Genomic DNA, 72,089 nt, shown 5'->3' on the forward strand with positions numbered 1-72,089 from the left:
TTCAGACTTTCTCTTGGGAAACTGTTAGGCCTATTCATCTTCTCTAATGTAGCTGGCTAGACCATATCATTGCCACACACACAAGTGGGGGCAGAATTGGAAATGTGTCATAAAGTGACAATGCATTGGTTGATTTGGTTAAGTCACAGGTTAGGTTATTGGTTATTATTATGACCGCCGCTAGCCCCGTCATCTACTTCCTGAATTTTTGGTCAACGATACCCGGGACACCGAACCACCGGGGCACATGAAATTTGGTGGGTATGTAGCCCCACTAGACTTTTACGGAAAAAATTTGTTTCATCCCCGGGGGCCACTCCCCCCCCGTGCTGGGCCCCCGAACCATAAAAAAGCAGTTTTTCCTAAATAACTACCTGAACCGTGGCACTGAGGATGAAGAATCTTTTTTATGGTATGTTGGTCTCAAGGGCCCACATCAATCTGGCCCATAATCACTCATTTGTGATTTGCACCCCCACCCACATACTATCGGTATTAGAACGGCCGATACATAATTACAAATTCAGTAGGATTAAGAGAAAGCCAAAATAAATATTCATCATCATCATCATGGCTGCATTTCCAGTATTGGCGATAAGTAGTCGTTTGTCCACTAGATAGTGCATCGTTGCAGTGAGACGTAATTTTGTTGGAAGTTAAAAGTGGGTTGGAAAAACAATGGACGCTTCCTATAAGGACTGTAGTTTACCGCAGAGAACGTCTAATAAGGATAGGATGATGTTCACATGAAATGTAATTCCCATTTCTTCTTGAAGCGAAATAAATCTGAGGATGTTTATCGGACATGCTTGGTTTTACTGCAGGAATACGTTAATCTTATAATATCAATAAGGACCTAGGTAATGTTACCGTTAGCGTTGGTTGAGTGATGGAGGCCAATTTGATTGATTGCATTTGTAGAAAACTATAAATGCGGTTATACCAAGCAAATTGATAGCAGCACTGTAATTGTATCTTTCGACTGTCATTTGTTGCACGTGCTACAAAAATCATTTTGTGCAATGGAAGATTTACCAACGTTACACCGGTCTGATACAGTTTTGCCTATACATGTGTGAGACTGAGACGCCTGTTTATTTTGTTTTAAGTGCGTGCAGGGTGTGAGAGGGGTATCGATGTGCTTTGATTCCAGCTTGGTAGTTGTAGTCTGTGAAATTAAAAAGCACGTGTGTGTGAAGTACCCAAACAATGACACCTTCATTTCATTATGGCTGCTTTAGCAACACACCTTAAGCTACTGTGTAGTGGGTCCCATATAGAAGTTGCTACTTCATTCGCATTTTCCTTGACTCATGGAGCTGCGTGAATTTTATTACAACTTTTCACCACGATATGGCAGTTTAAGTCCGCTTGAGGCGTAAGGCGTAAGCCATTGGTTTCCAAAGGAGATTTTATTTGTGTCGCCAGCCAGGGCCGGCCCGAGGCATAAGCGAACTAAGCGGCTGCTTAGAGAGAAAGAAGAGCCAGGGGGCCCCCAATCGAGTTTCTTTCTCTTTTTTTACATAATAAATAACATAAACAAGTGACATCAATGAATGAATAAACGAAACAATTAATAATTCAAAACAAGAAAATTCTGATTTCATGATCAATATGCCTGCCTACCTCTACTGTGTCTGCCAGCCTTTGAGTCACGCGCATAAACTAGACACCTCGGGTGCATAGACAATTCGTGCAGACACTGCATCAAGTTCAAAAATCGGAAGAGATGGTAATGTTAAGAAAAGTCACAAAAAAGGACGTATCCCTCTGGTGCCGAAAACAGAAAGAAGAAAATGACAGAGGAGGAGAAAAACAAGCAAGAAACAGGTATGTTTGCATGATTATTTACAGTATGTTTTGTGCTTGAGGTAGCTAGCTAACTGTCATGATCTAATATAAGGATATTGGGATTGTTTTGGATGTTCAATCAAGCATGTACCCTAGCCATAGGTGGGCTTATGTTGTAAATTAAAGTTAGCTAGCTGACTGAAGTGGACATTAGCACTACAGTAGCTACATGAAAACGGAGCTGAAGGCAAATTTACCACAGAGGGATTGTTTCTGATTTCGCACCTGAAAGTGTTGATAGTTTATTACTGTTCTATAATATGTGACATAGTGGTAAGTCTGATTACCAACAGCAGGCTAAGCCCAGGCTCCCAGTCCCAACCCACTGACTAGCGCGACTCTGGGCATCGGTAGCGTTCCAGCTTCATAGGCAAAGATGGAACAGTAATGCGCGCTTTCTGCTCTAAGATCTTTGGTGAGAGATGGTAGTGTTTGAGAAAATATACCATGTTTGGTGGGGAGACTTCTGTGATGGAAATAAACTTACATTTGATTAAGATAGTGGCAAGTGATGTAGCGGTGCTACCTAATATTTAGGCTGCAGTAGATCACCATGTTAAAGCGTTACTTTTGATTATGCCTCATTTGCCAATAGAATATGAATTGTTACATGTGGAATTGCTTGTTGATGAGTGTAAGTAATGATAGCAAAATAAACTCATTCTGCTCGATCAAATATGCACTTATGCAATTTTTTTTTTTTTTCAGAGACACTGTTGAAGTACTTTGGAGCACATCTCTACCACTACTTAACTCTACCTCATCAAGTGTCTGCCTCCATGGCTGATGACACAGAAGGTGAGGTTTTCTTGATGGCAAATGGTTACATAGCCTGTTAATATGACATGACACATTTAACATAGTTTTTGTTTTATTTATTTATGTATTTATTTAATCATTGCAGGTTTGTCCACTGCAGAGCTGCAGAAACCTGAAAGCCAGGAACGAAGTAGGAATAAGTATCTATTCTTTGGGACATTTTATTTTTGTCATTATTATTAATGTTTGTCTATTTTGGTTTTATTTTGTAGTTGAAGATTGATCATTTAATGCACATTTGCGGATTTGTTCTGCAAATCTGTTGAAAAACAAGTCATTAAACGGATGTACTTGTTTACAACAAATACAAATGCTGTTGTATTTTGTTATTTGTCAATTCAACTTCAGTAAACCACCCTTAGTGCTTCACTTTGAATATGAATGTTTCAAATAAATCTGTGATTTTAGTACCCTCTAAGATTAAAAGGTGACAGGGTTGGTGTAAATAACAACTAATACATTGGTTTACCAAGCACATGGGGCCAGAAGTGTAGAGCGGAGCCCCCAAAACATTTTGGCATGTCAGCAAGGATGGATTACTGAATGAGCCTACCGAGTCCTTATGCATCTGTGTCCAGGGGGACAGTAGTTCATAATGAGTTACTGTATTAATACATAACCTCACTGTATTAATTTATAATATGACATTATAGTGTGAAGTTGTCAATTATCGCCAAGCACAGGTGACTCTGCGTTGTGGGAGGGGGCCCCCAAATCAAATTCTGCTTAGGGCCCCCAAAAGGCTCGGGCCGGCACTGTCGCCAGCATAGACTATTGACAATTTATGTTGTAAATAGGCCTACCTTATAAGCCTACCTGTAGCTTAGGGAAGCTAACAGCTTTCTATTAGGATCTAGTTTGTTAGTTACAGTTTTGTCATAACTCCCTGATGCATTTTTGCATTTAGAATAGCCAGAGCGTGGATATCTCAATCGGAAAATTAAACAATATCGGGTGCCTATGGACTAGGCTGGGTGAACCCAGCCTGATCTGCCCGCTATTTATTTTTAAAGATTGAGCTTGGTCTGGTGAAAGCCAGACTACCCATGGACCTCATTTACACAATGCAAGGGAACATGAATCAGCCTATATTTGCACGAACAATAACGGTCAACAGCTCTTCAACTTTGGCCCGTTAAAATGTGTATGAACAGTCTAGCGACGCATTTCATCAAGGCCCATTTGGACATGTCAGTTATTTGCACCACTGGTTAGATGTAAAACAGCATTTCGTTTCAGACTACTGTTACTTAATTTGTGCATTAACAATAACGTTTCAGACTACTGTTACTTAATTTGTGCATTGACAATAAAGTATTACATAAACTAAAGATGACTAAAATCTTATGTAGAAGAAGAAACAAAAAATCCATCCATCCAAAAATGACTTTTGTTTTTGATATCTGTTGAAAACGGCATGGAACTGAAAGAGATGTTTTTGTTTATAAATAAATAAATAAATAAATAAATAAATAAATAAATAACATTATGCTGATACCTTTTGCTTTTCCCTAATACAATGTAGCCTACAGGTGTAAATGACCTTTCATCAATCCAGTTGCAATGGATGAACTGTGATGAACTGCCCTACTTGTGATTGTTTAGAGATTTTAAAGGTTTTATAACAATGCTACATCTTCTTTGGCTATTCTACAATCTATTCACCTTTTCAGCACCAGTAGGCTACTTTCTGTGCAGCCGCACACACACACTCAGGCATGCCAAACAAGCATACACAAAAGTTTTAAGAGTGGGGGATGGAGTAAAAGATGGAGACAAATTGAAGTGTGATTTATTTTTGCGGAACGGATGTACAGGACTGAGCGACGGTCATATTTTGTACCGCTATGCGGTACATCTAGTTGTAATGATGCTATTCATAAATAATGAGCTGTAAAGTAACTCAGACTTTAACAAAAAATATTTTTTAAAGGATATCGACTAATTATCGTTATCGTCAAAATCACAAAAAATATCGAGATATTATTTTTTGTCCATATCGCCCACCCCTATACACTACTATACTCTTTTACACACACACTACTATACTCTTTTACACACACACTACTATTCCCTTGCTCACATACCCAACTATATGCTCTCACACACACTACTAAACTCTCTGACATCCCCAACTGCTCTCACACACACTACTATACTCTCTCACATACCCAATTATATGCTCTCTCACACACACCAGTATACTCTCTCACATACCCAACTATATGCTCTCACACACACACTAGTATACTCTCACACATACTCAACTATATGCTCTCACACACACACTACTATACTCTCTCACATACCCAACTGCTCTCACACAGACACACTACTATACTCTCTCACATACCCAGTTATATGCTCTCACACACAAACTATACTCTCTCACATACTCAACTATATGCTCTCACACACACACTACTATACTCTCTCACATACCCAACTGCTCTCACACACACACACTACTATACTCTCTCACATACCCAGTTAAATGCTCTAACACACAAACTATACTCTCTCACATACTCAACTCTATGCTCTCACACACACTAGTATACTAAACATTCACAACTATTTTCTCTTCCACACACTACTACATTCTCTCATGTACACACATGTAAACAGACTAGATTATAGTAATATTTGTGTGTGAGTACAGTGCAGAGTATATTATGATAGTGTGTATGTAAGATTATGATAGTGTGTGTGTGAGATTATGATAGTGTGTGTGTATGACCAAGTATGAATTATTTACTAAGCGACCCCTCATAAAATCCTACTAAAACGCATACACACACACACACACACACACACACCTACACACACAGTCATACACACACACACATGACCATACTGATAAGCATGCATGCATGAAAATGGACCCACACATATAGCCACACACACACACAGACACACACACACACGACCATACTGATGAGCATGCATGCATGAAAATGGACACACACATATAGCCACACACATATAGCCACACACACACACACACACACACACACAGCTGAGTCAGCCCAGGTCTCCAGCTGAGAGTCTGATGAGGAGAGCAGCTCCTGCACCCAGTGGAGTAGACGACCAGCAGCAGCAGTAGCAGCATCCATAGCTGTCATCATCGTCTGAATAAACAACTGCTGAGTGAGCAAAGGGAGGCCCCCTGCATGGATGGGAAACGACCTGTCTGCACCCACACGACACACACTCCGTCTTCAAACCCACCCCACACACAAACACAGACACACACACACACACTCCGTCTTCAACCTCCCCCCCCCCACACACACGCACACACTCTGTCTTCAAACCCCCAGTCAGTGTCTCACACTCTCCCTATTTCTCAAGTGATGAGTGGTTGCTGACTAGAGGTCCTGCGAGGGAAGAGGAGCAGAGATTAATTAGCACAGGGCATACGTGTGTGTGTGTGTGAATGTGTGTGTGTGTGTTATCAGCACCTCTCTGATCCACACGACTCTTTTACCAGAAACTTCCTTAAATAAACACACAATAAACACACACTTCAAAGGTGTGTCATTTACCGCTCTCTGATGTGCTCTGACAGTGTGTGTGCGTGTGTGTGTGTGTGTAAATTACACCTTTGGAATAGGGAAGGACGTGTTACTGATTCAGATGCTGCTTTGAGACGGTGAGGCGCTGAAACGAGAGTGTCCCTCCTTGGCTGTCATCTCGAGTCCCACTGACTCAGTGCAATGCTGTCAGAGCAGTTTTACAGGAGTGAGACTGTGTGTGTGTGTGTGTGTGTGTGTTAATGAGACACACACCTCTGCTCTGCTTCTCCCTGCCCCACAGCAGTCCCAGAGGAAACCACACACATACGCACACACACAAATCTACAAATGCACACACATATATACATACACACATTCAAATGAAAAAAAAAACAAAGAAAACAAAGCAAACAAATCAAAGCCTTGTAAATCTTCTGATGGCCTTTTTGCGGGCCAAATCCATATTTATGGCACAGAGCGTGTGTGTGTGTGTGTGTGTGGGGGGGGCCTTGGGCGGCGAGTGCAGAGCTGTAAATTGAAATCTGTCACGGCAGTGCAGGGCGACAGGATACTGAATAACTGGGGCCTGATGTTTTTTAAAAAGGTGGTACTGCAGCAGACTGTGCATAATCTAGCAAAAAAAAAGAGCAAAAAACACACACACACACACACACACACACATACACACACACACACACTCATACAGACAAACACACGAATGCATATGCACATACACACTTACATACATGCATGTGCACACACAGATGCACAAAAACGCATACACACACACACACACACACACAGAGAGAGAGAGAGAGAGAGAGAGAGAGAGAGAGTGCAATGTGTCCATAAACACACACACACATACATACACACAGAGAGAAAGAGAGAGAGAGAGAGCAATGTGTCCATAAACACACACACATCTATCTATAAAGCAAGAAGCGTCTGTGTGTGTCTGTGGCACGCATATCTCGCTGACCGTTTGTCAGACTGATTTCAAACTTGCCAGGTGTCTTGCTACGGGCATGAGTAAGTGCAGTGCCAAATTTGACGTTGTTTGAAGAAATGCAAAATATATCGTTAAATATATTGGTAAAAGAAGCACACATTGGCTTTCGCTGCTAGCCACTCCCCCTCCCACACAGCACTGTACTGTAAGCTATCAGTGAGGATAGAAGCAAGGCTTTGGCAGAACTGGATCAGTGTAGGTTATACGGGTAAAAATTTAAGCAAGTGCAAGATGTGTTAACATGTCTGACCTCAACAATAAAGACCCCCTGTATGCGGTTTGCTTGCATAAAATGACTCCGCGTTTTTTGCAACAACACGCCAACACACAAAGGTATGCAGTGGCTCTTCAAAATGACGTAAAAAATGATGTGCAATAAACGGACACTTTGAATAGCCCAGGCTACTTTGGACTGTCTTTAGACTTTGAATAAGCAAACGACAATTCCAGCTGCAAGGTCCTAAATTTAAACGAGCGATAATAGTCCTGAATTAAAGAACGTCTCAGAATGCCACACATGCAAAGCATAACCAGCGACAAGCAACAAGTGGCAGACAGAGTGTGATGTCACTTATAGACATCCGGACACACAGACGCTTTGTGCTTTGTGCTTTGTGAGTCACTCCAATAGGTAATATTCATCTTGCCTGAATGCACACACACACACACACACACACACACACACATACATACACACTCAGTCACTCCAATAGGTAATCATATTAATCTTGCCTGAATGAACGCCTACACACACACACACACACACATCAGTGTTTCCCCTAAAATGTATTTAACAGCGGCGCAGCGCCGCCGCTGGATTTTCAGCGCCGCTGCAACATAATATCAACAGATTCACTTAACACACTGTAAAGCACAATGGCCAACGCCATCTCGAAATTGTTTTCTGAAAGTCTTGAGTAAGTTAAGTGCATCAAACCGCGACTTAGCCTCTCATTATTCAGGACATATATGCATGATGTGTCAGGTGATTACAAGCCCAAAGACAAGTCTGCAGCCCATATGGCTAGCCTTCCACGCTCTGAACACGGTTACATTGTTTAGCTATCCGACTGATGGGGTCTTGTCCGCCACAGTGTAGCCTATGGTGTCATCGCTCACTTGTAGGTTACACAATAAATAGCCTACTTATAGGCCTGGTGACAATAAAAAATGATATTAGTTATATTTCATCACAAAGCTGTTTGTATGCCGTGAATTCGCTTTGTAGCCTATGCCATATGTTAAGCTTGAGCAATTCCTCTGATCCAAAGCCTGCTTTGACACATTGACACTAATGTGAAACATGCATCCTCCTCTCCTAGCCTACATCAAATAAAAGAAACCAATTCATGATTACCAAAATGAATTTAACATGGGGAAAAAAGTTTGTTGCGATTTAGCCTACTGTTGTGATGTGGTTCTTTCTGCTGACTGGATTTACCCCCTGGGTCAAGCCAACTCTGAGAACTCTTGTTCGCTGACATTTTATCCAGAGAGCTGATTTCCCAAAGATGAGCCTCCATCAACATTCAACGACAAATTATTAAAACGTAAGTAATGCAAGAGTAAACCAATGTGCTACAAGGTGTATGGTCTTAACGCTAATTGTAGCCTAGACTTGTAACGTTAGCGTAGGGCTATATGTAATGTTTGCATGGGAAAGCTAGGCTTAACACAGTCTAGGCCTGTTTAAACTGTCTGATAGTTAAAGGAAATATGAGCATATGTTGGCATATAACGTATAGCCTAAATTCTGTCCACTTAGCTATAATAGGCTATCACAAACAGACCTTTTCTACGCCACGGCATTAGACATATAGGAGCCTACATTCTCTTATCAGAAAGACGGTTCTCATAACTTCAGCTGCTCTCTTGACGGTGAGACTAACGGTCGTGACTTCAATCAAGTAGCCTAGGTCTTTTCGAAAGTTAATTGTGAGTGAGTTGTATGGTAACTGTGAGAGTGATGTAGAAGAAAAGTGAGTATTTACTTTTTATACGGGTTTGTTGTTTTGGGACTGAGAAATAGACTACAAGGAGAGCATCTGGCTACGTGCATGCGTGTCAGCATTAATGGCCCCCCCACAATTCAATTCAATTACCAAAGCCTTAGAGATGTTCTTTGAAAAGCCCAGAAAAATTAAGTGCTCGCGAGATTGGGTGTGGTCTTTGCCATTAAGACAAATTTAAATAAATTGTAAATAATCTTTTTTTTCTGGTTGTGCCATTTCATTTTTCTTCTATAATTTTTAACCAATAATGTAAAAGAAAGCTGAAAATGTCCACAAAAGAAACACGAAGGTATGATATAAAAAAAAAAAAAAATGCGCAACAACCCACACAGAGTCACTTCAAAAGGTAATCATATTCATCTTGCCTGAATGTGTGTGTGTGTGTTTAATCCTTGTCCCTGTTTCACCGAGGCCCACAAAAAGATCTAAATGAGATAACAACGCTCCAAAAAGATACATCTGCAGGATTACCACAGCAAACACTCGCCTGGTGTTGGAGAGAATGGGATGTACTGCTAAAGTCCTGCTGGAGTGTGTGTGTGCGTGTGTGTGTGTGTGTGTGTGTGTGTATGTGTGCCTGTGTGTGTGTGTGTGTCTGTGTGTGCGTGTGTGTATATGTGTGTGTGTGTGTGTGTGTGTGTGTGTGTGTGTGTATTTGTGCTTGTGTGTGTATTTATTGCTTCAGGCACACACACAAACAATGCTTTCTTTCAGAACCAGGGATTGAACACTTGTGGATCTCCATGTTGAGGTGATCTTATGTAATGAAACGTTTGTGTGTGCATGTGTGTGTGTGTGTGTGTGTGTGTGTGTGTGTGTGTGTGTGTGTGTAGGAGGGTAGAGGTTTTATTAGGTTATATCACTGTTCAGTTCAATAAAGTTATAGACCTGAGGTGAGACTTAGAGGCAGCTCTTGTCTAACCTATCACACACACACACACACACACACACACACACACACACACTCACACAAACACATCCATAATTGTATCCTTTTGGCAGCTGCTTCACTCGGGCTACTTCTCAGATATTAGAGGTCCAGCCAAAGGACTTCAGCTATTCTGGAGGAGCGAGATGACCTCAGCACGCTGCCAAGCTCCATCTGAACTCAGAATCAGAACTGGCACCTTTAGAACTTAGCATCAGAATGGTTGCAGACCCAGGAGTATTCTAAGGCTACAGGAAACACATGAAAGGGACACAGAACTAGGACAATATGTGTGGAGCTGTAATGTGTGGCGGCGGCATTCCATTTTCATGATGCTTTGCAATGATCTCCACCAGAAGCCAAACAGGACCATCTTCATCTAATTCTCTCTCTGGATAAAAATACACCCAGAGTCCCACCAGAGCAATACTTAAGCTGTGCAGACAAATTATGCATTTTCGAGTGTACAAGCCATGTATAACTATTAACCAGAGTCAGTATACAAAAGCAGTGGCCTTTTTAATTCTCCGTAATGAGCTCATGCTTCACAGTCTGATATAATAGTGTTCTTTGTGCTCTACCCTGGGGTCCACATTAGAGCGATGGGTTTATGGTCTGTGCCAGGGGAAATCTATTGATCTGTCACATTCGCACAGTGCAACACTGGATCAACTAGATTTGGGTTTTAATCTGGCGCAAAGAGACTGTTTTAAAAAGCATCCAGTGAGAGGGCGTTTAATCATTGGATTCCACAGTCTCTTTGGTGAGGCTGGTGTCAAAAAGCCCCAAACGGATTGGCATCGACGGCATCGACACGCACAAACACAAAAAGCGCACACCCACGCTTACACACACACACACACACACCACCCCGAGGGGCCCGAGAGAGAGCAGGAGCTGGGAGATGAGCCATAGAGAGAATGAGAGAGAGAGATGGGAAGAGAGAAAGACAGAGAAAGTGAGAGAGAGAGATGGAAAGAGAGAGAGAGAGAGAGAGAGATGGAAAGAGAGAGAAAGAGAGAAAGAAAGAAAGGAAGGAAGAGAGGAAAAGTGCTACGGTGAGAGAGAGAAAGGGATGGAAAAAGAAGGAGAGAGAGAGAGAGGAGAGAAAGGGCAAATAAAAAGAGAGGAAAAGTGTCACGGTAAGAGGAAGAGAGGAATGGGAAAAGAAGGAGAGAGAGAGGAGAGAGAGAGAGATGAAGGGAAGAATGGAGAGAAAAGGGTGAGGGACAGAGAGGAGAGTATAGTGATAGAGAGATGAGAGTATAGTGATGGAGAGATGAGAGTATAGTGATGGAGAGAGATGAGAGTATAGTGATAGAGAGATGAGAGTATAGTGATGGAGAGAGATGAGAGTATAGTGATGGAGAGAGATGAGAGTATAGTGATAGAGAGAGATGAGAGTATAGTGATGGAGAGAGATGAGAGTATAGTGATGGAGAGAGATGAGAGTATAGTGATGGAGAGATGAGAGTATAGTGATGGAGAGAGATGAGGGAGAGAGAGTATAGTATAGTATAGTGAGCTTGTGCAGGGCACAGGCAAGTGGGCAGAGTGACCAGAGGACATCAGCAGAGTTGAATTTATTCTCATTTGCTAAAATTGGATTTGTGTTGAAGGGCTGAGCTATGGTCCTACGATGCCATGTGCTAATAAGGGCTATTCTGAACATTATGACCAAGATGGCGTGATAAGAATCTCCGGCCAAAATGAGATTTCCTCACCTCTCATGCGTGCACACACACACACACACACACACACACACACACACACACACACACAAACACACACGCACATACATGCACACACACACACACACACACACACACACACACACACACACACACACACACACACACACACACACACACACAATGGTGCACATAAAACATGCATGAACACATGAGAGGGAATATTTAGAGCCCATTAGTGGAGATAAAAAGATATTGAGTGCTAATACCTTCATTAATCCTGGTTAAGCCTACTCCGTTGCACATGGAAATCCTGCACCAAGTGTAAGGAACCTGAGATTAATCATTCGTAGGTCAATGTGAGAATAGGTCAATCCCCTGGTTTGTCGTTGATAGAGAGAGGCGAACTGCACACCATGCAAAACATGCCACCAACTAAGCACTTTTAAGGAGATGTTCTAAGAGGTTCTAAGAAGTGCTCTGAGGTAAACATGATCTGTGGTCTCGTAAGGCTCTCACACTGGGGAATCAGTTCTTTAAAGTTCTAAGATGGCGGCACCCTGGAGGTGGTATCGATTGGTTGGAATGAGCATCTGCTGGTGTGTTTGCCTTCATCTGGTTTTGGTCAATGTAAGAGTTTTGCTGGTGTGCATTTGTGTGTGTTTGATCTCTTCCCCATAGGCATTTGTGATAGAGTGTGTGTGTGAGTGTGTGTACTGTATTTGAAGGGTGGGGGGGGTTGGGGAATATGTTTACCTATGATGTATAAGTGCATGCGTGCATGAGTGTGTGTGAGTGTATGTGCATGCGTGTGTGAGTGTATGTGTGCATGTTTGGGTTTGCCGTCTGTTGGTGTTGCCTCTCTGCTGGTGGCTAATTAACATTAGTGTGTGTGTGTGTGTGTGTGTGTGTGTGTGTGTGAATGTGTGTGTGGTCTCCTTCGAGGCATTTGCCGTTGAGTGTGTGATTGATTGGCAGTGGTCCTGTGTGTGTGTGTGTGTGTGTGTTTGTGTGGTTTGTGTGTGTGTGTGTGCACATGTGGTGGGTAATTAATGTGGGTGGTGTGGCAGACCAGTTGAAGGCCAGAGGAATGAATGAGGAGGAGGGATTGGCTGGGGGACGCTGGGGGATCGAACAGGCTTACACACCCATCAGCTCCCAGCTATTGACAGATTTCACCGGGTCGCCAGTCATGCGAGCCATTTGTCAGGTAGGATGCAGAGGAGGGTTTAGGGGGAGAGAGAGAGAGAGAGAGAGAGAGAGGAGAGAGAAAGAGAGAAGGAGGGAGAGAGAGAGGGGATGGGGAGAGAAAGAGGGGAGGGAGGGAGGAGAGAACAGATAGGCAGAGAGAGAGGAGAGAGAAACAGAGGATGAGGGTAGTGAGAGAGAGAGAGGAGAGGGGAAAAGAGAGGAGAGAAACAGAGAGAAATAAGATATGGGAAGAGAGAGGAGAGAGAAAGAGGGGAGGAGGGTGGAGAGAGAGAGGAGGAGAGAGAGAGAGAGGAGGAGGCTGGTGAGTGATCTCCGAGCTCAAGCTGCTGCCTGGTACATGCTCGGCTTGTTTGCTGCGTCCATCGGAGGAAATAAAACACAGTTGATTAAAGAGTGGGACCTTTGGCACTCTCTCACTTAAGCACCTCTCCCAAGGGCCCAAGATCGGGCCCGAGGCGCCACAAGACAGGACCAGCGGCTGCTTTATTAAAGCGCCGCAGCACCAGAGAACGCAGGGTGTCATAAATAAGGCCCCGGCTAAGCCTCTGGGTGGAGAGGCTGCTTATTCACCACCCAGACTGGGGTGAAATAAAACTCCACACTCAAGTCCCCCCTGAGCCTCGCTCACACACACACACACACACACACACACACACACACACACACACACTCACAGCATGGACACATTTTACTGCCAAGTTCTGTGTGTGTTTTTTCTTTCCCACAGAATTAGAGTGGATTAAAGAGCTGGCATGAGATGGGCTTTTTCTTTTCATCCTCCACGTCAGATAAGAGTGTATGCATTGCATGGGAATCCAACTTTTCTCATTGTCTTAATAATTAGGTCTTGTAATCAGAGCTATTGCCTCATTAAACATAAATGTACTATATTGCTAATGAAATTAAAATGTTAGCTAACAAACTAAGCCGCCAATACTGCAGTAAGGGCTTAGGTGTGCTGCACTAGCATTGCATGGTGTTTTAATAGACTAGGAGAAACATGCAGTTCAGTATTCAGACATGCAGTTCAGTATTTAGACATGCAGTTTAGTATTCAGTAACATGCAGTTCAGTATTCAGTAACATGCAGTTCAGTATTCAATAACATGCAGTTCAGTATTCAGTATATTGCTGAGTACTGTATGATGTCTGTATATAGGATATGCAAGGGAAGGATATGCATAGCATCAGTAGAGTTGAGTTGTGTAGAGAGGCATTCCTCTTCTGGACGGACTGAGGTGGAAGAGAGCCAGTGGTGCTCTGTGTTGGCTAAGAGACGGGAGAGCAGTACAAACACATGAGGTCGCACTGTAGTCGGGCGATGTTTGGTTTACATTAAGGCCATTTGTGGAGGACACTGGAGAAAATAGTAGAACTAAGTTGGTGTGGTATTTTTTTAGAGCTGAAGAGAATATGTGTGAAAGGTTTTCTAAAGATGATATGAGTTGAACCATAATCAGCCTCTCCCCCTCTCTCTTTCTCTCTCTATTTTACTCTCTCTCTCTTTCTCTCTCTATTTCTCTTTTTTCCCCTCCAACTCTTCTGCACAAAACCCTTCATCAGTCACTGAGCCCCACTTACTCAGCAGACAGCAGATCCATTCACACGGCACACACCTTTTTCTGCTCCATTTCAGCTCAAGAGGAACACACACACACACACACACACACACACACACACACACACACACACACACACATACACCACACACACACACACACACACACACACACACACACACTCATCACTTAGTTGTGAAGAGCCACCTGTAAATGAGCATAGTCTGGGTGCAGTGAAGACAGCACTGGGAGCTGAACATATGGCTGTGTGTGTGGGTGTGTGTGTCTCAGTGCTTCCACGCCTCATATAGCCACATAATTGAGCAGCAAACAGAGCAGGAGGCTGGAAGCAGGGATTTATATACGAGAGACATTTTAATCAGGACCATTAGCATTTCTTCCACTGCTAGCCGTTTTTAAACATCACATTTCATTTTATGGCAGAATCTAATACACTGTAAAATGGCTTTGGAGGTAACCCTCTCCGTCGTCCAGAACATAAACAGATGGACATAATTCAGCAGCGTGGTGCGGTCGCTCTGCTTCCCATTGGAAGATGCTGGGTGTGGTATGATCCTGGTCCAATGGGCCTGTGCCCAGAGGGTGTGTCCCATATTATTTATTGCACTGGAACACACCGTACCAGCTCAGCTCTTGCACAAAAGAGATCAAATTGTCAAATGAAATTCTCAGAAATTCAGGGACATAGTGAAATCACACACAAGGTCAGACATGTTTTTGTTCACGTTGCTATGGGGACCTTGGCCATCACAAACAAATCACGAGTCAACGCACACAGACAACCACACAGTATAGATGGACAACCACACAGTTTAGATGACCTTCAGAACTCTCTAGTTCAGTGCAAGCGGACTCCAGCTGGGCACAAACTTTCAGTCGAAGTGTAAAATAAATTGTATTATTATTATTATTATTAGTAGTAGTAGTAGTACCATTCCCCCACAACTTCATTCCCAAACAACTATCTGCCTTTTCTTCAAATTCTAAAGTTTATTACAAAGTTATTATATTATAAATGTATTCCATTTCACAATGTATTCAAATGAAGATGTGTAATTAAAGGAGAATTCCGGTGTGATATTGACCTAAAGTGTATTGAAACATGATACCGAGTGTGAACGTATGTCTCATAGCCCATCTTGGCTTGTCCCCTGCACTCCAAAATCTGGCGCTAGTTAGCCTATGCTACCAACAGCTTTTTCAATAGTGTTGCTTCGGCATCGGGCTAGCCATGCAAATAAATCACTGTTTTACACCCATTTACGAGGCTCAATGTATCTCCACACTTCATTCATTGGTAGACTTCCGAGGGCCCTGACATTTAAAACGAGACATTGAGAACTTTGAAAAAGCACTGGTAGTTTATTTACAAGACGATTTATACAGACAGTATCTTCACGAAGTTTAGCGTTTGCAGCCATCTTCAGCCATCTAATCACGATAGCCGAAGAAATCTAGTAAGAATGAACAGGTATGATAGGGATCAGATTCCAAAAATAGTTCAGTGGAAATGCATGGATTCCAGTTGCTGCTACTGGAAGAAACTGGAATCCATGCATTTCCACTGAATTATTTTTGGAATCTGATCCCTTATCATACCTGTTCATTCTTACTCGTTGCTCGAATTTATCGTGACTAAATTCAAGATGGCTGCAAACGCTAAACTTTGTGAAGATACTGTCTGTATAAATCACTACCAGTGCTTCATCCTCAGTGCCACGGTTCAGGTAGTTATTTAGGAAAAACTACTTTTTTGTGGCTCGGGGGGCCCAGCACGGGTATGTGGAGTGGCCCCAGGGCTAAAACTAAATTTTTCCGTAAAAGTCTAGTGGGGCTAGTTCATGTACCTCCACTTCACTTTTGGCTCTGCTCACAATTAAACTACCCATTCAGTCCACTCAACACACAGGTAATCCCATTGTTATCACTACCCTAAGGATCTGGTCTCAATTTAGACTTACTTTTGGATTCAAGGGGGTCTCTAACCATAGCCCCATTTGCAATAACCATCTTTTCCTTCCCCCCAATATTGATGCAGCCTTTTCCTTTTGGCAAAGGTCGGGCCTTACAAATTTAAGAGACCTCTATACTGATAACTCCTTTAATAGTTTTACCAAGCTCTGTGAAAGGTTTAACCTCCCACAGTCACATCTTTTTCGTTATTTCCAGAGCCGTAACTTTGCCAAGTTGAATAATTCAGTTTTTCCAAACGCCCCACCTGATTCAGCAGTCGACTCAATTTTGGACATTCCTACCAGTCAAAAAGGCCTCATTTCCAGAATATATGCTTCAATATCCCAACTTACAGAGACTTCGCTTGACCAGATTAGAAAAGACTGGGAGGAGGAGCTGGGCTGCCCCATATCTGACAATAACTGAAAGGAAGCGCTCACCAGAGTGAATGGGAGTACATCTTGTGCAAGGCTGAGTTTAAAACAGTTCAAGGTGATCCACCGCATTTATTTTACCAATTCTAAACTTTCCAAAATATATCCTAATGTCACAGACAGCTGTAACAGATGTAATTTGTCTCCAGCAAACATGACACACATGTTTTGGTCTTGTCCTCGTCTTCATGATTACTGGACAAATATTTTTAGCCATTTGTCCAAAATTTCTACGTGTTACATTGTCACCAAGCATAGAAGTTGGTATCTTTGGGATAATACCAAACCATGAGAATTTCAGGAAGTGGGCATGCTTTTGCATCCTCACTAGCGCGGAGAAGAATACTACTAGGATGGAAGTCACCGCTTGCCCCTGCGGCATCTTATGATGTTCCTCAATCTAGAAAAAAATTAAATACAATTTAAGAGGGTCTCCTGAGAAATTTGAGTTAGTTTGGAATCCAACACTGCAATACATAAGAGAATTAAAAACACTTGAAGATAAATAACACCATTTTCAAGAGGTACTGTCTTTCGGCATGCCTCAGAGTGCTCAGAGCGCAATCCGACCCTGCTGCCTTATTTCACTTGCAGATTTGTTTAACCTACCACCTTTCCATTTGGTTTCGTTTTTTTTTTTTTTTTGTGTTTTGTTTTGTTTTGTTTTGTTTTTTGTTTCCAATTGGATGTATGGATGTATGTGGCATTATACATTGCACATTATTTTTAGTTTTGTGTATGTTGTATAACCTGTACAGTGTAGACTATGTAGTGTGGATGACAGGAGAGGGTGGGGAATGAAAGGGAGTGCATTTGAAGGAAAATGGAAAATAAGCCTTTTGATGTAAATTGTTCTTTTGCTTAAACCTGTGAAATCAATAAAAAATATGTGTCAAAAAAAAAGTCTACTGGGGCTACATACCCACCATATTTCATGTGCACCGGTGTTTCGGTGTCCCGAGTATCGTTGACCAAAAAATCAGGAAGTAGATGACGGAAAAAAAAAAAAAAAAACTTTGACAATCATTATATGCCTCAGCATCAGTGTTTAACTGGTTCATTTGTTTATTATGCATAACGTATAGCCATGTGCTGTACATTGTAAGGGTTTAATGTATAGGCCTATGTATTGTACTGTACATAGTAAGGATTTAATGTGTAGGTCTATGTATTGTACATTGTAAGGATTTCAGCTTGGATGTCGAAAGTGAAGTCACACTTCTGCTCCATTAGAGTAAGTATTTTTGTATGATATTTTGTGTAAAGTCTCTAACCACCCAGTTAGCATAGGTTGCAACCTGAACACGATAGAGACAGATAGATAGATAGATAGATAGATACTTTTGACCCTACTTTTGATAGATACTATTGATCCTCAAGGGGAAATTCAAGAACATAGTGTCTCCACATAATAAGAGTAGTGTGCTTTTAGACTGATGTTCACCTCTTCTTCACTAATGGTTCCATATCTACGATATGTATATGTTTATGTGGATGCATATTCTTTGTAACTGTGTGTTTTGTAGCTCCAGGCTCACTCCACTGACTGAGTTGGGGTGAGGGAGGTCAGACATCACATAAAGAAGTGTCAATTAGAGAAGCAACTCAACTCTGGGTCTTCCAATAAGGCTGGATTTTAGGATTAACGAGGGCGTTAACGGGCTTCTTAAACAACGATGGAAGCAAAAGACACATAAAAGGCTCTGAACAGCTCCTTTACAAAGTGCCCAGCTGCCAAGCCTCCTGCAGTGCATAAATCGATGAGGAGACAGTTGTTCTGCTTGCAGCTACTAAACCTTTTTAGAAGAAGGATCGACCTGATAAAGCACATCTGCAGAGGACTCGTATAACTATATCATTAAGGCTATTCTTTTTTTGATAATAATTGTTATCAATTAGAAAGGAGAAAATTGTAGCCTTTCCTATGAATATCCCCACAGAGCAGATGTTAACACTTGATTAAATGTAAACTCACCACAGCACAAGACACAATACCTCACAAAACGTAACTATCACAGTGAAACACCTGAAGCACATCTTTAACACAGCATGTCCAGTTGGATATATCATACAGGGATCAAAGGCGTCATTAACCACCATGTGCATGACCAGGGCCTAGACCAGGGATGTCAAAGTCAAATACATTAGAGGGCCAAAAAAACAAATTTGCTACAAGCCGAGGGCCAGACTGGTTCAATGTTTATTAAAACATATTAAAATGACTGCACGTAACCTATTGATGCAAGACGTGTACTGTATTTTATTTATATCGTGTCCCCCCCAATATTCAAATATGACCAAAATGTCCCCCCCAATATTCGGACATAGAAAAATAAAGAAAGAATAAAGCGCTATACTAGGCCTACAGGAAACCAACCCGTATCTGAAATGTAATCAAACGTAAATAATGCACAAATTAGTGACCTATGGTTCCAGAGTAGCCTACACCCCTCTGTGTCCGTCAAAAGTTTGGAATAACCTAATTGACTGACCTAACTAACGACGTTTGGGATTTTTAATAATATTTTTGCATGAAATGTATTGAAATTCTGTTTGGGGGTCCCTCAGACCCCAACACAGATTTGCCCCCCCCCCAATGTTGACATCATGACTACGGCCTTGATAATGACTGTGACTGAAGTGCGGGCAAAGTTTGCACAGAAATGTACGATTTTTCCCATCCTTACCGACCTTGTCATAAAACTTGTTTAAATGATCATACGATGCCTCCTTGCTGCTTTGTCGTCTACATCAGCATTTCTCAAACTTCTTTGACCTGAGGCCCAGTCAAGGCATACATTGGGGTCATAGGGCCCACCTACATGAACCCACCCCCTCCTCCCACCCCCCATCAAATTATCATAATGATATCACAATTATTATTATTTTTATACTATATTGCTATACATGCACTTCAAAACAGTCAATGTTTAAAGTGCTAAGATTGTTCACAAAAGTTTGTGAAAACATCAGAGTACTGCTTTACTAATGTAAAATATAATTAGGCCTACAATAGTTTCATTGTTTTTGCATTGTTGCATGATGCTTGCATGAGAAATACTTCTCAAAACAACAGCAGTTATATGGGTGCTGTTGTTTTGGGATGTTTCCTTCATGCAAGCATCATACACTGATAGAATATTTATATGCTAATTACATTTAATTTGAATGCCTGAATGTAAGGATTCAGGAAACACAATACCAGCTTTTGTGAATGGTAAATGGCGGATCAGATCATGCGTAAATCACTGATCTGGAGATCTTTAACTATTTTTAACTAAGACTAATTAATAGCTTGGCTGACTTTAATACTTAATGCCAAACAGTGTTTTATATAGTCTGTGCTCTGTTTTTTATGGAAGTTGCATAAATCCACGTTGTTCTATTAAATGTTGATTCATAATTAAATAGCCTTCCAATAGGTTGAAGCTCAGCTTTGCTACCAACGTGCACACGCTTGCATTGAATAAACGCCCATACCACGACTTAATTCTATGCCTCTATGTTTGATGACACCAAACAAGTATTTCCTACTAATTGCAGAAATGTTTGTTTTCTTTTTCTGTCCGCCAAGTACACCTCGCTGCAGCCTGCGGGAAGGTGAGGCTTGACATCAAGCCCCGCCCACATCCAACTCAGCCATGTTTTCTTTGCCTACGTAACTCCCCATATGCTTTGGCTTTACTTCCGACAGCCCGGTAGCGAATTATATAGTATATTGTTTCATATTAGATGATAGAAACTGATGATGTAGGCTAAACACAAATTACATTTCATGCAACCACAGTGAATTTTTCATGTAGGCTAGTTACTGTAATTGGGTTCGTGTACTTTTTCGTTCATTTGATTTCCGGTTTTGAAACATGCACATTCAAAAAAATGGTTATTTTAAATATTGATGACAATGTGTTCAAACGTAAAACGAGCCATATTTCATTTCATTTAGCCCTCAAAAGTAGAATGGTGTGTTGTTTCATTATCATGGACTATCAGTTTAACAGCAAGAATTCTCCATTACAACCAAATGTCGGCTACAAAGGGGCGATTTTGCTTTATTAACAGGTGAACTAGAAGCATGCATTGTGTAACGTTAACCGGTCAGATCAAGCTAGACATATCCTCATCTCAAATATAGGCTACTGCCCAGCAAGCAGCTATTGGACCACCGGTAGATAGGCTACTTGTCAGCAACCCGCGATGGTAACGTTAGGCCACCGGCAGTCCACCGTATAAATGAATAAAGAAAAGGTGGTCAAAGCTGCGGCTCGTTAGCCCAGCGGACCGCGGTAGAACCGATGTGCAAAAACTCAGCGGTCCGCCGGCGACAGCGAAACTGGGCCGCCGCCAGCCTCTTGCCATCTGGGTGGTTAACTTTGCTGGCTAGCTAGCCCGCTAGCTAGTACCTATCTGACGAACGAGTAGTGTGACAATGGAAATGTTGGTGCTGTTGCGAGTTGTTGCACTGGTTTGAATCCACAGTTTACGTGTTGAATTGCACAATAAAACGTGTTTTGCAGTAAGTTGCTGGTTTGTAGAATGTAGCACTAGCAGCTCGCTCAGTCTCGTTGCGAGTTCTGGCTCTCTCTGCTAACTGCCTCCCTCTCGCCGCCAGCAATTTTAAACTGTGTGACGTAATACAAAAAAACATGGCTGACTTGGATGTGGGCTGGGCTTGATGTCAAGCCCCGCCTTCCCACAGGCTGCAGCGAGATGCTCCTCCTGTCCGCGGCTCCTTGATCAATTGCGCAGCAAATTATCAGACGATGGCCAGGGAATAATTTCACTCTGCAGACCATTGTCCACATTGTGGACCACGGCCCATAGTTTGACAAATGGTGACCTGCATGCTGCCATATTAAGGCATTTTTACGGTGTGTTTAGCCAGGTTTTCGTGTGGAAGGCTCTGTAGAAATCTAACACCCTATTCAACGAAGTTAAACTGAAAGAGCATGCCGTTCACAGACACCAGAATGAACGAGTTCGTAACATTCATCAGGCAGTAGTAGGCTAATACAGTAGCCTACGTTCAGTTCACGTTCGCTCAAAATATGAACGAGTTAAATGAACATGTTCAGGCACAACACTGGGGAGGGGGGTAGCTGAAAGTTGACATCTGCCCTGACTGAATACTGATGAATAATGAAGCCGAGGCCCACTTGCGGCGCCGCAGTGAGTTCGTGGGCTACCGTTGCATTGTGGGAAATGGAGTATTGGTGCGTGCAAAACAGCAGCCGGCGGCTGTGGCCTGCGGGCAGGTTCTAATACTAATCAAATATCATCCCGGGGGCCGTAGATAATTCATTCGCGGGCCGGATCCGGACCGCGGGCCTTGACTTTGACATGTCTGGCCTAGACTCAGATGACCATTTAGTGGTGTTAGCCATCACATGCTGAGTTGGGCTGAACTCCTCCTAACACACATTATATGAAATCAAGCTCTTCTAGCGAATCAAATTTGTATTCAGAAGAATTAGAAGATTTCAAAACTGGGATAGGACACAGAGATTGGACTAGGACACACAGACTGGGCAGATTGGGCTAGAAAAAACAGGCTGGACTAGCAGACATAGACTGGACGAGGAGACATAGACTGGACTAGGAGACACAGGCTGGGATAGGAGACACAGGCTGGGATAGGAGACACAGGCTGGACTAGGAGACACATGCTGGACTAGGAGACATAGACTGGACTAGGAGACACAGGCTCGACAGATTGGACTAGGAAACACAGACATGAGCTTCAGCCCATGGTGCAGAAGTAGCCTTTGTCTGCCAGGACCAAGCATGGTACTGAGGCCACCATCTTGCGGATGTCTCAACAGACTGAGCTAGGATACACAGACTAGACTAGGAGACAAGACTGGACCAGGGAACACAAACTAGGCTAGGAGACACAGGCTGGACCAGGAGACCCAGTCTGACCCAGAGCTCTCACTGAAGCCATGGAGGATTGAGGAGATGACAGCCATCTTCCAGAGCTGCTAGCCATCTTCCAGAGCTGCTTTTCTCTGCAGATCTGCTGGCATCATGAAGGACAGAGAGGGGCGTTGAGACTGGTGCTCCAGACAACGTGACTCAAGGCGACGAGAAAGAGGGAGAGGAGAATGCAAACAGTGTTGCTGCCAGATTAGGGGAGAGGCGAGAATTTCTGTGTGAGTTGAATCCCAATTTGTGTTCGTGTGAAAGCACTTTAGAAAAAGGGCTAATTAAAAATTTTATCACCTCCGGTGGCAAAACAGCTGCTTCAATTCACACTTAAATAAATGATGCCACGCTATAAAAACACAGTGTTCCACTTTCAGACATCTACTCGCATCTCTTGGCCCATTTTTGCAGCACAATTAGCCAATCAGATGAGACGAGACACGTCATTCAGCAGCCTTGTTCTGTACGGTGCGGAGCACAGGACGAGGAACAGGTCAGAGAAAAGAGCACATCTAAGTGCTAACATCGGCACTTCCTCCAAACAACATGTCAACAACAAGGCAGTCCCAGGACCAAACACACACGCCTTCTCCAGTCATAACACTTGGCGTGTTTCAATGATTTAGGAGTGCATCGGATGCCAGAGACTGGCCTCCTATCCCCCACGCCCCCACTGCAGGGATGCAGGGTCTGCATCCTCTGTGTTTGTGTGTGAACGTGTGTGTGTGTGTGTGTGTGTGTGTGTGTGTGTGTGTGTGTGTGTGTGCTGTGGAGACTATTTGAAGTGGGCTGTGGGTTAACATTTCTCACTGTTAGGGGGTGTTTCTGTTGTGTGTGTGTGTGTGCGTGTATGTGTGTGATTGTGTGTGTGTGTGTGTGTGTGTGTGTGTATGTGTGTGTGTGTGTGTGTGTGTGTGTGTGGGTGTGTGTGTGAGGGGTGGGTGGGAAGCAACCCAAGAGTACAGCACAGCTATGTTGTAGAGTGACTGAACACAGAGCTGCTTATTTACAGTCAGTCTCCTCTGGACATGCTACCCAGTATTCCACACACACACACACACACACACACACACACACACAGAGTTAGTTTATGATTAAATAAACTCACAAGCAAGCGCCCAGCACGTCACTCAAAGCCTTTAAAGAGCCCTGTCCTCTAATGCAACATTAAAGTAAATGCTTTTCCATTAAGAACAAACAGAGCGGAGAATGGACATCTTCTCTTTGCAGTCAGAAATCTAATCACGTGGACAGTTCTGGGACACACACACACACACACACAACTGAAGCGTGGACCCAAAGTATGTGTATTTATGCATTACTTTATTCCTTTCTATCATATGAATATCATCATATTTATATCTTATGAATCATCATTCCTTTATATCTTATGAATATCACCAAATATGAATCATCAGGAATTTATATGAGTTCAAAGTCTCTCATTCATGATCTCAAGCATGAGCAACACATCAACTAAAGCATATTAGGTACGATGGGTAGGTCATTATGATTTATAATTTCTTAAGCATGATCATCATGATCACATGTATTTAAGGTAAATTGCTCATGAGTTCATCATGTCTGTGGCCTCTCAAATAAAGTGGTGAATAATTACATGAGGTTAGAGATCTGCAAAATTGTGTTCAAATCAGAATTTCAAATCCGTGAACTAATGAACAAACAGAGCACGCAGTGAGGTGAAGCACACACTAACCTGGAGCAGTGAGCTGCCTTGCTACAGCAGCGCTCGGGGAACAGTGAGGGTTTAGGTGCCTTGCTCAAGGGCACTTCAGCCATTCCTACTGGTCAGGGATAGAACCGGACACCCTTCGGTTCCAAGCCCGAAGCACTAATCAGTAGACCACGACTGCCCCATGTTTATCATGCTTAATAAATCATAATTCATAATGAAGTGCCCACCGTACCTATTGCTATAAGTAATATACTGTTCATATATGAGGTCACCGATGACAAACTATGAACTCAGGTCAATTCCTGATGATTCTTGAGATATTAAGGAATGAATACATAAATCATAAATCATAATTCAGCAGCCGTGGCCCACTGGTTAGCACTCTGGCCTTGTGCCGGTTCGAGCCCCGACCAGTGGGCCGCGGCTGAAGTGCCCTTGAGCAAGGCACCTAACCCCTCACTGCTCAGCGAGCGCCGCCATTGTAGCAGGCAGCTCACTGCGCCGGGATTAGTGCGTGCTTCACCTCACTGTGTGTTCACTGTGTGCTGTTTTTGTTTCACTAATTCACCGATTGGGTTAAATGCAGAGACCAAATTTCCCTCACGGGATCAAAAAAGTATATATACTTATACTTAATTCATGCATGAATTCATGATAACTCATGTACCCGTAGTCAAGTCAAGTCAAGTGTCTTTGTATGTGTAGGAGGTTAGTGCAGAAGCATGATCCTTTGGCTCATGGCAGCTTCCTCTCCTCTGTTTACCCAATGTCAGATGTCCTGCTAGTCTGCCTGTGATGATCCATCACACACACACACACACACACACACACACACACACACACAGAATATGCGGTTAAAACTCATAGATGTACACAGACACACACAGACACACACACGCACACACACACACACACACACACACACACACATACACATACACACACGCACATGCACACACACAGAATATGCGGTTAAAACTTGTGGATGTACACAGACACACACACACACACACACACATACACACACACACTCACTCACACACACATACACACAACACACACTCACACACACACACACACACACACACACACACACACACACACACACATACACACACACACACAGAATAAATAGATAGATAGATATTTTATTGATCCCCAAGGGGAAATTCAATATGCGGTTAAAACTCTTGGATGTACACAGACAGACAGACACACACACACACACACACACACACACACACAGTAGAGAGGGCATGTGTGTGGACACTTAAGGGCAGAGTAGAGAGGGGCACTGTCCCATGTTCTCAAGGAGAGGCTCTGCTGCTCCTACAAAGACACCACAAAAAGCAACACACACACACACACAATGATTCATGTGGTGAGCTCTTATACAGAATGATAGATAGATAGATAGATAGATAGATAGATAGATAGATAGATAGATAGATAGATAGATAAAAAGTAATATAAGTAGGCCTATATAAATATACAAAACTCCACTGCACAATAGAGACAGTAGAAGATAAAAAATACTAAAATACTAAATACTGTGATGGTGACTGGACTAATACACACACACACACACACACACACACACACACACACATAAAGAAAGAGACTCACACACATGAATTATGTGTATGTGCTGAGCTCTTACAGAGAATGTCATGATGCTTGGACTCACAGACACACACACCCACAGACACACACACCCACACACACACACACACCCACATACAGTACACACACACACTCACACTCATGTTGAGAGATGCACCATAGACCTGAGGATGTGATTTTACAGTACACAGTGAGAATAAAAACAAAACTGGGAGCATCAGCAGCAAGAATGGAACTACCTTACACACACACACACACACACACACACACATGCAGACCCACACACACACACATGCAGACCCACACACGCAGAGACATACACACACACACACACATGCAGACAGACACACGCAGAGACACACACACACACACATGCAGACAAACACACGCACACACACACACCTCACCAAGGCTGATTTAAGTAATATTAAGATGAAGCAAGTGCATAACAATATGAACACAACACTTTATATTGATTTAAGACAATAAAAGACTGAATATTGGCATTTAGATACTGCAAAGCCCGCACCCTCATTTCAGATCAGTCCAGGAGCCCTTTTAACTAATTACCACTGTGCCTTCCTTCATGACCTTAAATAGAACATATAATGAATGATAAATTAGAACCCAACAGGTCAATTAAGTTAACACCGAGGCACTATAAAAATATATGTATTGAAATATTGGACTAAATGGGATTGGTAATAGAAAGAAAAACCTTTTAACAAGAGAGAATGCAAAGTGTCACCTTTTAGCAGATGAAAATTATGTTTTATTCAGTCGATTAATGTTGTTGAAGATTCCCATTAAGAGCTGATTTCAGTTTAAGTAACTCAAACATTCAAGTGATGCCATGTTTTTTATTGTCCTTTTTAACATGAGGAAGCATTTCTTCTAACAGTGACTGAGTGTTATGGTGGGCTATAGCATAGAATAGCATACTCAACACAGCCCAGTCAACTCATCTTGTTGCTTTTATTGAGTTCAATTATATGAATATGAAGTGGCAAATAAGGTTTATTACACATAAACTTCACACTACATATTGACCTAAGCTGACTTGTTGATGACTGATCTTTTTACGCAATACACATACAGTACTCACATGTTCAGAATGTAGGCCACATCCCTCAGAACAGAATATACCAGATGTCTGTGTGTGTGTGTATGTTTGTGCGTGTGTTTTTGTGTTTATTTGTAATAAACATAATGTCTACATAAAGGAGTGACCAAAATAAGCAATTAATAGACCAACACACACACACACACCAGGCCATGATATGGTGTGTAAAATGCTGGAAATGTTGTGGCAGCATGTCGGATGTGACAGAAGGAGCAGTCCCCCCTCGTCTTACGGGTGACAGGTTGTCTGAGGCAGCGTCTGCTGCAGTGAGAAATGAAACTCCATGCTGACTCCATCCTCAGCTCTCCTCCCTCCACTAGTCCAAAGCCCCTATTGAGAACGCATGAAGATGGCAGCCAGATTGGCCTCGCTGTGAAACGGAAAGCTGTCGGGGCAACAACACTCACCACACACACCATCTCTGAGATGTAAACCGTAACACCATCTCTGAGATATGAACCCTAACACCATCTCTGAGATGTAAACCCTAACACCATCTCTGAGATGTAAACCCTAACACCATCTCTGAGATGTAAACCCTAACACCATCTCTGAGATATGAACCCTAACACCATCTCTGAGATGTAAACCCTAACACCATCTCTGAGATATAAACCCTAACACCATCTCTGAGATATGAACCCCAACACCATCTCTACCTTAACACTATCTCTGAGATATGAACCCCAACACCATCTCTGAGATATGAACCCTAACACCATCTCTGAGATGTAAACCCCAACACAATCTCAACTAATACCATCTCTGAGATACGAACCCCAACACCATCTCTGAGATGTAAACCCTAACAAAGTAAGCTTAAGAGATAAGAGATGTCCTCCTTCCAACAGTTTTGTAACATATTTCAACACAGAACTTGCAGTTCTACCTACAGTAATTGTTGTCATGCAAACACACACACACACAAACACACACACCAAAAAGAGCACAAAAAGCTTACATCTCCTATTAGGATGTGTTAATGTAAAAAAAGAATAGACAGAAATAGAATGTATTAAAGCGAGTGTGTGTGTGTGAGAGAGAGAGTGAGAAAGACAGAAAGGGAGATGGAGGGAGGGTGTGTGTCCATAGCTGATTTATATGCAAATTGTGATCTTCGCTGATTCATCTACTGGCTGTGTGTGTGTGTGTGTGTGTGTGTGTGTGTGTGTGTGTGTGTATAAGACTATGTGTGGCGATTAATCAAGGAACACTTAATATCCAATATTTCCAGGAACTTGTGAAATGTCGTGAAATGAAAGGTTGTCCTAAATTGAATTTCAAATAGTTTGGGGGGGGTGGACCGAGCAGAATATCATCACCCTTCCTGATCTAGTTTCCCAGCGGCAGACAGGGGTGACCTGTGTGTGTGTGTGTGTGTGTGTGTGTGTGTGTGTTTGTGTGTGTGTGTGTGTGTGAAGCTGCATCCTTTCTTACTGTACCTGTTGGTGTTTAGAGGGTGTGCATCAGACCCATCGGGGCCCAGATGTAGCACTCACCTGTGCAGCTCCACCTCTACCTGAGGTGTGGCTCAGGACAATATGACAGGACAGGTAGAGGTTGCTCAAGTCTCCTGAGCCACACCTGCATGGCTGCATCAGGTAGAGGTGGAGCTGCTACCAGTGGTGTAAAAACAGAGTTTAGTTCTCGCATGTGAATCTTTTATCTGTAGCAGACACTACACCACACACACCTTATCGGGCAGCCGTGGCCTACTGGTTAGCACTTCGGACCTGTAACCGGAGGGTTGACGGTTCGAACCCCGACCAGTAGGCATGGCTGAAGTGCCCTTGAGCAAGGCACCTAACCCCTCACTGCTCCCCGAGCGCTGCTGTTGATGCAGGCAGCTCACTGCGCCGGGATTAGTGTGTGCTTCACCTCACTTTGTGTGTGCTGTGTGTGTTTCACTAATTCACAGATTGGGATAAATGCATGAGACCAAATTTCCCTCACGGGATCAAAAGAGTATATATACTCTTATATATACTTATACTTATACTATACATAGACAGCACCACACACATAGACACTACACCACACGCACACCTTACATAGACAACACCACACACACCTTACATAGACAACTCCACACACACCTTACATAGACAACACCACACACACCTTACATAGACAGCACCACACATACCTTACATAGACAGCCGCCACAGTGTCTCTTTTACCTGTTGGAATACAGGTGTTTAACACACAGGTGTACCTGCGTATTCCTTTTCCCCAGTTCATCCAAGTTGCCCATAGTCCTGCCACTGTCCTCAGCTGAGGCCAGACCTCCATCCAATTATATCATGCAAATTTGGATCATTCAAATAAGTTCTGAGTAAACTCCCAGAATACTGAGAATACTGAAAATAAATTAATAAATAAATACATAAATAAATAACATTCTGTCGAGTCAAATACAAAATCCATTCCCTGGAGGGATTTTATTTCTAGAAACATGAAGTTTGTTGTGGTTTTATGGAATGTTCTTGTTAAAATTGCCACAGACGCAACCAAAATGTTCAGCGATTAGGAAAGTGTTCCTTTTTTAATTCTCATGCAACAGCTAATGGAAAACATCCTCAGACTCATATTTCCTTCAGTCGAGTTCTCACAAATGCGCATGAGATATGGAAATGACTTGGAGGGAAACCAAGGAGGAGGTCACTCTGGTTCAGCACAGACGGAACTCACTTGATGATCCGCTCATAAGCATTTGCTCATTTTGATTCTCTCTCCCTCTCTCTCTCTTCCTCTCTCTATAGTTGCCATTCTCTTTTCATCTTCTCTCTCTCTCTCCCCCTCTCTCTTTCTCTCTCTCCCTTATTCTCTATAGTTGCCACTCTCTTTTCTCCTTCTCTCTACCCCTCTCTCTATCTTCCCTGTTCTCTCTCTCCCTTATTCTCTATAGTTGCCATTCTCTCTTCTTCTCTCTCTCCTTCTCTCTTTCTCTCTCTCTCTCTTATTCTCTATAGTTGCCATTCTCTCTTCTCCTCTCTCTCCTTCTCTCTCTCTCTCTCTTATTCTCTATAGTTGCCATTCTCTCTTCTCCTCTCTCTCCTTCTCTCTCTTTCTCTTATTCTCTATAGTTGCCATTCTCTCTTCTCCTCTCTCTCTCTTATTCTGTATAGTTGCCATTCTCTCTTCTCCTCTCATTCTCTCTCTCCCTTATTCTCTGTAGTTGCCATTCTGTCTTGTCTTTCTCTCCTCCAAACTCTTTCCATCAGATAACCCCCCACCTTCTCTTTATCTCTGTGTCCTGATCTTCTAACTTGTATGATTTTAACATAATGCTTTTAAAGCCTTGCTCATTGGCATCTTAATGTTGTCTGTATTTTAGTGTCAAGGCAGACAGTGATCGAACAGAGGGTTACATCCCTTCCCCCTCCCCTCTCTCTCTCTTTCTCCCTCCCTCTCTCTCTCTTTCTCCCTCCCTCTCTCTCCCTCTCTCTCTCTCTGTATTGGCTGCTGTTGTGTTGCCCTAACAGTGGTGTAATTATTCATGCTGTCTTGCCTCCCTGGTTGTCTGTTTTGCGGTGCTCCTCTGGTGAGGGGCAGCTTCAGATAAGCTGGAGCACAGTGCTGCTCAGATAAGGAAATGATTAGTGGCTACAAGAGTAGTTTACATCCTCAACAACATCACTGCGGCATAACGGCAGATCAATGGCTTTTGTCTGCGTCATGTTTTTTTCTCTCTTCTGAAATGAGTTTGTGTTAGTGATTATGTGTGTGTGTGTGTCTGTGTGTGGTGTGCCTGTATGTGCGTGAATGCATGTGTGAATGTTAGTAAGGGGGTGTGTATGTATGAAAGACAGGGGGCAGAAAGAGAAAGAGAGTGTGTGTGTGTGTGTGTGTGTGTGTGTGTGTGTACTGTATGTTTGTGCACCAGTAAACTTTCCTATGATAGAACCAAATGACACAATATGTTTTCTCAGGAATAACATATTGTTTATCTACGATAATCATTATCTGTCTCCCCTGGCAACACCTGCATCAAGAGATGGACAGTTTAAAAACACATAAACCTGCTTTCCATACAAATGACATATAAGCTAACCTAGTGACAGGTATCAGCCCAATAAATGACATATAGGAAGCTAACCTAGTGACAGGTATCAGCCCAATAAATGACATATAGGAAGCTAACCTAGTGACAGGTATCAGCCCAATAAATGACATATAGGAAGCTAACCTAGTGACAGGTATCAGCCCAATAAATGACATATAAGAAGCTAACCTAGTGACAGGTATCAGCTCAATAAATGACATATAGGAAGCTAACCTAGTGACAGGTATCAGCTCAATAAATGACATATAGGAAGCTAACCTAGTGACAGGTATCAGCCCAATAAATGACATATAAGAAGCTAACCTAGTGACAGGTATCAGCTCAATAAATGACATATAGGAAGCTAACCTAGTGACAGGTATCAGCTCAATAAATGACATATAGGAAGCTAACCTAGTGACAGGTATCAGCTCAATAAATGACATATAGGAAGCTAACCTAGTGACAGGTATCAGCTCAATAAATGACATATAGGAAGCTAACCTAGTGACAGGTATCAGCCCAATAAATGACATATAGGAAGCTAACCTAGTGGCAGGTATCAGTTTATTATGTTCCCTATTGAATGATCATGACAAGGCGTCTGTATTAGCCATAATCAATATTTCTCACATCATGTGTATTTAGCCAAATGTTATGCCTTGGGTCTGGTCTGCTTGAGCCATTTCATCATTATCAGCATCATCAGCTGGTTAGCATAGCTGTCTCCAGGGGAGAGTAACGTGAGGCGAAGTAAGGCTTGATGGATAGCTGCTCCCAAAATTACCCAAAGTGCCACACACACACACACACACACACACACACACACACGCACACACACACCCTGCTCCCAAAATGACTCAACAAAGTGGCATAGCCTGCTGCAGGGCCTGGCAAGGAGGGAGACAAATTATAAAGTCATCAAGCGTGATAGTGCGATCCCACCCACACACCTGAATTTCATGTATATTTTAAAGAGAACAAAGTGATAATGTGCTTTTTCCTCCAGCTTTGCTGTAATACGCAAATTGCTCGTCAAAACAAATTGCAGACAAACAAAAACAAACGTCTATGTAATACACCAACAGTAGCATTCCGAGTCATTTTAATAAATGATGAAAAAAACCAACAAAACTGTATTCTGATTAGTCACAGTCATATCTCGTGGTATTTCTTTTAATTTAAGACTATCAATAATTATAAAAGTCATTATTCAGGGCCATTAAGAGCATTCCCATCCTCAGTCACTTCACGCCCCAAAAAACTATTTGGAAGGAATGACATGCTAGTTACTGATTAGCTTATCTGGAGGATCAAAGCCATCTTTGGGTTTTAAGAAAAGCATGGAATATTAATGGGTTTTAAGAGAGCCTCTGCTGCCGTTAAACCAGCGTTTCTCAAACTGTGGGTCGCGACCCACTACTGGGTCGTGGAGACATGCCAGGTGGGGCGCAAACTGACGTGAAAAACAGGAGTTTTTTTATTTTTTTTTTTTATCTGTAGCCTGGGCCCGCGGGTAGCACCCGATGCGCAATGGACGCACTGTTCACAGGGAAGCGCTCGTGTCAAGGCAGCTTAGTTAGTCCCGACCTACATGAGATTTTGAACGTTGTTGTGAGAGTGGTGAATTTCATCAAAACCCGGCCCTTAAAACATACCTGTCAACACTCCCGTTTTTCCCGGGTTTCTCCCGTATTTCAAGGTCATCTCCCAGCACCCTCCCGTTTTGTTATTTCTCCCGGAAAACTCCCGTAATTTGCATGGCCATCAAACTTAATTTTAAAATCATTGATCCATTCAGGTTGCCAGATTGTGTATGAAATACACCCTACACATACACGATCACTTAGTTTCAATTTCAACCGTTTTGTCATAGGCTAAAACCTGGTTACCCAAAACCCAAATAAGGAAGCGGGTGCCGACTGCGCAGCCTGAGTCTCGTCGTAAGCAAGCGGGCTAGTTGAATGGCCTACTCCAGAACTAGCTGTTGTGAAATTGTTGGGAATTTAATTGATTAACACATCACATACTGTAAACTGTTATTGAGTGTTGTTGATACACTGAACTTGTGCCCTCGGAACCAAATCTGACAGCAAGCAGCTTTGGAGTTTTGGAAGTAGGCTGCAGGCAGGCAGCTGGTGGATACATAACTGGCATGCGTAAGGTAATGGTAAGGTTAAAGCAATGACCGAAATGCAGTGTTGAAGCACGTGTATGAAACGTATTAAATATGCAAACACAGATCCGGTATAACCCCCGAAAAAAAATCTCCCGTTTTTGTAAAGCTAAATGTTGACAGGTATGTCTTAAAAGCTCGTCTATTCTCCGCACTTTGCGAAGAGATGGTAGCTGACCAAAAGGCTGTACTGTTTCACAGCGAGGCAAGGTGGCTTTCCCGAGGTAAAGTGTTGTCGCGCGTGTTTGAGCTCCGAGTCGCCTCTTCTTGGAGGAAGAGCGCATGTTTGAATCTGCAAGCACGTTCACTAATGAACATTTCTTGACGAAGTTGGCCTATCTTAGCGATATATTTGATATATCTTAGCGATACATTTGAGTTAAATGTCCAGTTACAAGGCAAAGACAAGCACCTACCTCACCTAGCAAATAAGATTACTGCATTCACCAAAAACACTTGAGTATGGGACAGGCGCCTCGATCGCGACAGTATTATGCCTTTGAGATTTCTGTGCGAAATCGCTGAAATGTCTGATTGGGAGCCACTCTTGTGATCCCATGTATTAAACAGTAGGCCTACATCACATCCCTGCAAAGTTTATTTCAAAAATATTTCCCAACCAGCAGTGCTCAGTATGTCTGGATTATGGATCCATTTAATGCAGCATGTTGGTATTTCACTGAATATATTGTACAATGCTGTAAAATGACCTATGCTTCCTAATATGTTGCTGGCAAACAGAAATATGTGTGTTATGTATTTATTTATTATTATATCTGCAACACCAGCTGATTTTAACTCTGTTGAAGAGGATATATTTAGAACTTGTCATTATTTCAATAAATTTGACAATTTTAAGCTTGACCTACCACTTTCTTAGAGCGATGAGGGACAGGTGGGGCTCGAGAATGCCCCCTTGATCAAAGTGGGGAATGAAAGAAAAAGTTTGAGAACCACTGATCTAGTTTGTTAACTACCACAGTCACGAGTTGGGTCGCGATAGTCTGTCATTTTTAAAAAGTGGGTCCCCAGAAAAAAAGTTTGAGAAACACTGTGTTAAACACACACCAGAGGAAAATAACAATTAGGCCTGGCCACACACACACACACACCAAATCAATGGAAAATGACAATTAGGCCCAACTACAGGGCTAGGGGGGCTGCTTGGTAAATATTAGGAGAGGAATTATGAGGGGTGAACTTTGATTAAGGAACCTCAACCTCTCCCTGCGCATTTATACACACACACGCACACACTCGCACACACACACGCACGCGCGCACACACACATCTTAAGCACTGCTTAATAAATTATTCATCAGCGTTATGAGGCTATGCAGCTGGCCGTTAGCAAAGGAGGCATCAGATTGATGGAGACAGGGAGTATCAGAAGCCAGAGAAGCCGTCAGGGTGTGAATCAACGCTGAGGTGGACGAGGTGTGTGTGTGTGTGTGTGTGGCTGATTTATGCCCCAGAGAATAGAAGGGGCAAACCCAAGGCTTCAATCGGACTCTACTGCCCATGATGAATAAGGGTCAGACATCCGCTGCACCAAATCAACACCGATTAGACAAATGCCTCTTAATGGGGCACCTCACAGACACACACATTAGTGCCTTTGACATTATGAAAACCCCTCAACATTCTCTTTTTGACCAGGGCGAGTGAGCGAATGCCTGCCAGTGATTGGCTGCAGTGGTTTAGTTGCAGATGTTCTTGACTTTAACCCAGTTGTCCTGGTGATCTTGGGTATATAAAAAAAAATACTGAATCAGAATGATTCATCCAATTAGGTTCTTGGTAATATGTCGAACTCCACTTTGCCAGAGAAAAGTGTATGGCATCTTACTAGCTAATGATTTGGCCAATCAGAAATTACCCCTGACACACACACACACACACACACACACACTTGAATAATGACACATTGGAAAGCTAGCAATAGCTTGAAAGTCTTCTCACAGCTTTCAAGGAGTGAACTATATGACAGTAGAAGGCTAACACATCAGAATGCTAGCCTCTTATGGTTAACTTCAGCTTCACAATGGCACAAATAACTTATTAATAATAGCTTAATAGCTTATTAATTATGTGTATCCAAAATGTATGTTTTGTGTGTGTATGTGTGTGTGTGTGTATGTGTGAACATGGATCTTTCTAAATTTGTAGATCTCTCTCACTCTCTCTGTGTGTATGTGTTGAGTGAGTGAGTGTGTGTGAGTTTTTGTGTGTGTGTGTATGTGCTTAGTAAGTGTTTGTGCGTGTTTGTGTGTATGTGTTGAGTGAGTGAGTGAGTGTGTGTGGGTGTGGGGTTGGCAGGGATTTGTGTGAGCAGCTGTTGTCTGGGTAATGAGTCGCCCTCTCACTCTCAGTCTCATAATTATCACCATTGTAATTTGTGACGATGGCCCACTCGCTCATTCAATCACACACACCACTAACACACGCAAACACATATACACCTCTCACACACACATAAACACCTCTCTCACACACATATACACCTCACACACACACACACACAGGTGCCCAGTGCAGGCGACCCCTGCGGGTGTTGAATATAGCAGGAGGTGAGAACACACATGGGTGTGATACCTAATTAGCTGTGCGAGATGCATTTTTAGCTCCCCTCTGTTCATGTGTGTTTCTGTGTGTGTGTGTGCGTGTGTGTTTTAACATTTTCTGGAAATCTGACTGTGTGGGTGGGAAGTACCTCTGCAAATTTGAACAAAATGCTCCTTCGTTGCTTAAGGGGACTGTTCACTGTTTTTCATTCACATTAAAACAAATGTATGTGTGTAAATGATTCAAATTTGTTTTGTAATTTGATATGAATACTGCTGCCAGAGACAATCTGACTGTGTGGATGACTCTAGTTTCTGAGGTTGCAGGGTCTCTGTGGGAAGTCTGGATGCTTATAGATTTGCTCATCTAACACTGGAAAAGACTAGCATCAAAACAAGAGTTGCTTGTTGCTTGGCTGTGAATTCCTTCCGAGTTCCATTTTCTGTTTTTGCAACATTTCTGACTTCAGTCCTGTGGAGTTGTCTATTTGGTTTGTGTGTGTGTGTGTGTGTGTACGTGTGTTTAGTGTGTGTGTGTGTGTGTGTGCATGTGTATGTGTGTGTGTCTCCTCTGGTCGTGAAGCATCTCTGACTTCAGTCCTGTGGTGTTGTATATTTGGTGAGCGTGTGTGCGTGTGTTTTTAGTGTGTGTGTGTGTGTGTGTGTGTGTGTCTAGTCCTCCGGTTGTGCAGCATCTCTGACTTCAGTCCTGTGGTGTTGTATATGGTGAGCGTATGTGCGTCTGTTTTTAGTGAGTGAGTGAGTGAGTGAGTGTGTGTGTGTGTGTGTGTGTCTAGTACTCTGGTCGTTCAGCATCTCTGACTAAAGGCCTGTGGAGTAAGGAACTGCTGATTCATCTCCTGAGTGACAGGTCAATTCTCTCCCAGCGTCCATCTCTTGGCTATGCCATCTCTGTCTGGTGCCCAGACAACCCTCCTCTGCTCTCTATGGGCCTTTCTGAGGCAGGTATCACATTGGAAATAACAAAGTGTCAGCGGTGAAGCAAAGCTCAGACCACAATAATAAAAAATAAGCTCCATCCCCTTCCTAAGTTACATGAACGGGATTACGTTCTGTTGCCTTAACTCTATAACTATTCTGTTGCCTTAACTCTTAAAATTATGGGAGGGGTCACAAAATGATTTTTCAAAAAGTTTTTAGACAAACATGTTTAAGAACTGGGACATTCTACAATTCAGTGTTTCCATAATGTTCCTCCGAAAGTGGAGTCTCTGTTTATGCGAATCTTTAGGCCTACCTGCACCTCTTGCAATGGCTAGAGCTCGAAGATGCTGTGTGAGCTTACCAGTGACAACACAATGTAGCCTTCTTTTGCCAGAGGAGGGCTAGTTATACATTGAACAAGTGCTAGTTATCCATTGGAAAATAATAAATCAGATTGTTAAAGGCTGCCATTGACAGCACATTTGGTGTTGACATAGCCTAGCTATGAAAGAACACATTTTCTGCCTCTGCCACCAATGCCTATCTCGCAACATTTTCCAAAGTGGGGGGTCGCTGGACTTTTGATTGATTAATTTATTTCTGGATCAAAGACGATAAAACAGTAATCCAAAGGATGGCATGCTAAAGTAACATACTTATTTCCAGCATGGTCCTATGCCATGGCTGGCGGAAGGCAAGTCAAGTCAAGTCAAGTCGGCTTTATTGTCAATACAAAGAATTGAAATTTCGTTTCTTACTTTCCCATGCAGACATAGACATACTTTAAATACAGACATAGACATACTTTAGACATAGACATAGCCATAGACAATAAAAAATAAAAATATAGACATACCACATACAGACATTAAAGTGCGAGACTGAAATATAGAACATATATCAAAATATAGAAATATAGAATATATATCAACAGAGGTAGTTGTGTGTATATTTACATAGTCCTAGCGTAACCTTCTGACAGAGTAGTAGTGGCAGCAGCATTGTGGCAGAGTGATAAATAACATTGATAACATTTACATGAAGTTTAAACTTGTGCTTGTGTGTACTGTATATTTACATTGATATGCAGTCATTTCAAGTATATCAGGCTTGTAACACGTTAGGCTGCGCAGTCACAGTGCAGTTCCACAGGGCGGTGTTGGGGGTTAGGGTATACAGGATCCTAGGTTCCTGGCTGGCTGGTGGGTGGGGAGGGCGGTCAGTGATGGGAGAGTGGGTAGAGTGTTCTGTGTTACAAATGCGCTGGAGGGTCTTCCTGTTCTGATCTGTGCAGCTTCCGCCCCACACTGTGATGCAGCTGGACACGATGCTCTCTATGGTCCCTCTGTAGAATGTGGTCATGACGGAAGGCGTGGCACTTGCCTTCTTCAATTTGCGCAAGAAGTAGAGGCGCTGCTGGGCTTTCTTCGCCAGTGATGCTGTGTTGGTGGTCCAGGAGAGGTCGTCGCTGATGTGCACCCCCAGGAATTTTGTGCTACTCTCTCCACAGCATCTTCGTCGATGGACAGTGGTGGCAGTTGTTTGTGGCCTCTCTGAAAGTTGACAACAATCTCCTTGGTCTTGCTGACATTCAGCAGGAGGTTGTTGTCTTTGCACCATTTGGCCAGCAGGTCTACTTCTTCTCTGTAGTGAGCCTCATCGCCCTTAGTGATGAGGCCCACCAGTGTTGTGTCGTCCGCAAACTTCACCAGATGGTTGGAGCTGTGAGTGGTTGTACAGTCATGTGTTAGCAGTGTGAAGAGCAGGGGGCTGAGCACACACCCTTGCGGGGCCCCCGTGCTCAGGGTCAGAGTGCTTGAGGTGTTGTTCCCGACACGTACTGCTTGTGGTCTCTGCAACAGGAAGTCCAGCAGCCAGTTGCAGAGGGAGGTGCTGAATCCTAGCTTGTCCAGTTTGCTGATGAGTTGTTGTGGTATTATGGTATTGAATGCTGAACTGAAGTCTATGAACAGCATTCTCACATATGAGTCTTTATTGTCCAAGTGGGTGAGGGCTAGATGGAGGGCAGAGCAGATTGCATCCTCCGTGGATCGTTTGGCTCGGTATGCAAACTGGAAGGGGTCCAGGGTGGGGGGTAGGGTGGCTTTGATGTGTGACATGACTAGCCGTTCGAAGCACTTCATGATTATGGGCGTGAGTGCTACAGGACGGTAGTCATTGAAGCATGATGGTGATGATTTCTTTGGCACAGGTAAGATGGTGGCAGTTTTGAAAAGTGATGGGATGACTGCTTGCTCCAGAGAGGTGTAGAAAATGTCTGTAAAAACATCCTTCAGCTCTTCTGCACAGTCCTTCAACACTCGGCCTGGTATGTTGTCTGGGCCTGCTGCTTTGCGTGGGTTAATGGTGGCTAGTGTCCTCTTCACGCTGGCAGAGGACAGGTACAGGGGTTGGTCGTGGGGTTCTGTGGGTGAGTGTCATTTTGTGCTTCAAAACGGGCGAAAAAACTGTTCAGGTCATTTAGCAGAGAGATGTGGTTCTCACAGCTCCGTGGCGCAGGCTTGTAGTCAGTGATGGCCTGTATGCCCTGCCACAGGCTCTGTGCGTCTCAGCTGTCTTTGAAGTGTCAAGGCATGGGCAATCAGGGCAATTGCCCAGGGCGCCAAACCACCAGGGGTGCCACAGTGTGGCGAGCTACAGGCTACAACATTGAAAACACACTGATTGTCAAATAATGCCATAGACCGTTCATGTGGGAGCAAGTAATTCATTTTCAGTGATAACAGTTAAATAACAGTCATGAATGAGACGTTCAAAGCCTACTGTAGTGCCGCAGAATACAGAAAAGTGCATAGGTTGAAAAGTTTGGAAAGTTGTTCCAAAAACGTTTCTCCCACATTTGATGAGGGTGCTGATCTTTAGCCTGAATCGCCAGATTGCTAGCAGTGCCCTGAGCTTGTTTCGCCGCAACAAGACAGTCCTATCACAGGGTGATATGAGACAGCGACACCCGAATTGCGTTCCTAATGTCACATTTAAATGTACACCTAACAGACGGCATCATATTCAATAGGTTTGTCCGCTTTCTGTATAATAGTCTGTAATAATAATATTTTTATGTTAATAGAAAGCCTAATTGCTTAATTGTAGCTACCGTTTTTTTTGTGAGGCCCGGTCGCAATTGTCCAGCAACATTTTATTATTTTTTCGTGCAGTCCAGTAGCGCTGGAAAGTGGCAACGTTGAGCTCTCCCACACATTGATCCTAGCCCCGATCTGCACAATGCAGCCAGGGGCTTCTGCGAAGGTACTTTAGCACACAGTCTATGAACATAGGGGTGACATATTCCTATTTTGCCCAGGGCGCAGGATTGCCTTCCGGCGGCCCTGTCGCCAGACAAAAAGTTTAAGAACCTCTGCCTTAACTGAAAACAAATACAAATAGTTACACTTTGGAAGATGAGCCAAGTTGAATGCTCAAACTGTTTGCCGCTAGCGCAACACTGCAGCTCCAACTGTTCCACTGCCGAACCATAGCGAACAGGAAATATGCTGAACCATAGTGAACAACAGGAAACTGTAGACCCTTTCAACAATAAAAACAAAAACAATGCTTGGACGTTCTATTTGGGCCCCAATCTACTTCCTCTGCATTAAGATAACATATGGAATGTTAAAACGGAAGTCTTGTGGGGCCAACTATGATGCTGATAATGTAACTCTCTTGAAAGGGTCCATACAATCATGTTGTGTGTCTGTAGCAATGCAGGCTATGCAATCATGTTGTTGTGTGTTGTGTGTCTGTTTATTTGTGTATTTGTGACTGTTTAGTTGTGCCTGTGCAGCACCTTAATGTAACATGTCAGTATTTTTCTTTTAAGATTAGACGGCTATATTTGTTAATGACAAAGACATTTACGACATGGTGCCAGTAAAATGATATTAACTAGTTGCAAAAAGACCTACACAACATGTGTATGTCTCCATAATAAAGTGTATGGAAAATTAGATAAAGTATGAAACTCAGGTCCACACACACACACACACACACACACTCAATGACAGCAGTAAAAAAGAAATGAATCCTAAACTCCCCGGAGTCTCTAAAACACATTTTATGATGTTATTGCGACGAAAACGACTGGGTCATCAATATCCTTTCCCTGTAGAGGACATTCCAAAGCTCACCAGTGTATTATATCTTAGCCCTTCATTAGGAGTGACCTCCTCAGTCACAAGTGTGAAAACAAACACTACAAACAAACAAACAAACAAACAAAGTGGGGGTGGCCAGGCGAGGTCATAGAGGAGCCCTGTTTCTCAGGTACACCATGTCCTGCCCCTGACCAGCCGGTATCCACTCAATCATCCGGTGAACACAGAGAAACATATGCTGAGAGTGAGAGAGCATGGACCTAAACATTGACGAGAGGACACACTCTGGCTGTGTTCGAAACGGAAGGCAGCCTCAATAGACAGCTGTCTCACTCACTAGACATGACTTTGGATTGAATGCATCTTTTAAGAATGAGTGTAGCACTCTAGAACGTGGAACGTCTAACTAAACTAGCTTACGGAAACTAGCAGGCTAACGGTAGAAAGTAGCTTGGCCGGCGGCACATTTATCAGACCAGACGCTGGAAATGGTTACAACAATGGTATAATCAGATAGTACAGTGTTGTAAGCAAAATCATGTCAAACAAATCACATTTCAACAGATTCAGCAGCTATTACCATAGACAGTAAAATAAATGGACGAACAGACTCCGTCGTTCTCAATGGGAGGGTACTGAGTCATTTTTCAGTTGGTCCCCCCAGTACTGCGCAGACTCGCACTTAACTTCGTGACGTTAGCCATCGAACTGAATCTTGTAACTCATATGATAGATACACAGAAATTCTTCTCACACTTCCTTTGCCTTCAAAGTCATCAAAGTTAAACATTTATTTATGTATTATTATTAATATCATCCTCACAAGTGATATCAAGTCGTGTTAATGTTGAAACTACCACACATGATCATCTTCAAAAACAGTCATGGTAAAACAAAGCAAAAAAGTTATAGCCTTGAGGCTGATCTTCTTTCCACTTTTCTGACCTACGGTCAATCCATCGAAAACCTCTGAAATGATTATCGTTAGACTACCTAGCTAACACCTTAACAATCTTTGGTAAAACTACTGTTTTTCATTAGGTTTACTTGCCTCTATGCTTTACCTTAACATAGGCTAGGCTACATAGCTTTGTTCACGAGTTTCCGTGCTGGCTGGACTACGCTTCTTATCCAAACAATACGGTTATCTCCCTTCAGTGCGTTAGCTTCCCTTCAACAGGACATGCTAAACATTCTTCTTACGGGAACCTAACGCACGCGCACGAGGTAGTCGAGTCTTGTTTTGCCTTTTATTGTTTATGTAGATAACACAGAAGCTAAAATATCGGCACATGATATATGTTATATGAAGTTACGGGAGTAAAAAAATCCTAAATGAATGGGCGTTCTATGGGGTTAGCAGAGAGTTGATAACCACCGCTACATCGATGCTTCTACTTTTCTTAAAAGGCAGCAGTTTTTTACCGTTTCGAAAAGAGCCTCTCTCGCTCTCTCTGTCTATCTCTCTCACATACACACCCACCCACACAAACACACACTAACCAAAGAGTTAAAGGACACACACACACACAAACATTAAAAATACTAGAAATACAAGAACACAAACACAAAAAAACTGTCCTAAAAGTGGAAGGACACACTCACATACACATACACACACATTCCCTAACTCAAAAGTTAAAGGACACACACACGCACACATTAACCCAAGGGATAAAGGACACACACAGGCACACTGAAGGAGGGGTTTTGCAGATGTGTGGAGGTGCTGCTCCGCTGGGCCTTGTCCCAGTGATATAAAGCACGGCTATCTGCTTTGCCAACATCTTAGAACAATTAACTGAGTTTGCCCTCTCCTCCATCTCCTCTCCTCTCCCCAGAGACCCAGCAGAGAAGCCATTTTCACAGCACAGAGCAGAAATCCAGCCTAAAGCCCGAGGCAAGGTCCTCAGCAGACAACCACACACGCACACACACACATACACACACACACACACACACACACACATACCACACAGACACACACACACATACAGACACAATCACTCACACACATATACACACACACATGCAAATTCAACATTTATCAGTTGTCTGTGAATATACACATTTGCAACTGAGTAATGCACATTTATCAACACACACACACAGACACAATATCCTTAATAGGGTGATGCCCTAAAGCCATGGGCTCATGTTATTGGCTGGGATTTGTCGTGTTAATCATTGTTATGCACCAGTACTCAAAACTAGCTAACGACTACTGTAAAGTTCAGTAAACACTGACCTATACTGTAGCTTTCATACTAGCTAACGACTACTGTAAAGTGAAGTCCAGTAAACACTGACCTATAGCTTTTCAAGCTCAATACTAGCTAACGACTACTGTTAAGTCCAGTAAACACTGACCCAATAGCTTTCCAAGCTCAATACTAGCTAACGACTAGTGTAAAGTGAAGTCCTGTAAACACTGACCTATAGCTTTCCAAGCTCAATACTAGCTAACGACTACTGTAAAGTCCAGTAAATACTGACTTATAGCTTTCCAAGCTATACTGTAGCTCTGGACAAGAGTTTGGAAAAGTCTTGGGTCTGTTAAGGAGTATTTCTCCATATGCACTTGTAGCCAGTTGCATTCTCGCTCTGTCTGTCTCCTCCTGCTTACCTTACACACTGGTCTCTAACGAAGGGGGCGGGGCAGGCATGTAGCTAGCCATTCATTCAGATCCTGGTATTAGGCCATGGTATAAAGGTGCCTAGTAGGTCGGACTGTCTTCCTCTCTGTCTCTCGCTCGGTTTGTCCCTGGGTTTCACGCAGGAGCCAATCGCCAGGTATGTTGCAATTTCGCTGCATTGGTTAAGCTATTCATGCCTAGTTTTAATACTTTACTCTTTCCATCTGTAGCTCTGCCTCCCTTTACTCTGCCGTGGCTGTATGGAACCCTGACCTGTCTAGCATTAGATAACTCTCCCCTGCAGGTATGCATTTCCAAATATTTATTATCTCCCTTTATTAGCCTTTTACGGAGTCTTAATTGCTCTTTTGTTTATGTATGCTTGCAGCTTATGGCGATGGTACGGCGCGTGTGTTTTAAGCGTTCTTTAGGCCTACTGGCTAATCAGTGACTGCAAGTGTTTGGTATGTATGAAACCGAATGTTGTAGCTTTTTGGTGTGGCATTTGAGACACTGATACACTCTAAGTGTTGACTATTTATGTTACAGGTAGCATGGCTTCGTCAAGTTTGCTTGTTTAGTGTGGTCACGCTGCTGTCTTGTCCATAGCATTAGTTTTCATTTATTTTTATGTTTACGTCATCACAGGTCCTCCGTGTCGCGGTAGCTGACCTGTTTGTGTTGCTCTTTGCTTGATTGGGATTTCCCAGGCGGGTTTGCTTTGTTTGTTTGTTTTTGTTTGCTGGTCTGTTGTGCTTTTGCCTTAGTGTGTGTGTGTGTAATCGTGTTTTCTGAGTTTGTAGTGTGTCTGCATGCCTAGCTTTTATCCCAGCGAGGATTATTTCCCTGGCTCAAGCTTTACATCTCTAATTGGTATAACCTACATGCTGGTGTTTGTGGTTGCTGTGCTCCTTTTTTTGATCAGTTTATGTGTTGGCAGGCCTGTGGGTTATCTTCGGCGGGGGGTAGCTAGTCACCTGGTGGCGGGCTTGTGAACTTCACTTTGGAGTGTACTATGGAATATCGGTGGTGGCTTGCTGTGACAATGGTGTAACACTTTTCTGCAGTGAGAGTGCACGTGTGGACACCTTCCTTGATAGTCTGCTTCCCCCCCATCCAGGTAAGCCCCGCCTGCCAGTATAATTTTCTGTTTTATTTTGGTGTGTGCAACATTCCCAGCTGATGTGTGCTTGTGCTATTTAACTCATGTCATGCATCCAACACGACAGTAGAAAGATACAATAAGAACACTAAAATAAAGTATATTTTTATATGTTTTATATTTTTATATGTTTTATATGCTACTGTATGCTGACTGAGGTTGAGTTACTGTTGAGATCTTACATCACGGCGTCCAGTGATGTCCATGCCACCCTTACATCACGACGGCCAGTGATGCCCAGCTGAAGAGCTGTCCAGTGATGCCCAGCTGAAGCGCTGTCCAGTGATGCCCAGCTGAAGAGCCGTCTCCTTCGGACTCGCCAGCCCTGACTTCTCTGTTGGCTGTCCTGTTCTACTGAGTTGATTTATCTCAATTCATTTGGCTGTTTTTTGTTAATCAGTCACAGAAGGCTCATTTATTGACTCCTGTCAAGCGTTTTGCTTAAATGTTACTGACTCCTACTCCTGGCAGTCAGAAGTAAAATACCACAGGTATTGAGTAAAATATTTGAAACACAATGTGGGATAACATTCAGTTTGTGCTACTGTGTCTGGTTGTCCACCCATGAGGTATGTTCCCCAGAGCCAGAAAGTTCTACCACACCACTCTACACCACGTCACACCACACCACACCACACCACTCCACTCCACGTCACACCACACCACTCCACGTCACGTCACACCACACCACACCAATCCACACCACACCACGTCATACCGCACTACACCACTCCACACCATACCACACCACGTCACACCACTCCACACCACACCACACCACACCATGCTAGAACAGTTTGCCTCTTTAGAAGTCAGAAAGGTCATACATGTTGACATATACTGATTCAGAAATGGGTAAAAAAATGGTAACACTTTATTTTAAGGTTCACATGTTAGCCACCAATACATACCTAATTAATACCTGTATTAGTGACTTGTAAGGCATGTGTTAGGCAACATTAACCATTTGTTAGGTGTGTATTCACAAATTTCTTGTTCATGATTAATTAGGCCTTTTTTATTGATATAATCTTAATAATGACCTTGTAAGCCTTGATCTCTACATACTAATTAGTAGTAAGTACCAACATAGAATATGCATAACCTACTTGTATACTGTCTGAATAAATCCCAAATAGTAGGAGAACAGTTGTAGAATAAGCAAGACCTCATTGCTGCATTTCACTGCCCAGGTTGCTGTGTGAAATAGCACTTAATAACTGTTTAAAATATCACCTGTCCAACCCCTGTATTTTCATCACACATTGTTGTACAGCATGTCTGCATTTGATGTGCAAAACATTTCTTTATTGCTACTTTTATTAAAAAATACCATTTATCATCACATCGTCAACACTGTTCTACAGTATGCCCCGCATTTAATCTGTGATACATGTCTTAATTACTACCTTCCTAATGGTCATTTCTGTAGCTTTAGTTAATACTACCCTGTATGCTTCTTTTACTCAGCTTTGGTTCCTGCCCGGTGCTGGTGTAATCTACTGGGGCTTTGGGCTGCGTAGCCGCCCGCATCTTTTGGCCTCTTAGGGGTTTCTGATGAGTCTGCACAGTGCTAAGCTTAATTAGTCCATTAATTATCCCACAGTGAAAAGTGGGGATATTTCACCCAAAGTCATTAGGTAATCTGTGAGCTACAATGTGCACACACGAAGGTCAATAGCGTAAGTCATTAAAATGAAACACTCGTCAACATGGAATGGGCCTCGGCAAGCAAGTCTCTGATGACACAGACACAAAAGACAACAGGTCAATTAGGAGAGTGCCATAACACACACACACACACACACACACACATTTAGTACACAATCTCTGCTGCAGAGTTTTAGAACACACTCTTATTTAGAACACAAATATGGGTTAGTGGTATAACACACTCACACACACACACACACACACAGTCTACTCTGTGTGATTACAATGATGTACAGACCTCTGAGGTTCAAGGTCCACTCTTTCCAAATATGGTAATCCACCTGAAATGTGGTGTCTCTGTAGGGAATCGACTGGCTTCTCCTATCAGAAACAGAATAGGTTTTGATTTTGTTGATCCACACTCGGTAGATTTGCATTTAATTGATTTGTTTTCACGTTGATAATTAGTCTTGTGCTTCACTCAGATCTCTGGACTATTGTGTGTCATGTATTTTGTAATAAAACATGTATTTCCTTTTTTGAAACGCAATCTAATATGTAGCGCTGAAGAAAAAAGACTGTGCAATGGTACCAACATCAGCATAACGTATTTTGGGGGAAAACTGTGATTAATCAATTACAAGGGGATGGAGGCAATTTGCATTGTGGATGTGTTGCAGAATTGGACTAATGACTAGTTAGCATGTGTGGATTGATCAAATATGGGTTGTTATGGTAACAAGAGGAGCAGTCTTTTTTCTTATCTTTATTTTCTCATCATTTGAGTCTCAGGCAACACATCTACTACTGAAAAGATGTTTCTAAAAGTCCTTCAGAGACCCCTAGCCACACTTAAACAGCCCAGTGGCCTTCACATATCTGTTCGCCTGTCTCCACACACACAAGACACACACACACACACACACACACACACACACACTGTTCCCATTATAGCAGTGGAGTATTCAAAAGGGGCTGTCCTTCATCCTGAGCTCCGTGCTTAAGTGCACTTTTCTCTTTCAGAAAGCCTTTCATGTTGTCACCCCTCCTCTCCTCCCTTCCTTGCCATCTCCTTTGCCAACTCGTCAGTGACTGACGGGCACGGAGTGCCATCTCCCGAGCCGAGCACTGCTATTAATTTTTTTTTAATTCATACCTTCTTTTCTCCCCCTGTATCTTTGTGTGTGTGTGAGAGTGTGTGTGTGTGTGTGTGTTTACAGGTGTGTGCTGCTCTGCTTCTCTTCTTGAGACGTGACCCAGAGATTATCTGGTGATGTAGGGTTATGCTTCGTTTAGATAAGCATCAACAAGGAACAAATAATCGACAAGCAACCATGTAATGTGAGTGTTTGGGCCATATGAAGCGACAACAGGCAATATGCACGGTGGGCTGGTAGTGCCAAGAATAATTTACATTTCAGAAAACCAAATTACAAAACAGCATTGTAGTGGTTTAGTGAGAGTGTTATAGTGGTTTAGTGAGACAGTGTTGTAGTGGTTTAGTGAGAGCGTTGTAGTGGTTTAGTGAGGGGTAGAGACAGCGTTGTAGTGGTTTAGTGAGGGGTAGAGACAGCGTTGTAGTGGTTTAGTGAGACAGTGTTGTAGTGGTTTAGTGAGACAGCGTTGTAGTGGTTTAGTGAGGGGTAGAGACAGCGTTGTAGTGGTTTAGTGAGACAGCGTTGTAGTGGTTTAGTGAGACAGCGTTGTAGTGGTTTAGTGAGGGGTAGAGACAGCGTTGTAGTGGTTTAGTGAGACAGCGTTGTAGTGGTTTAGTGAGGGGTAGAGACAGAGGTGCAGTTTATATGTGCAGTTTCTGCTGTTTAATTCAGCTGTCACTTTGCATCGATTTCTGCACATAAATATATGAGATTTGTATGACTTTCCCGTGGGAGAGGTGGGATGGGTTGAGTTATCAAAATGCCAAGAAGGCTGGATCAGGTAAGTGAAGGATGTAATTTATAGTTTTTCTGTGTTGATTTGTATAAACAAGATTAGGCATCTAGAAATATATTAGGTAGTGAATTTCTCCTCTGTTCATCTACCCATGAACTCAGATACCTCTGCGTCGTGTGTGCATTTGTGTGTGTGTGTGTGTGTGTGTTTGCTCATCTGTAGAGTCAGACAGTGTGTGTAAGTGCTGTGTATGATGCTTGGGTGAAGTAACACGGGACACTATTGCCTGAAGATATTTTGTTCATCTATGTACAGTACACACACACACACACACACACACACACACACACACACACACATTCGAAAAGGTCCGTTCTCCTTTGTAAGTGTGTGTGAAATCCTCCCCAGCCCCATCCATCACGTTCCTCTGGCTGAGAGTTTAAACCCAATGCCTGCCGGAAAGCCAAACATCTTTGAGATTAAAAGCAGAAAAAAACACTGAGTTCTTGCCTCATCCTCGTCTTTCAGGCATTTAGCATTTCCCACATGAATTCACAATTACACAGCCATCCGCTGAAGGAATATGTTGGTGGCCGTGTCGTCTCTGACTGTATGAATAGCATCTGTGGAAGTTGGGATAGAACTTTAGGTTTTTTTCTCCCTTTCACACCAGGAACAATTACTATTAAGATATCTATAACTATAATGATAAACGTATCCACACTGACCAACAATGGAAACAAGGAAAGTGTCTGCGGTGGTAGTGTAGTGGTTAAGGAGCTGGGCTAGCGTCCAGTAGCCTGAAAAGTTGTTGGTTCAATTCCCACCTTCCACCGTTGTGCTTTTGTTGCCCAAGTTGCTCAGGGGACAATGTAATCCCTTGTGATATAGTTGACATATGTAAGTCGCTTTGGATAACAGTGTCTGCTAAAATAATAAATGTAAATATAAATCTACAATGTGATTTCTGAAATTTGATAGATTCTGATTGGCTGTCAGCTGTTTAACGCTCTGAAAGCAAACCCACAACAATATCGTTCCTGTTATTGTTATCTCATAGACTGTATAGAACTATATATACAGTCTATGTGTTATCGTTATACAGTAGTTCATATGCGGACACTGTCATTCATATTAGCTAGAGCGATACTCATTGTAGTTATTGTGCTTGATGCTTCCTTTAGTGTAAGCTTGCCAATGTTTCAACCTTCTCATCAAGGCTACACAGCCAGCCACTGAAGGAATATGTTTTGGGGGCTGTGTCGCAGTGTTGGGGAGTAACGGAATACATGTACCGGCATTACGTATTCAGAATACAAATTATGAGTAACTGTATTCCGATACAGTTACAAGTTAAATAGTTGGTATTTAGAATACAGTTACATTGTTGAAATCAATGGATTACATGACGATACTTCTCTGTTTCATAAGTTTGTTCACTCTCTAAATAAACTCCATTTCCCAGAAGCTCCTGAAAGCAATCTATAATGAAATTGTTTACATGTTTAAATCCAAACCCTTGCACTAGCCTCAAAACGCAGCCAGCACGCATTATGGACACGTCATCGGAGACCCTGAAATGACTGTTTGCACAGCAAATTAGGAGTAAAGTAAGTGGAGGTAACTCCTGTTCCTCACTGATCGTGGTTCCTGATGTCTGTTCAAAGGATATTTTCCCAAGTATTAATAGGCTACTTCGGCCAATCGGTTACACAGTTTGCTAAGCAATAGGCCTAAGCAAAGCCTAGTTCAGACCTACAATAAAACCGATCTTTAAAATAGGCACTGCATTCTACGTTTTTTTTTCCAAATTAAAATAGCTTGATGGCCGTATTCCTACACTTATAAAATGCAATTCAATGCGGAAGTAATCTAAGTATTCAGAATACGTTACTCAGATTGAGTAACGTAACGGAATACGTTACAGATTACATTTTTGGGCATGTATTCTGTAACGGAATACGTTTTGAAAGTAACCCTCCCAACACTGCTGTGTCGTGTCCGACTGCATGTAAAGCATTGGTGATGTGTGTTTTTGATGTGTGTATTTTTGATGTGTGTATGTCCTTTATTCGTTTATTGCCATGGGTGACTGGTTGTTGTGCTACTCCAGGTGCCTTTCTAATTGCCCCTTGGGGATAAATAAAGTAAATTGAAGTGAATTGAATTTCTCCTTCACATCCTGATGCACTGATGGTTGACAGCATTGAGGAAATCAGACTCTCAAAACTATTAGCTGACTCAACCCAGTCAGTTTTTGCTTTGACTGTCAATATGTATTGATGTGTAAATTGTGTGTATTGAATTGTGTGTGATATTGCAATTAACCTGACACTACAGTATGCATAACAAAACAGTAAAATTGCTTAAAGGAATACGCCACCCCTAGGTGAAATTGGATCTACCCGCAGTCCCTAGAGTTGGATGAGTGAGCCAAAGCGTTTTATAGCCGACCCAGCCATTATCCTAATCTAGAAACTAATCTGGTGTATTGCTGGAAGTTGAGGGTTTTCAGATGCTGCGTGATGTCTTTGCGCCTGGCAGCGGTGCTTTGCCGGTGCTATGCCCGAAAATAGTTCCAAATCTAAATTGGTCTAGTAAATCCCTTCGTGTTAATTTGCATTGATATTTGTACCAGATGTGAATGTACAGGTTACGAGAAATAATTAAAAAAAATCTTGAGTTATTTGATTCACTTTTGCAACGACATGCTAGCTGGCAGCACCGGATTACAGCGACTACGTTAAGCTAAAGCTAACTGGGCCGTTTCTAGATTAGGACAATGGCTGGGTTGGCTATAAAACGCTTTGGCGGAATACGCCAAACCTAGGGCTGGCGTATTCCTTTAACTGGGATGAGTGTGCAAATAATGTTTTACAGTGCCTGTTCCGTTTGTGCCCACAAACAACTGCAAGAGCAGCAGGAGATATGGTAAATCACTTGGTGCTGAATCCATAGTTCCCCACCTATTTGTGAGTAGCTCTCCAAAAGTTTTAATCAAAATGTTCATAAATCTGATAACTCAAGTCACTTGTTAAACCTATTAAAAATATAATCAAATCAAATTCACAGTCTAGAGAAAGTAAAGGTTATAAGGAGCCTTAAAGGAGAAATCTGGCTAGTTTTCACATAGATATGTGCATGCCCCGAGAGAGTAATGCTGTAGATGTCCCTGAGCTCCTATGTGCATGCCCCGAGAGAGTAATGCTGTAGATGTCCCTGAGCTCCTATGTGCATGAGCTCCTATGTGCATGTCGCCAGAGTGTAGTGCTGTAGCTGTCCCTGACCTCCTATGTGCATGCCCCCACAGAGTAGTGCTGTAGCTGCCTGGATGCGTTGTAGCAACTCCAGCTAAGTAAAACCAATTGTTTTTTTCGGTAACCTCGAAACAGAGATCTATGTGAAAACTCGCCAGATATCTCGCCAAAATGCATCCTAGGGTGCTTTTGTGAATGTACCCAAGTCAAACTTTCGTTTAAAAGCATAATTACGTCCGAAGCGTCACTTTTAAGCTTGTCCATGTTGTCGTTTTCGGGTCAAATGGCCTTTTGAATGGGAATCGAATAGGGGCACTATTTTGATACATGATCGCGTCAAAATCGCTATTTTTTAAAACACTAAGAAGACTCGACACAACATGAAACTTTGATCGAAGTATCATCAGTGTCTCTACACATGAACTTGAGCATTGAGAACATTGTTTGTGTACACAGAGTTTACTAAAAGAAAGGTTTTGAACAACTCACTTAGTTTTTCGGCTCGCCGCCATCTTGCCAGTCAAGGAGTGAGTTTTCTTTTCAATAAACTATGTGTACACAAACAATGTTCTCAATGCTCGAGTTCTAGCACAGATCTAGCACTTGAACAGATTTCAGTTCTAGCTGCGAGGTAGATGTTAACAGAACAAGAAAAGGAGGACATGAGGATCACCCTGAAGAAGCCCACGCCTGGAGAGGTCAATCATGACCGAGACGAGGATCACCCTGAAGAAGCCGACGCCTGGAGAGGTCAATCAAGACCAGGATGACGATCACTCTGAAGAGGCCCACGCCTGGAGAGGTCAATCATGACCAAAAGGATTCTTTTGAAAAGGAACGGCTTGCAGGCAGGTCGATGCAATATAATGAAGAAATGGAAAAACAACATGGCATTTACACAGCACAAGATTGAACTGACATTTCCATTAGACGGAAAGAAGTCACAGGGATGCAGCCTATCAGAGGTCTAGGAGAGATGGCCTACGCTGTGATGTTACAGGTCTAGAAGAGATGACCTACGCTGTGATGCTACAGGTCTACGAGAGATCCCCTTGCAGGGGTAAGGCTTTCAAATGCCCATTCCAGTATGTGTAATTGGACAGGAATGATTGTACTGCATTGGCAGAAGAAATACAGGATATGATGTTAGGGGTGGACATAATAGCTGCAAATAATATTGTTTTATTAATTGTGTCATTCAGATACGTCAATCCACACAGTTCACTAAATTGAGCGCACAATGAGAGCACAATTTAGTCAAATGAGCACACTAGTAAAAGGAGCACACATCCGTATGACTTTATAAGTATCTAGGAGCAACAAGAGAAATTAAGATTTCAGCCTTCAATTCAGCAACTACAACAACATATTACATTTCTACAGCGTATAATTGTCATGCAAAATGAGTAAATACATTACATACATGACATTGAAGGAAGACATCCATAGTTACCCTCACATGAATACTGTACTTAGATGAACAAGAAGATCTTAGAAGAATTGTTCAAACTTGTACATTTGGGTAAAATCAACAGCTTACCTGCATCTAGCCATAGTGGAAACTGTGGTATGACTGCCTACCTCTACGCCATCAGTAGAAGCCGTCAGACGTGATTTACAGTATTTTACCGTATTTTTATACGCTATATATGTTCCCTAAACGTCAAGCCCATGGAATTATGGTGTCGTTAGAGACTTGCTTCACCAGATGATCTGTATAAGAACACAGCAGTGAGATAAAGCAAAGCTCAGGAGTGTGACATCATTGTTTGCACACACACACACAAACAAGCAAATAGTAGTCTCAGAGGAAAGACACAGAATATGACACACCCACTGAGCATAGGGCGGTGAAAAACCTGGGGCGCAAACGCACACACACACACACACACACCCGTGCACACCCACTGAGCATAGGGTGATGAAAAACCTGGGGCGCAAACGCACACACACACACACACACGCACATACACACACACACACACACCCGTGCACACCCACTGAGCATCAAACAGATAAGCAGCCTGGGGTACACAGTCACATACACATGTCTCTGCTGAGCTCTTACAAGATTGCCAAGCTGGGGTACACACACACACGCACACACACACACGTCACAGGCGCATGCACAAACCAATGTGTGCACTACAGAGTACCCTACAAGATGAGCGTCACGGGTGTATTCACCTTAAAGTTCATCCCCACTGTCTTTCACACACACACACACACACATGCAATCGTGAACACTCACAGTACCTTACAAGATGGACAGCATGGGGTGTATTCATCTTACAACCCCCTAAAATACACACACACATACACACTGAGGTACAGACACACCAAGACACACACAACTCAACCCCTTCACTCCCTCAACACACACACACACACACACACAGCTTGAGGTACAGACACACCCCAACAGACTTGCATCTGAACACGCACACACACCCCTATGTGTGCAACCCACCCACAGAACCTTACAAGACGAGGGACATGGGGTGCACACCCCTTATAGCTCCTTCCTGTTTAACTGTTTACCCCTCTCAGTCACACACACACACACACGAACCTACACACCACACCCACGCACCTACACACTGCACACACAAACACAGACACACATGTACACACACACACACACACACACTCAAACACAGACACCACACACACACACACACACACACACACACAGTGGGAGAGTTTGTTTCTTTAATGGCAGCTCAGCAGGCAGATGCCAGGGCATGTGGGCGTGCGTTCCACCTGAACTGTGTGACGCCCAGAAATGCCCCCATTACCCTCCACACGCCTCTGTATTGCCCCCTCAGGATCGCTAGACACCATCACAACACACACCAGTCATGTAGTCACCCCCAGAGACATGTTCTCCAAAGCGCAGCAAATATCCTCTTCCTCCTACTTAATATCATTACTAATACAGCTACTACCCCACTGCTATAACAACAACAACGGCTACTATAATAAAAATAACAATAAGAACAACATCAACAACAACACAATTTTCAGTACTACTACTGTACAGTGTTATTTGTGTACATGTCCGTATATGAGGATATGACATACACATCTACCTTATGCAAGTCCGTATATGAGGATATGACATAAACATCTACCTTATGCAAGTCCGTATTTGAGGATACGACGTACACCTCTACCTTATGCAAGTCCGTATATGAGGATACGACGTACACCTCTACCTTATGCAAGTCCGTATATGAGGATACCATGGACCCTCCTGACTCTGATACAATCTCGGTGTTTATTATCAGTAGATTGCATATACCCCCATATGTTTCTGGTTAAGAAATTGCTGTATATTTTCTGAATTCTTCATGGGCACCTCCTCCCCTTCAAAATAAACCCAGCTGTAGGGAGATTTTCTAAATGTGTTTTCTTGAAGGTTCCCAGCAGTGTTTTGGTGCAAAGCCCAAAGCTGCTCTTTTGATAAGAAGACTGAGATAGTGTCCGGAAGGCTTTGATTATGCCACTACGGATTGGAATCCTTGACACAAATGTTGGGCAGCCTTTGAAGTCCAGGCCCTCTCGTCAGGCTATCATTTTCTGTGGGGAGCAGGTGTGTGTCAACGATATAGCCCCTGGCTTGCAGGCGGAAATAAAATGCTTTTGGATGAACTATTACTGTTTGGTTGGATTGGACTGTCATGTCTGACCATCTAGTGTTTCCGGCAGACGCCATGTGTGTGTGTTTGTTTTGTGTGTGTGTGTGTGTGTGTGTGTGTGTGTGTGTGTGTGTGTGTGTGTGTGTGCCTGCGTGTGTGTGTGTGTGTTTCTGAATCTACAACTCGGTGTCATGTGTGTATTTCTGACAGATATTTTTTTTCAGATGCCGTGTGTGTGTGTGTGTGTGTGTGTGTGTGTGTGTGTGTGTGCACATTTCCCAGATTCTTTTTTGTGTTTGTCTCTTTCCCCTATCAATTTCTTTCAGATGCTGTGTGTGTGTGTGTGTGTATATGTGTGTGTTATGCCTCAGTGACAGCCCAGCCTTTGGTCTACTCACTTCGTGACAGAATCCAAGCGGTCAGCCAGGGTGTTGCGGTCTCAGTGGCTCTGAGTGACCGAGGCTCATTTTTTATAGGCCAATGCCCCACCTGCGTCCTGCCAACACCAGCGCCTCTGAAACTGCGTGTAGTTGAAGGTCAGTACTACAAGTCAAAGTGTAGTTGAAGGTCAGTACTACAAGTCAAAGTGTAGTTGGATGAGAGAGTTGTAGAAGAAGAAGACAGAGGAGAGAAGAAAGGGAAGTGCATGGTAAGTTTAATCATGTTATTATTATTATTTTTATGCGTTTGTTTGTGTGTGTGTGTGTGTGGGGGGGGCAAAACATGAGGGCCAAAATATGCACACTAGTTAACTAGTGGGAGCCAAAATGCTCACTAGTTAACTAGTGAACACATTTTTGGCTTTACTAGTTAACTAGTGAGAGGCAGAAATGTCCACTAGTTAACTAGTGAGGGCAAAAATCATACTAGATAGCTAGATTAAGGCTTTTGGGCCACACTAGTTAACTAGTGACAGCCAAAAATGTGCACAAGTTTACAAGTGAAGGCATAACTCCTCACTAGTTAACTAGTTGGAGTAGGTCAATGTCACTAGTTAACTAGTGAACCATAAATGGCTTACTAGCTAGCTAGGTAATGGCAGCAGGCTCACTAGTTAACTAGTTGATGCATCCTTTGTAGGGGTGGGCGATATGGACAAAAAATAATATCTCGATATTTTTTGTGATTTTGACGATAACGATAATTAGTCGATATCCTTTAAAAAACTTTAAAAAAAAAGCTCATTATTTATGAATAGCATCATTACAATAATAACCAATAACCTAACCTGTGACTTTTTTAACCAAACCAATGCATTGTCACTCTATGACACATTTCCAATTCTGCCCCACTTGTGTGTGTGGTAATGACATGGTCTAGCCAGCTACATTACAGAGGATAGATAGGCCTGACAGTTTCCCAAGAGAAAGTCTGAAGCTGAAGTTCCTTTCAAACATTTACTTGTTTCACTGTAAAACTAAGCAGACCTTACAGAATAGAAACTAATGCATTAGCATATGGCTAATGTATATGAGAAATCCCATAGAGATGCTAACGGTTAGCATAATCGATCAAAGTTGATATTTAGAGTGAACTTTAGTCCATTTACAAAAAGGTAACATAAGAAGATTTCTTTGTTTGCAACTGACTATTAAAATACTCAAAGGCTAGCCTAATGTTTACATATAATACCGTGACTTTAACTCATCAATGCCACTTGAAAGAAGTAGCAGCACAAAATAAACATTAGGCGTGCATGTGACTACGTGGACCACTAGCAATCGCGTAATTTGCTCTGCTGCAGCCAGGGGCTTCTCTCGCATACACCTGGCTTAGTGAATGTATAGGGATTCAATGCGTGATTTCGAGTGTTTTCCCCCTAAGTAATTTAAATACTCGATAATGTGAATTTGCACATCGTTAAAACAGCAATCACGATATAATCGCAGACGATATATATCGCCCACCCCTAATCCTTTGTCCAACTAGTGAGGTCATAAATGAATACTAGTAAACTAGTTGAAGACAAAATTCACACTAGTCAACTAGTGGCACAGAATTCAAACTAGGAGGCGGAGAATTCTGGAAATTGAGGCTTTATATTGGCTTCCTATGTCCAAATAGAACATTACAACCAATCACAGCGTAGAATTTCACAAAATCCCACCCACAACATTTGCATGTGGCACACAAGTTAACATGCTGGCCAAAGGAACTTTAGCTGGTAAACTAGTGGCTTCAGTGTGACACTTACATGTAAACTAGTGAAGGCAGAACTGATCACTAGTTAACTAGTGAATACACAAATGCCGACTAGTTAACTAGTGAGGTCTAAAAAGTGTCACTAGCTTACTAGTGTGCACCAAAACACCCACTAGTAGTTTTGTCACGATACCAAAATTATGACTTCGATACGATACCTGCCATAATATCACGATGCTCGATACTTAAACGATACTACGGCGAAATCCTAAGATATCTGAAAAAGAAAGGACTCATACCTCCTCCAAGTGTATTGAGTCATTTGTGTTGAATTCGATGCACTTTTGTAGTGTGCAGGTCAATTCCTGGTACGACGTTACCACCACTCAGGTCTTCGTCCTGTTGCAATATATCTGTGCGCATTCCTACATGACGGTCTATTTCTTTGATAACATGATTTGCTACCACGTAACAATAAGCCGCTATTATTAGGACTCAACACGCTTTGGTGGTATTATATGCTGTGGGCTTTAATTAGCGCATTTCGGGTAGCCTATCCTACATCTGGGCAATAATTATTGAACAAATTGCAGTCTACATGCCATGACAAATATACCAGTAGTACTGACCGAACATGAAATAGATTGTTTACAAGTTATGGTAATGTTATTCTGGCGTGAACATTGCACTTTCATCACGTTAGCACCCTATGATTACAGCTCGTTATGTCTCGTCAAAATGATTACAGCTCGTTATGCCTCGTCAAATTTAATTGATGAAGGAAGGTTCGCTTTATCCCAGAGAACCATACTCGTTTCACTTAGGCTAGACTAAAACAGAAGAGAAGAACTTGGCACTAACCATGTAGACGTGTTTTCTATAGCATATTCGTTAACCTGTCGTTCTTTGAACTCTTTAAAAATGTTGGGATATGTCTGTGAGGTGATTAGCCAAGTTCCATGTGTAGCCTACTGCTTTTAAATGACTTTGAAACATATTTTACGAATGGCTTCTGTGTACCTGATGGCTTGCCTTCAATATTTGCGATGTGGGACGGAACTGGGCCACACCTACCACAACGTCCGGCACGGATCTGCATAATGGACCTGATCCGGCGTCCAAACGCACATCGGTCCAAAACTGGTCTGGATCCGTTTGACGGATTTGGTTCCAATAAGGGCTAAGACTTATTGTGTGTGGTACGGACCCGTTTATCAGATATCAGCTGGCTTTATTTGGCTTTAAGTCACAATTACACTCGTTTTTTTATCATCAGTGATCCTGTTAGCGTTATCACTGTTTTTTCCAAAATAGGCTAGTTATTGTGATGGCTGTTTTGCTCAAGCTAAGCGAGTAGCCTATATTGCTGGAAAATAATAGTATAAACTTACAGTAAAGTTATCAATCGCTCGGCTGCTTGTTGTTGTCTCTGAATAAACCAACAGAGATAAAAAGCAGATAGCCTACCTTGAAAAGTTGGGCTGTGTCCTAGTCCAACCCCAGGCTGGCAAATCATGTCAAAAGATTGATAGTGTGCAAACCAAAGATCCTTGATTAACGTTACTGCTTGGACTTCTGCATGCGTGGCAAGAATATGGGGATGTCTCATAGCACTGTTTGATCTGACACAAACAACAATTGACTACTTTTACCACTGCTAGGTAATAATAAAAATAATGAAACGAGCATATGATCAATATTGAGCCAACTATATCTTCTTTTCCAGCCTTACTGTAGAAATGAAGTGGCCATGGGAACATAGTGCACCCCCATGGTTTCTAAATTGTGCCATTCCAAAATACCTTTTTTTTTCTTTAGCAGCCAGTTGACAATGAAGTAGGGAAAGTAATAAATGTAATGAAGTAATAAAAGGCAATTTAGCAGAATCAGCACCTTAATTAATATCATTACCACCTGGGTCTGCTGTGAAAAAATGGTCCTTCGGCTCATATCCGTATCACAGGTTTGGGCCAAATCAGTGTTTTGTATTTTAAACGCATTTCCTGACTTCCAGTTGAGTTGCGGAAATCGGACCTGGGACAAATCTGTAAACCGGTGATAAAACAGCATTACTAGCAGAGCTGAAACCTCTATCAGGAGCAGATCTGGCCCACAGCCAGATACCGTATGTCCGCTACAGGCGGATCCGGCCCAAAGGAAATTGCTATCTGGAAGTGAAGCAGCTCACTAGTTAACTAGTGCGCACAAGACACACAGTAGTGGCTGTTTTTGGAGCTATCTAGTTCACTTGTAATGCAAAAATGTACTCTTACTAGTTAACTAGTGACAAATTGGCCTTCACTAGTTAATTAGTTGACATATTTGGCCTTACTAGTTCACTAGTAATGGAACAGGACATGCTCACTAGTTAACTAGTGAACTACTGTTGTGTCCTTGAGCAAGACACTTAACCCCAAGTTGCTCTGGGGACAATGTGATCCCTTGTAATATAGCTGACATATGTAAGTCACTTTGGTCAAGAAGTGTCTGCTAAATGTAATGTAATGTAAAAGTTGACAAGTAGGAGAAATTACATTTTGTAGACAGCAGCATTAAGCTAATGCCTGTGGATATGCCAAGATACTGGCTGACAAGATGACTTCCGGTTTCCAACGGCTTCACAAAAGAGGGATATTCCAGAATGATAACGATCCAAATCCCCTTGCCAAACTCAGATACGTTTTTAAAGAAGAAGGTGAAAGGTAGGACGGTCTGGCCTACTCCAGTCCACCTTTGAGCTATTTCATTTGAAAGAGAATGATAGAGCACAACCCCTTCAGGCCAAGAGCAGCTGGAAGAAAAAGAAAATGTCTCTGAAGAATGGACAAAGATTTCTCCAGGAATTTGTGGTAATTGAGGAACACTGGTATTGTTGCTGCCCACGAGGCTTGAGTCTGTCCTCAAAAATAAAATGGGACATTTGACATGACAGAGTTCCGACAGTGGGGACCACATCATAAAATAAATAATAAGTGAAATAGTAACTATCGGTCTGTTCAACTAAGACGTAATGCAAGTAGTGTTCGGTGATGCAAATGTTAGTCGTTTGACATTAAAGTGAGTATGCACAGGAGTGTGCTTATTTCTGTAGCATACTCTCAGCTAGAGGAAGGAGATGAGTTATTTTTCCTGAAAGAGTGTAGGAGGTTATTAGTAGAAGCTCAGTCATTATCCTCAAATGTGGATGTTCTTATCAGACAGACAGCAAGCCAGAGAGAGGAGGAGGATGGAATAAGCCCTTATAATTTTGGAGTGAAAGACTATCTCTGTGACCTTACATTGCCTATACTTTGAAGTGAGAGGTTGAAGTATAACTGACACAGGAGAAGGAAAAGGACTTGGCATGCCAGTGGAACGAGGATACGATTCACTATCGGGTCTCATCTCAGGGCCATCGTCTGTTTAAGCATGTAAGATCACACGGGGTAAATTATACATCAAACCTCACATAGTTGAGAGACAGCAATACACTGATTTGCTGGGGAGCTTCACACGAGGAAAAAAACGACTCCAACCTAATTACTCAAAGCCCTCAGCTGAACCGGACTCTTTATCACTGCAGAGAGACTTTGGCTCCTAATAGGGCAGGATGTCTGAACGATAGCGGGACAGCTGCTAACCATGCACCAGAAATTAGTCATCACTTCAGCAACCAAACTTGGCTTTTAGCCGGACGCAATAGGGTCTGAGCAACGCTTGGGCTCCACTGAGCTGGATCATTATTTACATAGGATTTCTGTCTGTCAATCGCTCTCTCTCTTTCTCTCTCTCTCTGTCTGAGTTGACTGGGGGTGTATTTCTCCAGTCTCTCTCTCTCTCTCTCTGTGCCTGATGGTTGTTCATTGGGGGTGTCTGTTTTTATTCTCAAAGAGTGCTGATAGACAGCTGGATGTTTCTGCTTATCTGTTCATGCTGGGCACTGGTGTGTGTGTGTGTGTGCGTGTGTGTTGTGATTGAACAATGAAGAGATCTAGACTACTCTGTGGACAGCTGTTGAGCTTTTTTTCCCTCACTCTTTTCCTCCGACACAAAAAGGTTCTGCAAGTACAAAGAGGTTCTGCAAGTACAAAGCACAGTCCAAACAAAATGAATAAATGAAACTGGGCCATGGGTTAAAGATCCAGAGACCACACGCAGGCTGAAATGTGAAGTGCATGTGTACTGTACGTCCTGACCTGTTACCTGGCTCTCTGACCTGCTGCGTGGGGGAGACACAGTTTAGCTTCAAGGGCAGTATAGCCCCTGGACTTGGGCTAGAGGTGCATTCAGCGTGCATTCAACACCTTAGCTTTATGCAGTGTGTGTGTGTGTTATGACAGCAGGATAGATAGGGAAATGATGTTATATTGCTTGTAATATTTATTATAGTTGGTATAGTTATGACTGTGATCATGGTACAGTATATAATGTGTGCATGACTGTGATAATGTGTGTATGTGATCATGTTCTGATGTGTGCATGACTGTGATCATGGTATAATGTGTGTGGCTGTGATGATAATGTGTGTATGTGATCATGGTATAATGTGTGCATGACTGTGATCATGGTATAATGTGTGTGGCTGTGATGATAATGTGTGTATGTGATCATGTTCTGATGTGTGCATGACACTGATCATGGTATAATGTGTGTGGCTGTGATGATGTGTGTATGTGATCATGATATAATGTGTGTGACTGTGATGATAATGTGTGTATGTGATCATGGTATAATGTGTGTATGTGATCATGGTATAATGTGTGTATGACTGTGATCATGGTATAATGTGTGTGGCTGTGATGATAATGTGTGTATGTGATCATGGTATAATGTGTGTATGACTGTGATCATGGTATAATGTGTGTGGCTGTGATGATAATGTGTGTACTGTATGTGATCATGTTCTGATGTGTGCATGACTGTGATCATGGTATAATGTGTGTGGCTGTGATGATAATGTGTGTATGGGATCATGGTATAATGTGTGCATGACTGTGATCATGGTATAATGTGTGTGGCTGTGATGATAATGTGTGTATGTGATCATGTTCTGATGTGTGCATGACACTGATCATGGTATAATGTGTGTGGCTGTGATGATGTGTGTATGTGATCATGATATAATGTGTGTGACTGTGATGATAATGTGTGTATGTGATCATGGTATAATGTGTGTATGACTGTGATCATGGTATAATGTGTGTGGCTGTGATGATAATGTGTGTACTGTATGTGATCATGTTCTGATGTGTGCATGACTGTGATCATGGTATAATGTGTGTGGCTGTGATGATAATGTGTGTATGTGATCATGGTATAATGTGTGCATGACTGTGATCATGGTATAATGTGTGTGGCTGTGATGATAATGTGTGTATGTGATCATGTTCTGATGTGTGCATGACACTGATCATGGTATAATGTGTGTGGCTGTGATGATGTGTGTATGTGATCATGATATAATGTGTGTGACTGTGATGATAATGTGTGTATGTGATCATGGTATAATGTGTGTATGACTGTGATCATGGTATAATGTGTGTGGCTGTGATGATGTGTGTATGTGATCATGGTATAATGTGTGTGGCTGTGATGATAATGTGTGTATGTGATCATGTTCTGATGTTGTGTGTATGACTGTGATCATGTGTTACGACCCCTTACCCCCTGCAGATATTGGGAGCACAGAGACCGCAGCCCAGGGACCCTAATTAGTCATTAGCCACACCTGGCAGCGGTGCTGGCTATAAGAACACTGTCCACTCTCCCTTCCCCAGCAGGGACAACACACACACACATCTCCACGTCTCTGTCATCTTTGCTACACATACTCCTAATCACTCACATACCGCAAACACGCATCCATACATTTATCCCCTAGACATTCTTTTTGCTTAATAAATTACATTTGTTTAAAAGCGTTGTCTGCGAGTCAGCCGTTACACATGTCTCTGTCAATTGTGTCTATAATGTGATTTATAGAGAAGGAAGATCCACCTGAATACACACGTTATTATGGCAAGCCGATTGAACATTTATTCTGATATCTTGATATCAGGCATAATTGTCATGTACATGTAAGCCATTTTTGTGAACTAGTTAACTAGTGAGCTATGTTTGTGTGAACTAGTTAACTAGTGAGGGCCAAAATATGCAGACTAGTTAACTAGTGGGAGCCAAAAGGCTCACTAGTTAACTAGTGAACACATTTTAGCTTCACTAGTTAACTAGTGAGAACCAGAAATGCTGACTAGTTAAGTAGTAAAGGCCAAAATGCATACCAGTCAGCTAGTTGAAGGCGTTTTGGGTAGCCAAAAATTTGCACATGTTTACTAATGAAGGCAAAACACCTCACTAGTTAACTAGTTGCAGTAGGTCAATGTCACTAGTTAACTAGTGAACCATAAATGGCTAACTAGCTAGCTAGGTGATGGCAGTAGGCTCACTAGTTAACTAGTTGATGCATCATTTGTCCAAACTAGTTAACTAGTGAGGTCATACATGTATACTAGTAAACTAGTTCAAGACAAAATTCAAACTAGTCAACTAGTGGCACAGAATTCAAATTAGGAGGCAGAGAATTCCGGAAATTGAGGCTTTCTATTGGCTCCCTATGTCCAAATAGAACATGACAACCAATCACAGTGCAGAATTTCACAAAATCCCACCCACAACATTTGCATGTGGCACACAAGTTAACATGCTGGCCAAAGGAACTCTAGCTAGTAAACTAGTGGCTTCAGTGTGACACTTACATGTAAACTAGTGAAGGCAGAACTGCTCACTAGTTAACTAGTGAAGACACAAATGCTCACTAGTTAACTAGTAAGGTCTAAAAAGTGTCACCAGTTTACTAGTGTGCACCAAAACACCCACTAGTGAACTAGTGATGGCAATTTCCATTCGACTAGATAACTAGTGAGGTGCAAAAAGTGTCACTAGTTTACTAGTGTGCCCCAAAATGCCCACTAGTTAACTACTGAAGGCCATTTCAGCCCCACTAGTTAACTAGTGAGATGCCAAAATGGTCACTTGTTAACATGTAAAGGCCAAAATACCCACTAGTTTACTAGTGAGGGTGTTGTGGGCCTTACTAGTTAACTAGTGGCATGCATATTTTGTTCACTAGTTAACTAGTTACACCTAAAAACACAAACAAGCTGGGTGTTTTTTGTCCACTAGTTAACTAGTGGAACAATTTAAGTCTCGCTTAGTTTGCATGTGTGGCAGTGAAGCAGCTCACTGGTTAACTAGTGCTACAAGACACACACTAGTGGCTGTTTTGGAGCTATCTAGTTCACTAGTAATGCAAAAGGTACTGTTACTAGTTAACTAGTAACACATTGGCCTTCACTAGTTAACTAGTTGACATGTTTGGCCTTACTAGTTTACTAGTAATGGAACAGGCATATCTGCATTATTAATGCCTTTCACTAGCTTATAGAGGGCATTTTGAGTCTTACATGTTAGCTAGTGAAGACAAAACACTGTCCATAATGAACTAGCAGGAGAAAAATGCCCCTCACACTAGTAAACTAGTGGAATTTGAATAAATACACAAACGGCTGGCATTTTGTGCAACTAGTTAACTAGTGGGACATAACATTGGCCACTAGTTAACTAGTGCGCAATGTCGCACTTGCATGCAAATGAAGAAGGCGGAACAAGGATTTTAATTGGTCTATTTAGGACTCAGAAACCTAGAAAACATGGCTGACTTCGTCCAGGCTGTTCTAAGAGCAAACTTTTATAAACTAAGATCGTTTGAGCATAAAAATATGTTTTGATAACATGTCTATTGACAAAGTTGTAATCTTCGTTCAGTTAATGTCTACAATCTTTAGTTTTTCAGTTATTAGTCTGAAAATCGCGATAAAACTGGAGGCATTTGTATATGGTTGCCTAACAACAAAACGTTTCAGTAACATGAATATTGATGATAGCATTGCTGATGTGGCAAGACTAGCTAAAGTGGTTAAGCAGCAGGAGATCATGTGGGAGACCAGGGTTCAATTCCTTAGAAGTGTATGAAGTTTTTTTCTTGAGCTTTTAATTACCATGTGCAGTTAATGTGTACAATCTTTTGTTTTTCAGTTATTAATCAGAAAAGCGCCACTGAATGGATACATATATGTCTGTGGTTGCCTAGCAACAATAAACAAAGAATAATATTAAAATCGATCCCTTGAATCTTTGGTGTGGATCACTAAGAGCTCACTTGTTAAAGCATGGTGTTTCCCTGTTATTATTAAAAACCATTTTGACAGAATATGAGATACTGCATACTGCAGGCTCTGCTTTACTATCTATACTGAAGTACCGTTGCAGAGCAGTGTGTCACTTTAGCCACTAGGGGCACCCATCAGGACCTGATCGCGAGGCTATGAACAGTAAATTTACATTTAGACTGGGTGGGATTCTTACATAATACCCAATAGGAGTCTTCTACCCACCCTCTCATTAGAATTTGCATAATAGCCGTTTCAGGCACTAGTTAACAAGTGAGCTGCTTCACCGCCACACATGCAAACTAGTGAGACTTCAATTGTTCCACTAGTTAACTAGTGGACAAAAATGGTCAGCTTGTTTCTCTTTTTAGGTGTAACTAGTTAACTAGTGAACAAAATATACATGACACTAGTTAACTAGTAAGGCCTACAACACCCTCACTAGTAAACTAGAGGGTATTTTTGCCTTAACATGTTAACAAGTGACCATTTTGGCATCTCACTAGTTAACTAGTGGGGCTGAAATAGCCTTCACTAGTTAACTAGTGGGCGTTTTGGAGCACACTAGTAAACTAGTGACACTTTTTACACCTCACTAGTTAACTAGTCGAATGGAAATTGCCATCACTAGTTTACTAGTGGGTGTTTTGGTGCACACTAGTAAACTAGTGACACTTTTTAGACCTCACTAGTTAACTAGTGGGCATTTGTGTCTTCACTAGTTAACTAGTGAGCAGTTCTGCCTTCACTAGTTTACATGTAAGTGTCACATTGAAGCCACTAGTTCACTAGTTAAAGTTCCTTTGGCCAGCATGTTAACTTGTGTGCCACATGCAAATGTTGTGGGTGGGATTTTGTGAAATTCTGCGCTGTGATTGGTTGTCATGTTCTATTTGGACATAGGGAGCCAAAAGAAAGCCTCAATTTCCAGAGTACTCCACCTCCTAATTTTAATTCTGCACCACTAGCTGACTAGTGTGAATTTAGGCTTCAACTAGTTTACTAGTTACATTTATGACCTCACTAGTTAACTAGTTTGGACAAAGGATGCATCAACTAGTTAACTAGTGAGCCTGCTGCCATCACCTAGCTAGCTAGTAAGCCATTTACTAGTGACATTGACCTACTCCAACTAGTTAACTAGTGAGAAGTTTTGCCTTCACTAGTAAACATGTGCATATTTCTGTCAGGTCCATTAAGTCAAGAACAACACAGGCAATACATTCTTTAGGAAATTTTATTGAATATAATACAAATTAAATTTGGCGGTATGGCTCTGTTCAGAGGGGTCCCCATACCTTTCATGAGCACCATGAAAGAGCAGTGAGCCTGGGGACAGCAGCAGCATTAGGGGGGACTCACACAGTTTAACACTGAGCGAGCTAAACCATTCCCCCATATGAACAGAGCAGGCAACTATGACATAAAGCCTATGCCATGTTATACACGACAGGGTGGAGCAGGGGAGGAGGTGGGTTGCATAAATGCGAGCAGCAAGCAGTTAGGAATAACTAAAGCAGCTTTAAATAAGGCGCCCTGTTTGGATGTAGCCATTTAGAAGCGAGGGGAGTGCGAAGGGAGTTGACAGCTGATCAGCTGACGCCCATAGCGGTTAGCAGCACCTTGACTACTTGGCCTGCCAGAACTGACGCTGACGCTCAATTTTTGGCTGTCACTAGTTAACTAGTGAGACCCAAAAGCCTTCAACTAGCTGCCTGGTATGCATTTTGGCCTTTACTAGTTAACTAGTGGACATTTCTGGCTCTCACTAGTTAACTAGTGAAGCTAATATGTGTTCACTAGTTAACTAGTGGGCATTTATGCTGTCACTAGTTAACTAGTGTGCAATGGCTCACTAGTTAACTAGTTGACAAAAATGGCTTGCATGTTGGCCTGATATCAAGATATAAGAATTAATGCTCAAGCGGCTGGCCAAATTACATAGAAGTAGTCAGCTAGTAAACATTTTTGTACCTTACTAGTTGACTAGTAAAATATAGTCTTTAAACTAGTTAACTAGTTCACATTTCAGTGTCCACTAGTTAACTAGTTAACATGCTGAGCATTACTAGTTAACTAGTAAGATATGAAACATATGAACTAGTTAACTAGAGATAATTTGGGCCTTACTAGTTAACTAGTGAGCATTTTGGCTGTCACTAGTTAACTAGTTCACAAAGAAATGGCTCACTAGTTAACTAGTGGACAGAAATGGCTTGCATGTACATGACAATTATGCCTGATATCAAGATATCTGAATAAATGCTCAATCGGCTTGCCATACGTTATAGTTCTACATCAACATGAACACACCATGTAAGCCGTCAGTCTAAGAGATGTAGGCCTAAAGATGTTCCATGGGGAGAATCTTCTCGGATGAATGGTCGGGTAGAATGGAAATATGGCAACTCTCACTCACTCATGCCAGTACGCTGGCTAACATAGAGTTGATGACAGCAACTGCATCCTAATATGGCAACTTTCACTCACTCATGCCAGTAAGCTGGCTAACATAGAGTTGATGACAGCAACTGCATCCTAATATGGCAACTTTCACTCACTCATGCCAGTAAGCTGGCTAACAGAGAGTTGATGACTGCAACTGCATCCTAATATGACAACTTTCACTCATTCATGCCAGTAAGCTGGCTAACAGAGAGTTGATGACTGTAACTGCATCCTAATATGGCAACTTTCACTCACTCATGCCAGTAAGCTGGCTAACAGAGAGTTGATGACTGCAACTGCATCCTAATATGGCAACTTTCACTCATTCATGCCAGTAAGCTGGCTAACAGTGAGTTGATGATTGCATCCTAATATCGCTACCTTAGAATAATAAGGTGGAACCAGTTATTTTTGATATAAAGTCTAAATATGTACACAACCAAAGAAACACCTCATCTGAACTTAAGGAACTTTAAAAGAATAAAAATATGTAAATAACTCAATTTTGACAAAAATGTCAGATAGAACCTTATTATTCTAAGGTAGCGATATGGCAACTTTCACTCACTCATGCCAGTACGCTGGCTAACAGAGAGTTGATGACTACATCCTAAGTGAGGCCTGGGGGGACAAACGCAGCTCTGAATGTTACAAGCAACAATCATTGTCAAAACAACCTGTTGTTGGAGGATTTACGTGTACTATTAAATGTTGTGTTTTCTCTTCAGGTTGCACAAGCAAAGCCAGCCAGCATGGCAGCTCTGTTCTCTGTTCTGTTATTGTGTAGCGCTGTCCTCTTCCAATCCGCGCGCTGACTAACGTCTCTTTTGCACGCGCTAATGAGTTTTTGTTTTTGTGTTGTTTTTAATGCGTTCTCAGATAAAGGGGAGGCTGCAGGGAAGAGATACAGCTCCTCCGCCGCCTCTCCACAGTCTATGGGGAAGCCTCTCTGCTCCTCCAAAAACAAACACCAAGTCTGTGCGCTCACACAAGTTTGATTTCCCTCAACTGCATTTAAGGTCATTTATATAGATAGCTGGAAAAATTTGCTTTCCTCCACAGAAAATAACAAGAAGATTGCCTATCTTTGACATATTCTGAGTTTGATATAAGTTTAAGTGCTTTGCAGAAGTTTTGCTGTCTAACTCTAACTATATGAAAAAAAAAAACAACTCATTTCCCCTCTAAATCCCAAGCTGATGGTGGAGTGTTTATGTGTGTGTGTGTGTGTGTGTGTGTGCATGTGCATGTGCGTGTGTGTGTGTGTGTTTGTGTGTGTGTGTGTGTGTTACAGAGAGGGAGTGCAGAAAAAACGATGCCAGACTAAGGCTTTTATGTGAGTCCATATCTACACCATCCACCCACCTGATACTATATTACACAGCCATGACCTGATACTATATTACACACCCACCTGATACTATATTACACAGCCATGACCTGATACTATATTACACACCCATGACCTAATACTATATTACACAGCCACGACCTGATATTATATTACACACCCACCTGATACTATATTACACAGCCATGACCTGATAAGATATTACTCTCCCACCTGATACTATATTACACACCCATGACCTAATACTATATTACACAGCCATGACCTGATACTATATTTCACAGCCATGACCTGATATATTACACAGCCATGACCTGATACTATATTACACACCCACCTGATACTATATTACACAGCCATGACCTGATACTATATTACACACCCACCTGATACTATATTACACAGCCATGACCTGATAATACTGTATATTACACTCCCACCTGATACTATATTACACAGCCATGACCTGATACTATATTACACAGCCATGACCTGATACTACTGTATATTACACACCCACCTGATACTATATTACACAGCCATGACCTGATACTATATTATACACACACCTGATACTATATTACAGAGCCATGACCTGATACTATATTACACAGCCATGACCTGATACTATATTACACAGCCATGACCTGATACTACTGTATATTACACACCCACCTGATACTATATTACACAGCCATGACCTGATACTATATTACACAGCCATGACCTGATACTATATTATACACACACCTGATACTATATTACACAGCCATGACCTGATACTATATTACACACCCACCTGATACTATATTACACAGCCATGGCCTGATACTATATTATACACACACCTGATACTATATTACACAGCCATGACCTGATACTATATTACACACCCACCTGATACTATATTACACAGCCATGACCTGATAATATATTACTCTCCCACCTGATACTCTATTACACACCCATGACCTGATACTATATTACACAGCCATGACCTGATACTGTATTACACACCCATGACCTGATACTGTATTACACAGCCATGACCCATATCTGTCCATAACCGGGAACCTTGTGTTGTTATACAGCCAGCATCTCACTATCAGCCCACGGGTCACACTTCACCTGCATGGGGAGTCTGCCCACAGATCTACAGATGCTCAGATTATCATGTTAAAAACGGCTCGTGGGCCGCAACACAGAATGAGGCACAACTTCTTTATTAAAGTAATTTATTAAATAAAAAATAGAGAGGACATTAAAGGTAAACTATGCAGTATTGGCAATTTCCTTACTGTTTTTTTTTCTTTTTTCGTTTTTTGGCTTATTTTTCACATGCTCTGTCATGACGAATGTCGGAGAAACTCCATCGCTACCTTTTTCTAGCCGGTCCCTGGCGTGTATGTGTATTTGAATGCAGTATAGCAATTTGTTACACTTGTTATACTTCCTGACACTGAGGCCGTCGGCCCGCCGGCCCACAGTTGCAAGGGTGGTTTTTCCGCTCACAGGCGCTAGGGGGAAGCGAGACGGCCACCATTCAACCCGAAAAAAAAGTCATATAACCATTCCAATGACTCTGAAGCTGGTAAATGAAGCTAAAAAACCTGCATAGTGTGCCTTTAAGTGTAGGGCGTATCAAATGTTTTGTGCGTGTCAGGCGTGCGCAATGCTTCATGACACCAACCTCGCTCCAGCTGAGAGATCACAACACATGATTGGCACGATGTAGATAGATAGATAGATAGATAGATAGATAGATAGATACAGTAGATAGATAGATAGAAACTTTATTGATCCCCAGGGGAAATTCAAGGTCTCAGTAGCATACAGACATCACACAACATGCACATACAGCAGAAAAAATAATATGCATTACATGCAACTCTACTGTACAATAGAGACAGTAGAAGATAAAAAAAATACTAAAATACTAAATAAAAATACTAAAAATACTAAATATACTAAATATACTATATAAACTGAAGACCCAGCTCTTTAGAGAACATCTCCTCTCATAGCAACACTTACAACAAGTCTTACTGATCCTAGCACTCACCAGCCGTCTTAAACTGACAAGTAACTGTTAAAAACAGCACTCACTGATGCACTTATTCTTACTGTACTCTAATGTTTTTAAATTGTCCTAAAATTGTTGAGAATTGCTCTAAAACTTAAACTGTTTACCATGTTGATAGTCGCTTTGGCTAAAAAAGCGTCAGCCAAATGTAATGTAATGTAATGTAATGTAATGTAAATCAAATATCCACATAGTGTGCTTAACCTTCAAACACTTTTCTGGTCAAAAATGACCGATTTACACATTCCCTGTACCATAAATATGGCATTTTTCATCAGATTGCCTCATATCCTTCACAAAAGGCATTTGAACATACACTGTAAACCCCAACAGGTTCAATTAACTCAACATATTTGATGAAACTGATTACCTCAAAATATTTAGCCATGTTAAA

This window comes from Alosa alosa, chromosome 12 (genome assembly GCF_017589495.1).
Source record: "Alosa alosa isolate M-15738 ecotype Scorff River chromosome 12, AALO_Geno_1.1, whole genome shotgun sequence".
Taxonomy (NCBI): Eukaryota; Metazoa; Chordata; class Actinopteri; order Clupeiformes; family Clupeidae; genus Alosa; species Alosa alosa.